At 42.7% G+C, this 72089-nt stretch overlaps 1 protein-coding gene across 1 annotated transcript; it reads right to left on the minus strand.

Annotated features, from left to right (window-relative positions):
* Positions 1-25985: 25985 nt before the first annotated feature.
* CD46 (CD46 molecule) lies at positions 25986-58662 on the minus strand (the record flags this gene model as incomplete). The annotated part of the gene is made up of 12 exons (XM_080698717.1): positions 25986-26064; positions 29354-29443; positions 34493-34553; positions 35324-35359; positions 37861-37902; positions 42612-42659; positions 45831-46013; positions 50784-50984; positions 51802-51887; positions 52525-52603; positions 53700-53888; positions 58386-58662. The coding sequence occupies 12 exons, from the start codon at positions 58660-58662 to the stop codon at positions 25986-25988; spliced, it is 1371 nt and encodes a 456-aa protein (XP_080554843.1).
* Positions 58663-72089: the final 13427 nt, after the last annotated feature.

The following is a 72089-nucleotide window of genomic DNA, read 5'->3' on the forward strand; positions in this document are numbered from 1 at the left end:
TTTTTTTCAGGCTCAAGGATGCCAGCACCAACTAACGCTGACATTTGTTGCGGAGCATCTCCTCCTCTCCCCAAGGACCTGCTGGGGTGACTCATTTGGGATCTCTGGGAGGAGTTGCTCTTGGGCCTTGAGAGCCAGCTGGGGCTGGGACACATGACCGAGGTCACAGAAGAGAGTTGAACAGGGCAGGGGACGGGGGCCAGCCGTCCCCACCCAGAGTGCAGAGGTGGCCGCGGCTCCCTCGCGCCATGCCTTTTTGAGCCGGAGTAGAGAGCAACTTGACCTAAAAAGATCATATGTATGTGGGAGTCAGAACCTTTCTAGTCTCAGTGTTTCTGTGTCCCGAGCCGTGGATAGGATGAGAACCTGGATTCTGCACTTCAGAGAGCTCTATTGTCTCTCACATTCATTTTCTTCAAAGTGATGGACAGTCTCTCCTGGACCGGACTCTGCTGTGCCTACTGATCCCTTTCTTCAAGACGACGGGCCCGTGTCATTTTTCCCAGTGTTGACTTGTTTCTGTCATTGGACAGTAGACAGCAGCTGAGGGCTATGGTCTCATGGGCCCCAGATGAACCCCAGATGGGTCTCTAGCTGGGGTCTGTGGAGATCATTGCTTGGTTGGCCCTGTGAGCTGAGTCAACCTGTTCTTTTTTTCCTCTTGTCCACAGAGAACTTGGGAGGGCACAGCTCGGTCCATGAGTGGGTGACAAACCTCTTGGCACCTCGGGCTCAGCTGTGAACCGTGCTGGTGTGCCCAAGAGAGCCATCATACTGCTGAATAGACTGGATCGCTCGCATTTATTTGGAACGAGAAAAAAAGAGATGCCTAGCAGCCCTGCTCTCTGCAGTAAGTATTCGTCTGTATTCTTTTGCATTCTTTTATTTCTTCAAACATCGGAAGCAGATAGATATTTATGCCCAGGCAGCTGCTGTGTCTTCTTCATTCTTCTCCTACGCACTCCACCCTCTGTCCTCCAGAAGAGAGGACTAGATTGATTTTTTAGTGCTACTGGAGAACTACAGAGACTGGAATTCAGTGTTCGGCCTCCACACATTCCCCCTCACATTTGGGAGAAGTCGATTTTCCCTAAAATGGAGCCGGCAGCCTGTGTCCCCTGTGCAGAGTGTTAATGGGCTGCGCAGAAGGCCCCTGTGTGCCCTCACTGCCCCCAGCTGAGAGGTGAGGCTTCCAATTGGCTGGCTGCAGGAGGATGGTCCTTGCCAGCACCTAGCATGGTTCTCTGCCAAGTTCTAGCTCCAAATCTCTAGGCTGGTAGGAACCTAGACTATATATAGCATTGTGCTAAGCAATTCTTATCAGACGTGTCTGCCCTCCCCTGCGGAAGAGGAGTGCTTCTATCAGAGAACTGGAACGTAGATCCTGAGCCATCTCTAAGGGCCTTTTATTCTGGGAAGGTGTGTGCACATGTATCTGCCTCTGGTCCAGGGGTGCCGAGCTTACTCTCCTTTCCCCTATTTCAGACGCTGATAGATTCAAAGGTCAAGCCGGATGAGGGCGCTGACGTGGGATGAGGGCCAGGAAGACTGCTAGTTCTCTTTGAGAACGAGAGGCTCGGGGTGCATGACGTGGCTGAAGGTAGCTGTGCCCTGCGTCAAAGACCAGCTTCCGGTTTCTCCCAGTTTCCTGTTTGCCTTGCTTTGCTCAATGATGTCTTTTGACCTCTCTCTTCCTTTTTTTGGACCTCTTGCCTTCCCTGTCTTCCCCTACCTCTTCCTCCTCCTTCCTTTGAGTTTCTTTAAGACTTATGAAGGCAGACAGCCTCCAGCCCCCAGAGTCCTGACTGCTGTTTGCCCTTGCCCCCATCCACTTCGGCAGGGCAGGGTCAGCCGTCCTCAGGAGGAGGCTGGGTGGTGAATGAGTGTTTAGGGCGGTGTGGGCTGGATCGTGTCTCCCTCTCCTAGGTGCCGCTGAGTGGAACGTCATGGCTACAAGTGCCGACCAATGTGATGTGATCCCAGTCTGAATCAGATGTGATCCCAGTCTGAATCATCACCAGGCTACTTATTGGAAACCTGGAAACCAGAAAGAGCAAGGAGCACCAGATTCCCCTCGCCAGCCTCCAAGGTGAGCCAAGTGTGGCTGCTCCCTCTGGCTTTCCTCTAGCCCCTTAACTTCCCCTTGACTTCCTAGGAAGACCATTTTTCCTACTCAATGGGAGAAATCCTCAAACTTCTCCATTCAGAATCTCTAAAACAATTGCCTCTTCTTCCCATTCTCCTACTCCTGACTTTTCTGTGAATGGGGTGAGTAACAGCATAGGGTGGGGGAAGGGCAGCCAGCTAAACTGACCGGGTGCTGGGGAGCATTGCTGGGTGAGCAGTTGGAACTCGGGCAGTGAGGGAACAGAAACTGTTCTGACCCCCAGAGTGGATGTTCTTCTTCTTTTTTTTTTTTTTGCTAGTAAAAGGGATTGAACCCAGGAGCATTCTACCTCTGAGCTATACCCCAAACACTTTTAAAAATTGTTTTGAAACAGAATCTCACTAGGTTGTTGGGAGTCTATGTTGCCAAGTCTATGTTGTCTTAAACCTACCATCCTCCTGTCTCAGCCACCAAGCAGTGGGATTACAGGCATGCACTGCCATGTCCGGCATGTGTTCTGACTTACTCTCGACCTTTAGCCTGGACTGGGCTTAGATGGGGGCTGTGGTCTGGAGTGTAGACTGGGATGAGAAGTGGGCTTTGAGGGCTCTTCTACTTTGGGGGGTTTCCTTTGAATGAATCGCTTTTTTCTTTCTAGGCCTTCATTGCCTTTGCATTAAAAAAAAAAAAAAAAAAGAAAAAAAGAAAAATTCCTCGCTCAGCAAGCCATTGCAAGGAATCTCCAAGTCCTGGACATAAAAATGCCTTTTCTCTGCCTCACTCATTGCGGGTCCCAGTATTCACAATGATGACTCAAAGTGATGGCGGCCTATAGAACCGGACAGGCGCGGGGTGGGGGTGGGGTCGGTCACACGGTAGACTGGAATTTAGAAAGCAGGCTGTAGGTGCCTGCCGGCTCACCAGGAACACTCTCTTCTACCAAGTAGATTATTGCAGTGTGCTTGGCCAGCAGAGCTGGTTGGAGTTAGCCAGCAGCAGGTTGTTTGGGGTCTAAAGATAATGATGCCATGTAGTTTCACGAGGCATCTGTGGGCCCAGCTCTGGCCACGCTGTGGTCACACTCTCTGCTCCTTCTCCCTGATGTGGGTGTTTCCCCTTCCATATCCACTCCTACCGCTATCCAGGGGAGACTGGTGAATTCCACCCCACAGTGTTTCTCTTCTCTTCTCCCAGTTGCATGTGAGTCTCTGAGTTGACTGCAAGCAGCTGGAGATCCTTGCCAAGTCTGGGCTGCTCGGAAGAGAGCGAATTCTCTTCGGAGAGCTCGACACTTCAGCCCCTACAGCAGGAATATTGAGAGATGGCTGGGGTGTTGGGTCTGGATCACAGGGAGATCACCTCTGGTGTGGCTAGCAGGTGAAGAGGAGCAAGTGAAGTCCCTCAGGGTATGTTCACTACGTCTGGCCAGCACTAGCTGTAGGGCTGGGGCCAGATGCAGCTGCCCGCTGTGCTCTGGAGACTCAATTCTGTCATGCGCAGTGCGCCCTGGGCCTGGCTCTGGGTGACCTCTGCCCCCATTCACAGCCCTGCCCTTGCCTGATTGGGAAAACCGGTGTGGGGAGTAAAGGGGAAATTGGTTCTACTTCTACTTGCACAGTTATCTCTATGAATCGGGGTTAATTCTTCCCTGCCATTTTTCCTATTTTGCCCCCTGCTTACCAGCCTGGCTTCTGCTCCCATGATAGAGGGGACATTGTGTGTTGCCAGTCATGTGAGCAGGACCCTTGGCACCTCTTCACATGAGAGAGGCGCACCTTTTCTTTGACCTTTGAGTCCCTGAGGTCCAAAAGCCAGGAGGCAGCATGGAGCCCTTCCACCCAGGATCTAGCAGAGGTTAACAGAGCCAGTGGTGCCGGAGCCGAGGTGGCGTGGCTTGGCTGGGAGTTGTGCGGGAGGGGCCCTGCCAGGGGCCCTGATTGGTCAGCACCTTCTCTATTCCACTGAATCCTGGTCCCATCCGGGCTGTGAATTGTTTAATGCATGTCTTGGCTCTGTCTCTTGGCTTGAGTGCCGCCGAGGCTGCAGCCACAGCCTTGGGGAGGACACCTAACCTCACTCTGGTCACTCGTGTGGCCTCCCTCTGAGATATGGAAGAGATACAGCCCTTTTCCCTTAGCCGGCTGTCTGTGGGAGGCCCTTGCTTTGCTCTGCTTTTCTGGGACTCGCAGTTGCTGTCAGGAAAGTGAAAACTGGTTTGGTGCCTTCCACAGGAGTTGCTCAGGGGCCCGACAACACCTCCAGGGCCCCACAGTCTGTGTGAGTTAGAGTGCAGGACAGGGATGGAGAGAGCCTCTTGGAGAGGTGGCTGTGCGTGGTCAGATCACAGGAACAGGGCAAGAGGATGCTGGAGGATAAATTCAGTGCTCAGCCAAGGCTGCCTGCAGTGACACAGGGCAGACCTGTGTGTCCTTAATGAAGGATTCACATCTAAACACCTAGTACTACAAGCATCATGGTGCCAGGTCAGGTAGGCAATGATGTCAAAGTCCTTGGTTCTCGAGTTGGGCATGGTGGTGTACGCTTGTAATGCCAGCCCTTGTGAGGCCAAGATAGGAGGATCGCAGATTCACAGCCAGCCTCAGAAACTCAGTGAGTAGCTTCACAACTTAGACCCTGTTTCAAAATAAAGAATAAAAAACAGGGCTGAGGGGGTAGCTCAGAGGTAGAATGCCCCTGGGTTCAATCCCCAGTACTGCCAGGAAAAAAAAAAAAAAAAAAGAGTTCTTGGTTCCCACATTTCACCCTGACAAAAAGGAAGTGACCTGTGTTAAGGGGCCCCCTTTGCTATTCTGATTTCATCCTTAGAACAACTGTGGTTGAAGACATTATTTCCCTTTCTATGGCTAAGTGACTTAACCAAGATCACGCATGCAGTAAAATGGAGTTGCTGAACTTAAACCCAGCACTTCTGATCCCAAAGCCCATACTTTTCCTCACCTTCTTGGCCTGAAGTCAGACATTTTTGTAAGTTTAAGACCCTCAGCAAACTGATGTGAATCAGAATGAAGGACAGCCACTCAGGGGACCTTTCCAAGTCCCCAGGGGTGGCTGTGTGCATCCCTTTTGGTGAAGGCAGGGCAAAGGCAAGTGCTCTTTGGTATCTCGGGCCAGGCAGCTAAGCAAGGCAAATGCGTTCCTGTCTAGATGCGCACCTAGCTGCTGCTTCTAGATGCTGAAGGCGCCACTAGGTGCTGGGGTTGCAAAGCCCAAGGAAAGCATGAGAAGTCATGATAATAAAGAAAATGTATACAGTAGCCAGAAGTGCATACAGCAGCCGTATATGGAAATGGAGGGGGATGCCACACATAAGAAAGGGGGGTTCCAGATGATGGTCAGAAAGGGGTTGAGAGACCGGAGGACCTCAGCCACCTGGGAAGCCACGCTGGCCGCACTTTCCTCTAACGGGTCAGGATTGATACGGACACTAACCCGCTTTTCTCCTAATAACCAGCAAACCCTTCCAAGGTCCCCATCGTGTACAGGAATGCGGGAGGAGATGTCAAGCCCTCCGTCACCAGAAGACTAGGTTTTCCGTTTGCCATGGCCGCCCTTGGCCTTCCACCTCCCCCCTCACCAGGTGCCAGCTGGCTTCCGGGCCTCAGCCTGGCCTTCGCGCTTCTCTCTTGCCCATGCGGCACAGGGAACATTTGGGTCAGGTCTTTGCCGAGTCACTGGTCAAATATGTGCCTGCAGGAGGCAGACTCCGAGCTCAGCATCTCTGCCAGCACGCGTGATTCCTGGAGCTGATGATCATGACAGGCAGGGTACAGCACGGGTTGGGGAGAAGTCGTTTGTGGCTCAAGAGGTTGAGGCTGGCTGGTGGTGCTGGAGACGGGGAAGGTGCGTGTGGTGTGTGCAGCTCCAGGGCTCAGGCCTTGTTTACTTAGGAACAGAGGCTGCTGGGCTCAGGGTGAGTCAATCTCTGAGATTCCGCCCACTCGGGCCGCCATTGGTGCCTGGCCCCACAGGCCACTGAGCCTGCTGTCTGCTTCCAGGGGTATGGAGTTGGCCAGGGGTTTCAGGGAGGGGGTGAGTCAAGGAAAGTGGGGTTTACGGTGCTCCATATGGAGGAGTCAGCAGACCTAGATCTGGTCTAGACTGTGTTGATGCAAACTTTCATTTTACCCCTTTGGACCTCAGTTTCTTTATCCGTGAAATGAGGGTATTACACGAGAATCTTTTTGGAGGTGGCGGTGTTTTTAACATGGGGTCTTTCCTAGGTGTTCATAGAGACAGGGTTTGAAACACTTCCCAGAAGGAGTGGAAGGGCTGGAGATGCAGTGAAGGTGGTTGATGCAGACTCCTCAGGTGACTACCCAGAGGCTTGTGGGAGGTGGGGCACATGGGTGCTGCTGGCCAGGCTTGCTGTGCTGTGGAGGGCAGGGTGGGAAGCTGGCCTAAGGGACTGCTCTGGGAAAGTGCTCCTTCTGTCTGGCCCTAAATCTAGGTTGGGACTGTGGACTTGGGGGAGGGCATCTATTCCAGGATATACTTCTTGAGTCAAAAGTTTTTTGTTTTTTTTTTTTTTTTGTATTTAGACTTTTTTCTCATGTGGTTATGACCTATTAAAAAATTAAATTAAAATTTTAAGAAGATAATGAGAGAAAAGGAAATAAAAACAAGAAACAAAGATCTCAGAACTTCCCGTTACATTTTGGCCTTTTTATCTTAAGTCAGTCTTAAGAAACCTAAAATAAAACACATAGAGGAGAAGCCAAGGGTCCCGGACCCGACAACGAGTGGTTGGGACAGTGGCCTAGCTTCTGCATGGCCGCTTCAGTGCCAGACGTCCACTGCTACTCCAGAGCCGCATGGGCGGGAACCCCTGGAGCTAAGGGGGTACATGGGCGGGAACCCCAGGAGCTAAGGGGGTACGCTGTGCGAGCTGGTAAATAGAATGGAGAGTTGTAAAAAGATCTATATTTCCCCAAAGCATGACTGCTTGCCACTTTGCAGGACATTTACCTGGCTTAATAATAACTCTGAACCCACCCCAGTGTTGTGGAGTGACAGGGATTCAGGCAAGTATTCAGGTGGGAGGGGAAGGAATTGATTAGTAGCTGTCAGATCACACACACATGGTTCTTGTCACATTTGCTGGCTCATTTGGTCCTTTGCAGGCAGGTGGTATTAGCCTGTCATCGATGACACTGAGCCAAGAAAAGGTCTCCCAAGACCTGACTGCTTGCCCTGGCTGACTTGGGGTCTCCCACCTCGCTCTCCTGACCCCAGCTGCCATTTTCCTGGGATCTGAGCAACGGGTGGTGCGGGATGGGAGTCTAGGAGCGTGGTCGTGGGCAGCAAAGGCTTATCTCTCAGGGCCTTTACTTCTCTGTACATTTGAGAACAGAAATCTCAGAATGTCCAGATTCTTCTATTCTCTGATTTTTTTTTTTTTCTTTTTTCTTTAGCTTCTTGGATGTCTTGTGAGAGCTGGCTTGCACTTCTTGACTGGGAAGCCAGCCACTCACTGTGTGTTCCTGGAGTGGTTTTCCTCTATGTGGAAGCTTCTGGAATGTGTGGTGCTTTAAACCATTTTTATTCCTCTATAGGGCACTTCATGCATGTAGGTACTGGCATGTATCTGCTGCGTGTAGCTCACTTAGAGATGAGGCCTCACTGTGGAAGCCTTGAAATTTTTCCAACACATTTGTAAAGGATGCCCAGAGCTTTGCCTGGCACACATGCTGTGTATATGTTACCTGTTTGCCGACTAATGCGCAGCACCTGCTAGAAGCACTGGCTAGCACACCATGCAGTCAGACAGTAGACACGCGGGCTTCCACTCGGAATCCTTGTGATGGTTAAGTAGGTCTTACCCATGCAGAGGAGGGCAGGGGAGAAAAGTTGATGGTGTCAGGTTTCCTTGAATCCCATTCTTTTTTTTTTTCTTTTCAGTACAGGGGACTGAACCCAGGGGCATTTTACCTCCAGGCTACATCTCCAGGCTTTTTTATTTTTTAGTTTTTTATTGTGAAATAGAAGAAGAGGGTCTTGCTAAGTTGTTGAGGCTAGCCTCCAACCTGATCCTCCTGTCATGGCCTCCCAAGTACTGGGATTGCAGGTATGTGTCACTGTGTTTGGCTACTCTCATTCTCTTAAAAGGCTGTTCAACTTCTTGGCCATTTAGCTCTTTATTTTTATATTTTATTTTATTTTAATTTTTTGGTGGTACTGGGGATGGAACCCTTCTACCTCCAGGCTACACTCCCAGACCACCATATATATATATATATATATATATATATTTTTTTTTTTTTTTTTTTTTTTTTTTTTGGAAACAGGATCTCTTAACCTCGAACTTGCACGATTCTCCTGTCTCCGTCTTCCAAGCACGGGGATTACAGGTGCGCGCCACTACGTCCGGCCAGTTAGTTCTTTAAATGACCTTTATTTGAATAGACCCAGAACTGATATGAAGGGATGAAGAGGTGTGTATTTACAGCAGACTGGTCGTGATAGTTTAGACTTTTTCTGGGGGTGTTTTCTTAGGAACCATTGAGGTTGGAAGGGGCAGCATGCACATAGGTCCTAAATGGCTGTCCATTTGCATTCCTTGAATGCAGCTTCGTCTCTAGATAAGTCTTGTGATGGAGAAGCATAGAGGAACAGTCTTGGTGGTAGAAGTCTTCAATAGCCTCTTCTGTGAAAACCTGTCATGTTGGACCTGGTTCTTTCTCTTTACCTGGAGGACAGAAAAGAGGATGGACCACACTTGCAGCAGGGAGGAGGATTTAGGTAGACTTTAGGGAAAGCCATGCTTCACCGTGACTGCGGGTCCCGGGAAGAGGAAGCTCATTGGAGGGAAGGAGCCCGGATGTTCTTGACAGGGTCTGTCTAGTCCTGAGGCTGCGGAACTTTGAGACAGTCCTTGAAGCAGCATAGGTTTGGGTATCAGGAGCTAGACTGAGTTCCTTGACTCTACCCTCTATCTTCCCCTACTGCCTTTGAGACGGCTCTAATCAAGGAAATTTGGGGGTGGAGGGGGGTCAGTGTGGGCATGGAACCTGGAGCTTTAGTCCATTTTCCTTTGTGGAAATAACTCTTGGGACTGGTCTTATTGGAACTGACATTTGCATATAAAGGATGGAGAAAGGCATGATGTTCCCTATCCCTTCCAAGAAAGAGCCCTGAACTGCTCTGATTGTGTATTTGTATCATAATCACTACCCACCCCTGCTAATTCCTCCTCGCACTTAGAGACCTTCGGCAGGTGTTGGAGGTGGGTGGCTGGGTGGATGAGGTGGGGCCAGACATGATGGGGCCAGAAGATAGGAGAAAAGGTATATCTCTGGCCTATAGCCCTAGAGCCACAGGAATGGCCTGTGATGTCAAAGACTCAGGTGTGTGTTTAAATGGGAATACTACTTAGAGATTACCCAAGGTCTGAAATAAATCAGTTAGTGGCTAAATGAGAGTTATATTAAGTGTGGAAAATACATATATCCTTTTGTGTTATTGCCAGGTACAGATTTAGCTTCCAAAGGCCTGGCAGGCTGGGGAGGGGAGGAGGGGGACCCTGTTGGTAAGATCATTTTTATTTTGTATTGACGTTTTGCTTCTTTTCTTTTCTGTCTTCTACTCTCAATTATTTCTTAGGTATACACAAATATAATCTTCCCTAAGTATCTATGGGGATTGAACACCAACATCTATAGAGGCTCAAGTCCTTTCTACTAAATGGTATAATGTTTGAGCTGGGCATGGTGGCCTAATCCTATAATTCCAGTACTTGGAGGGCTGAGACAGAAGGGTTTATGGGGTCAAGACCAGCCTCAGTCACTTAGCATGGCCCTTAGTAACTTATTGAGACCCTGTTTCAAAATAAAAAAAAAAAAAGGGGCCAGTTGTGTAGCTTGGAGGTAGAATACCCTTAGGTTCAATCCCCATTAGTAAAAAAAGAAAAGCCTAATGTTTTTATTTAATGTATGTATAACATTCCATATACTTTAAAATATCTCTAAATTACTTATGATACTTAATACAGTGTAAATTCTCTAAATAGTTGTTATGCTGTATTGTTTAGCTATAAAAAGGCTGTTTATAAAGCCGAGCGTGGTGGTGCACGCTTGTAATCCCAGCGCTTGGGAGGCTGAGACAGGAGGATCGCACAGGTTCGAAGCCAGCCTCAGCTACTGAGTGAGACTCTTAGCAATTTAGTGAGACTCTGTTTCCAAATAAAATATAAAATAGGTCTGGGAGTGTAGCCTGGAGGTAGAAAAGCCCATGGGTTCCACCCCCATATCATAAAAAATAAAAAAATAAAAAAAGCCTGTTCATGTATAGTAAAGGCATAGTTGTTTTGTATGTATATTTTCAACCTGTATTGGAATCCAGGGATGTGGAACCTACAGAGACGGAGAGCCAATTGTATTTGTCCATGCAATCATGTTATCTCCTTGGAGCACAGTTTTTCCAGTGTCTCTGGTGTCAGTGAACGTGTGACTTGACTTCAATGTAAACAAGCCACTGCACGGAAGCATCTCTGGGCTGGGGGGTGGGCAGCTGCCTGTATACCCCTCCTCCCCAGGGTCCTGGTCAGGGTCACCCTGGTACCAGAGGAGATGAGAGTCAAGTTGGGCCAGCTTGGCCACACATCATGCATTGTACTGGGGATGGGGGTCGCTTAGGCACGCCAACCCCAGACCTTATTAACTGTTGCTTTTTTTCAGCTTGAACCTGGAGTAGTAGCCAGGAAGTCTTAGACTACATGACACCTTCCTAGATGAGAAGGACCAAAGAGAACAGCACAGACAGGGAAGAAGGGGACACTGGCTCCTGGCCACTGGCTGTTCTCCAAGACAGGTGAACTTTTATGTTAAAGGAACCACCCATTTACTTTTTGGCCCTAATAGAAGTTACTGGATTTTCTTACTCTTTTCCTTCTTCTCTCTCTCCTTCACCCTCCTCCTACACTCCCCCCCCCCGCCTCCTTCCCCAGCCTCCAAAGAATTTAATCTGCTGGACAACAAACAATACTGTTATAAAGCTTTGAAAACAAGAGGGCGAGGCCTCCTGACAAGGAGAAGGGCATGCCGGGTAACAGCCTGAGGGAGCGTGCCAGGCCCGAGATGGAGCCGGGCGAGTGCCCAGTTGGCTGGGTACCTGGGTGCCTGCCCCTGCCCAGCCCACTTGCTGTGCCACCCCTGGTCCAGAGGAAAAGGAACTGAAATTTAAAAAAGGGGGCAAAGACACTTAGAAAGGGGAAGTTGTACGCGTCCTCCTCTCTCTGATATGGGAATGCACTAGACTGTGAAACTTCCTCCTCCACCTCTTCTCCCTTCCCTCCCTCCTCCCACCAGCCCTCCCTCCTCCTCCTCTTCCTCCTCTTCCTCCTCCTCCTTCTCTTGCTACTCACTGTTCTTGAGACTGGCAGGCAGAGGTCCTGATAACAGAATGAGGCTGGAATAGCAATGGAGGCACAGCTACCAGCTGGGCCAGCCAGAGGGGAAGCGGGAGAGAAAGCAGGTTGGCAGTCGGCTGTGGACTCGGCCCCACCTCTGCGTAGCCCGGCCTCCCTCCCCCAGCTGGGGACCTGGAACCACCTCACATCACTGGGTGTGTCCCGTCCATGCGGTGTGCCCAGGTACCGGGCAGAGCTGTTCCTGGGAGGTTATTGGCTGCACCTCACTTCCTGGTTCCTGCCTTGGTCTGTTCTCCGGGGAGGACTCCGTCTATCCCTGGAGGTGCTCTGCCATCCTTGGCAGGGTCTGGGCGGGCGCTGGAGTTGCTCCTCGGGACACAGTGAGCTTGCCGTCCTGTGAGTGGCACCTGGTAGGACTCCTTGGCAGCTGAAGGAGGGGATGGCCCGCTCTGCCTGGGGAGAGGTGGGGGAGCCGGGCTCTGGAGCGTCTCTCTCCAACCTCCAGAGTGAGATCTCACCTGAGGCTGAGGTCCAGGCCTCCCTTCAAGTCTGTGCTTTCCAGGCCAGGCGGATGAGTGGGGAGTGAGGGGAGGCAGCCTTGGTGATTTTCTTTGGGCCTGTGAACAGCACCACGGGCATTGTGTTTGTGTAATAGGGCATAGGTGTGCTTGCTTTTCCTCTCATGGAAAGCTCCGGCTTCCTTGAAAGCAGTTCAGTTTTCTGCCCGTCCTTCCCATGAGAACTAAGCCCTTTCTGTCGGGGAACACAGAACATTGCTCCAGCCTTCCCTTGTCCCTTCTTCCCTCACAGCCCACCATCTCCAGCTGCTCCCCACCCCCATCATATCCCAGCGGCATGACTGCCACGGTACATCCTCCTCTCTAGCCAGAGATCCTGGACCCAGAACCTCAGAACCTCCATGCCCTGTCCTGAGCCAAGGAGCTTTTGAGACCCAGGTTTTGGTCAGTAGTGTTGAGGAAGGGACAAAATATCTTTTAGGGAACATAAGTCTCCGTACCTCTGACCCCAGGGCTGACCCCAGGGGAGCTGGAAGAACTGAGGCTTGGCCCAGGTGGGCTTTGGAAGGCTGTGACCTCTCGCTGTGTTACCTGAGTAGGTACTGGAGGGACCCAGTGGGTGTGGAGGAGGTTATTCTCACTTAAGGGTTCAGGGTCTAGGGAATACGGTGGCCCCTAGATGCTGAGTCCTCCTTTTGGGGGCTCTGGGTCAGTCAGCTCCAGGTCCCCCTCCACCCATGGTCCCTCAATACATACCCTTCATTTTATTACCCTTTCCTCTGATTCATTAACCACAGCTAGTTGGCAGCAGGCCCTACCCTGACAGCTAAAGACAAAATGTCCAGGACGCTGGGTCTGGGCTGGAGCGGAGAGTGACAGGAAGCTGGGCAGCCCTTCCAGTTCACACACACAATGGTCTGGGACTGTCTTAAGGGCAGGACGTTCCCCCTCCCCCCCCCCTTTTTTTTTCCAAAAAGGTCTTGCTAGGGCCCCCTTTCACCAAGATGAAGTTCTTCCTCAGTGCCAGGAACCCTGAAACCAGCATTCCCAGAGGCTAGAAGATGGACGGTCTGGGCTCAGCTTCCGGCACCCTCCCCCACTCTGGCTGGAACTTGCATCAGTCACGTAAGTAGCTGTGACTCAGCACCCAGCGCTGGGTCAGGAGGGAGAAGCTGCTGCCTTGGCAGGAAGCTTTCCACAGTCTGCTCTTGAACACATTATGGTAACGTGGAACAGGCGCACAGATGAGGTTCCTGGGGGCGAAGATCACTGGGTTCAGTAGGTTTGCTTATGGATTTCACAAACAAAGATCCCCTCTCCTTCCCATATTATTTCCTCCTATGTTATTTTGGGGGGGCATCATGCCGGGCATAAGGTATTTAGGACTTTAGAATAAAATAGAAGCTGTCTTTACAATTCTGGTCTCTTTTTAAACCAATGGCCCATGAAGTGTGTTTATCCCTCATCTGTGTTTAGTTTGACCAGTGAAAGGTGTTTTTTTTTTTTTTAATGTATCTGATTTTGTGTGCCTCTGGACAGAATATGGCCTCTCCAGGTCACTATAACTGCTGCACACTGTTGCTGCCCCTGTCTCAGTTTCCTGCCTGAACCCCCTGAGCATTTGCACATGTGTTGACTGGTCCACCCCAGCCACCCCTTTACCAATGAAGACAGGAGCTCCCTCCAGGGTGAGTGGCAGGTCCCTGTTCTCAGAGTTTGGGTCAAGCAAGGTTCTGATTCGCTGGGAGCTGACCTTTCCTCTACCCTTAGGTCCCGGCCTAGGCAGAGGAGGATCTTGGAAAGTAGAAAAGCCCCCAGATAGAATGCGGGCCACAAGCAGGCTGGGGCTGGAGTGTGGCTCCCCAGACCTCCTGTCTGCACAGTGGCACCTCTCAGGGTTAGCACACCCACTACCATGGGTGGGAGGTCTTCTTCCTAGGCAGCCCACTAGGCCCTTCCACACATCCAGGTTGCTTGGGCCCAGTAGGCCAAGACAGGAGAATCCCATCACTCTCACTGGACAGCAGAGCCCCTAGCAAGCTGCGTTTTGATGGGCTGCCTTCTTCTGGCGTGCTACCAGGGAGAAGCAGCCCCTGCCAGCCCTTATCATATCACCAGGCTGCTCCCAGCTAGTGAAGAACTACCAGCTTGTGTCAGAGAAGAATCGTGCTCATCTGGTTTTGAGAGAACCCTGTGTCTGTTGGAAGAGCTGAGACCCCAAGGACCCTTTGATCTTGTGAGATTGGAAGGGCAAAAGGTTTGAGTAGTAGTATCATTTTGTTTCCCCCCTCCTTTATTTTAGAGTGTTTAAAGTAATGCGTGGCTAATGGTTTCTTATCTCTCCTTCCAGACAACTGAGAGTTAGGTTTTCAGAATCCAAGAGTAGTCTTCAGCTCCCAAGCATCTCTCGATTCCCTCAGTGGTAGTTACTTCCCTGCTGGGTGCAAGGTAGACTCTGGGTGGTACTTTGATTCCTAGGTAGCAGGAGAGACATTACTTCAGTGTCACCCTGACAACCAAATGAGATAGACACATTCCAAGGAGAGAAGGACCTGGCCCCCCAGCAGGCTGACTGGACTTGGGGAAGGTGTGGGAGGCCTTCTTGTACCGAGATGGGAAGGTAGCTTAGGGAGAGAGGATGGAGAGATTCCCAGAGGGGCCAGCGCAGGCAGGGCCTGTGGCAGGAGGACGGGTGCTTTCAGAATCGCTACAGGACACTTGTGCTAAGGCATGTAGGAAGGAGTCAGTATTGCTTGCTAAAGGGAAGTGTGGCAGAAATGAAAAGCAGATAAGCTGAGACTAAATCTCATTCATCCCCCTCATTTTACAGGATTTGGACCTTTGCTATTAACTGTCATGTAATGCTTCTGACTTTAAAAACCTTGCTGTCACCTGATTTACAAAGCCCTGATGGGTGCACATGTCAATCCCTGTGTGCAGATCCGCCCCTTAGCCCTCACACTTGTGATCAAGGCCTTGGGAAGCCCCATAGTGGACCTCCAAGCCTGCTGTTGGTGTCAGATTTCTAGGGTGGCAACTTCCCCATTGGTAGTGGAATCAGTCTTGGGGAGGACTTCAGAGGTGTCAGAGGAGCCAAAGAGCAAGAGCAGGCTACCCCAAGTCACCTGACTTGCAGAACCGAAACCTCTCCCCCATCTCCATCCAAGAATGTGTTATAATCTGCATCATCTCACATCCATGCAAAGTATTGACCAGCTAAATACATCTCTCCCCCAGTCTTGCTCCAAGTTAAGTTCAAGAATTAAATGAGATAGTCAAGCAGGCAGCGGTGGGCAGAGGGCAGGATAATAGACAGAATCCATAGAGTTAGCTCTAGGATCTGCATCTACTGATCATGTGACTTCATACAAGTTACTTATCCTCATCAAGGATCAGTTTCTTGGCCAGCAAAAATTGGAACAATTCCTGCTTCACAGGGCTGTGGTGAGAATTAGAAGGCACAACTCTTGATGTTAATATTTTATTTCTTCCTTTTCTTTGTAGCAACATATACTGTTATTGCCAGAAGCCATAAAAAAAGATAAGTTTCTGCCTCGAGGCATAAAGAATTGTCGGGAACCTAAAACATGGCTTTTTTTCTGTTTCTTCTTTCTCTGGGTTATAACGTCAGAGGAAGCACACATATTTTTTTGTCTTCAAATAGACAAAAAAACAGATATGAAGGAGGAAATCTGATTTGAAGCATAATCTGCAAATCTTATTTTAGGCGACTTGAAAACAAAACTCAATTTTTGTGTTAGAGAATTAGCTGCATAATTCAGTGATAGTTGTACTAGAGGTTAAATCATATTGTCAGTTAATGGGATCAGTTTAAAAAAATTATTGGTGCATTGTAATTATACATCATGCTGAAGTTCAGAGTGATGGAGACATACATGCACACAGCACTTGAGCTCTCCCATCTCCCACCCCACTCCCTTCCCTTTACCGTACACATACCGAGATTGGCATTGATGATTTTGTATATACACATAGTATCAGCTGAAGTCTTTCCTTATTCAGGTCTCTCTCCCCACCCACCTCCCTCCCCAGAGGGGTAACATTTGAAATGTTCTGATGCTTATGGGGTGGGAAGGAGGAACCCATGCTCTTTTTTAATAGGGCGCCTGGATGCATTGCCCGGCACCTGCAGCTCACCTTTGTGTAGTGGCTAGATGCTCGTAGACAGGTAGGCTGCGTGCTCCCCGAGGGTGTGAGTTATACATCTGGAAGCACTGTATATGCTGAAAAGTGTATAAATGTAAAGATTAATGTATTTTAATAAAGGCTTTGGCTATCTGATGTGATCCCATATAATAGTTTGTAGTGACTGGTTATGAAATAGAATACATGAGTTTTGTATTGCCCTCATATGTTTAAAGCCTCAGCCATGACTTTGATGTTGCTTTGAGCAGCACCATGTACCTCTGTGTCTTTCTCATGGGTCATTCTGTCACGTCACAAGTAGAACAACAAGAAGGCATTTCTCCCAGGGCCTTCGGAGGCTGGGTCTTCCGATCGCCTCTCTCCGCTTTCTTCAGTGAGATCCTCTTCTTCTGGAAGCTGGTTTCACATGGTGGCTTAGATTTTTCCATCTTTGTATCTAGCACCATTTGAAATCAGTGTTTTAGGAGTAAGAATTGCAGCTCGGAAAAAAGACTACAGAGGAATCGCTGCTCGTGGGACTGGTTCTTCTCTCCTTGAGCCTGTTTAAGAAGTCAAGGGAAGACTGGAAAAGCAAAACTCACTCGAGTATTCTGGGCTTGGGAGGGATGACAGTAGGGAGGGGTTTGTGTTTAAAATGAATGCACTGGCTTGAGCGGGGGATACTTTTTTCTGTTGATCACTAGCAACTGTCTCCAGCATTATTAGCATGTTGGGGCGCAGTTAACTGTGCTGTTCTGTTGGGTAATGATGGATTGGGTGTTGATTGTAATAGGGAAGGGCAGAGGGCTGTATACCTGGAGGACTGTTTGAACCACATCAACACTGTTCACCTGCTTCTCCCTGGAGTGTCAACTGAAATCAGACCTGCCACCTGCACGAAGGTGCAGACCAGAGGAGCACTGCTGGCCCATCTCTTACACAGGCTGACCGATTTCTCCTGGTGTTCAGAGTCTGTTTTTGTCTAGCACCATTTGAAATCGGTTATGATGTAGGGGGAAAAGCAGCAACCTCAAAGCCTCATGCCAAGTCTGATCAGCAGCAGCCTGTGGTTTCTTGGAAGACGGATGGGCAGAGAGTGGGGAAGATCACACTCTCCCTGCTAACTTCTTTAACTGTATTTATGATGTGTTAGCGCAAATATAAGAGATAATTTAATGGATTTTTAAAAACAAATCATTATAATTTATCTGATGTCCTCAGTTGCATTTTCTGAAATGTAGTACTGCTGTGAATCGTATAAATTGGTTGCTGTTAAATTTTCTTTCTGTTAAGAAGAGTCTGTTCATGCATTCTGACTTTAATAAATAATTAATTTACTGTATTCAATTTATCATGTCTATGTTTTTAATCTATTATTTTTCATTCATAATTCTATGATGATGAGAAGTGGGTCCTGAAAAATTAACTTGCTGTTCAGATCTGTCTACCTTCCTCACAAGGAATCTGAAGTAGGTTACAGCAGGCAGACATTAAAAATGAAGCTCATTAAGACAAAAATGAGATCCTATGAGCCAAGAAATAAAAAGAGAAGATACAAGGGAAGACTAGAAATAGTGATGATCTAGGCAAATGGATTTTTTTTTTGTTTGTTTCTTTTTTGTAACTGGGAATTGAACCAGGGACATTTTATCTCCAAACTAGACTTTCAGCCTTATTTTTTATTTTTGTTTTGAAACAGTCTCACCAAGTTGCTGAGACTAGACTCAAACTTGTGATCCTCCTGTCTCAGCTTCTCAAATGCTGGCGTTCCAGGCATGTTTCACCAGGCCCAGCGGACATTACTTACTGAATTGGAAAATCTCCTTGGTGCCAGGTAAATTGCATGGCTCCATTGCCTGTCATTGTTTCTATGGGAAGCTCTTTCTTAACATAATGTCACATGTTCCTTAAAGGGAAACAACAATAATTTCAGTCACATTAAAACAGATGGAATTCTACTTTGTGCTGTTAGTTTATATCAACCCTTGAAGACAGGGCAAGCCAATATTGTAAAGCTATTCAGAGATTAGCCAGATTTGACTGCATAGGGGATCATGCTTGGAAAACATTCTGGAAGGAAGGCAGTGGTCCCTTAATTAAGCTTTTCTCACAGGAAGTGCATGGCTGACTGTGAACTACCTGCAGTACAATTATTTCAAGCCAGTGAGTCTCAATAAATGATGGTGAGTCTTCCACCTAGGAAGCCTTTTCTAAGCCCACATCCTTCCAGTCTTTCCCCAGATGGCTGCCCTGCCCAGCCTAGGTGGAGGGTGGATGGATGCAGTGTGTCCTGTGGCTGCAGAGCTATTTCAGGTTGAAGACTCCATTTTTTGGGGGGTGGGGGTGGTCCTGGGGATTGAACCCAGGGGGCATTTTACCTCCAAGTTACACCTCCAGTCCTATTTCTAAAAGTTTTATTTTGAAACAGGGTCTTACTAAGTTGCAGAGGGCCTTACGAAATAGCTGAGGCTGGTTGCGAACCTGTGATCCTTTTGGCCCAGCCTCCCAAGGATTGAGATTACCAGTGTGTGCCACCATACCTGGCTGAAGACTCCATCTTCTAACCCCGTGGGTGTGGTGATGGGAATAGTGAAGACTCTGCATTGCATTCTTATTTCCTTCCCTGTTTAAGTAGGCTGCAGCTGAACCTGCAGGTATTGGGTCTGTTGTATTAACAAACACATTAAACATTTAAATTCATCTACCATGTCCCAAGCTTCAAATCTACTTGTATTGCAAATACAAGTTAGGCTGGAGTCTGCCCCCAGGTAACCCTGATTCTAGTCCTTAAGTGAGTGAGTGCGTGCTTGAAGATCAATCAGGTTTAGTATCAAAGCGCAAAACCATCTGAGATGGCTTTTCCATAAAAGAAGAAGCAAAACGGAACTGGGATACCTCAAATACGATTATTTTGTTTTAACCCTGTGGCTGCTTACAGCCTTTTGCCTAAAGTTGACATTCTGAGGTAGTTTTTCATAATCAACTAGTAATTAATGCAGAATTTTTTGTGTGGTAACACCAGCTTGAATTAGGTTTATGAGACCGTGCTATCAACCCAGTGTAGAAAATGCTTTGTTAAAGCATTTTTTAAGTTTAACCAGATTTTTTTTTTTTTTTTTTTTTTTTTTTGGTGGTACTGGGGTTCCTGGAAACCCTTCTACCTCTGGGCTACACTCCCAGACCTATTTTTATGTTTTTATTTGGAAACGGGGTCTCTTAAGCCAGCGAGGCTGGCTTCGAACCTGCATGATCCTCCTGTCTCCGCCTCCCAAGCGCGGGGATTACAAGCGTGCGCCACCACGCCCGGCAAAGTTTAACCAGATTTTTAATTTTTTTAAAAAATATTTTTGGTACTGGGGATTGAACCCAGCAGCATTCTACCTCTGAGCTAGAGCCCCCGGTCCTATTTTTTATTTTGAAAGAGGGTCTTGCTGAGTTGCTGGAACTGTCTGGAAACTGATCCTCTTGTTTCATCTTCCCAAGTACCAGGATTACAGGCATATGCCATCAGGCCTGGCTACCAGATTTTTTTTTTTAACTATAAATTTGTAAATGATGAGGAAGTATTAGACGGTACACTCAAACCTCATGGAAAATAATGACCATCTGTGGAAGTAAATGATAAGACGCCCTATTAATAGGAATTATTGAGACAAGTCAAATCTTTGACTAATTTAACAAAACAAATGGGTTAAATCTAGACCCATGTCAGCCGGTGTAAGACCCTGGTCCAGGCCTTCATTTTGACACGAGTGTATAGCCAGTATTATCTAGCACTAGTGTGTTCACACTTTGGGGAGCCTGAGAGTTTTCTTTCAATACACAAAAAAGATCTGGGGCTCATTCTATTCCCCAGTAGTGCTTGCTTACTCTAGCTGCATCCTCCCATTATCTTTCAGTGAGAGGCCTTTACTGTCCCGGTCGGCTCTGGTTTAGCTGGTCTCGGGATGGAGACTATATGTCACTTTTTGTGTCATAGTTTCCATGTGTGGTTCTTGGTCAGAAGGCTTTTGTATTCAAAGTGTTTGGCTTTGGTTTTCTGGGGACGCTGTAACAAACAGCCACAGACCTGGTGTCTTGAAACAACACACATTTATATTTAACAGTTGTGGAGGTCAGAAGTCTGGAATTGGTTCCATTGGACTGAAATCAAGGTATTGGCAGCACCACATACCCTTCAAAAGTACAAGGAGAGAACAAGGTTTCTTGCCTTTCAGCGTCTGGAGCTGCCTTCTCTGGCTTGTGCCCCTTTCTTCCTCCTTCAAGGCCAGCAGCATCGCTTTTGCTTTAGTGGTTACACTGTCTGTAGCCCTAGTCAACTTCCCTCTGCCTGTCTCTTCTAAAGACCTTTGTGATTACATGTAGAGCCCCACCTGAACGAACTCCCCATTTCAAGATCCTTAAATAATATGCAAAGATCCTTTTGCCATATGTAGTGACATTCACAGGTTCCAATTATTAGTACTTGGGTATCTTTGGAGACTATTAGAAGGCTTACCACACACAGCAATGCCTGATACCTCCCCAGAGATGTAAAACCTCATTTGCTTTTAAAAAAGATCTCCCATGTGATTTACCTGCCCACTGAAATTTAAGCAGCAGGGTGCTGTTGAATTCTATCCAAGGAATTCATCAATTATAGAGGCCCAAATCAAATGCTGAGGCTGGCCTTGAATCTGCAATCCTCTTGTCTCAGCCTTCCAAGTTCTGAGATTACAGGCATGTGTCACCATTCCCAGTTCAAATACCTACTTAAGGAATATTTTTTCTAGAGTCTTTGCATTTAGAAGTGGATAATCAGATGACATAATTTTTCTAAACACCATATATAAGTGCTTATGTAAGCACAAGAAGTCCACTGAATTCTCAGAAGCCCTAAGTTCCTGGGTAGCTTGGTACAGAATTTTACCACTGCAACATACACTTATAGTTCATTTTTGTAAAAGCCACACAAAGTGTCTTTTATCAGTGGCACATATGCACATGTTTTCTTGGGCTTTCCACAGTCAAGTCAGAAACCAGTGTTATTACCCTTGTGGCAAAATTTGTTCACCTGCTAAAAGTGAGGGGAAAGATCATTTATTGAAAGCAGATCCCCTCTTAATTAGATTTCCCCAGTACTTAAGCAGTAAGGAACAGAGTTTAAACCCTTAAAAGTATTTCCCAAAAGGAGAAGAGAGCTAGCTACAAACGGGATTCAAAATGAAATTAAAAATGGCTTCTGAGAACCGCAGCCATGACAAGGTTCAGGTGAGGCAGGATTGGCCAATGCCCGAACAGTCCACAGGAGGGCAGCAGCACCATGATCTGCAAAGGCTTAGGCTTCTCCGTGTAACCTTTTCTGGAAGAGCTTAGGAATTCTGAGAACAAGGTAGATAGCTTATGTACAGTCACTCAATTCTACACCATTTCTAGAACCCAGTGGTCTCTAAGTCCTGTTCTTAAAATATGCAAAAAAACGCCTCATTCTTGGTTAAAATGTTAGCTGCCAGGCATTACTGAATTCTAGAATAACAAGACTTGCTTTTTTCACTTAAACCCAAATAGCTACTTTAGGATGCATTTTCAGATTCTTTCCAGTCCCACACATCATGTATCTTTAGCATTCTTTGAAGGGCTCTTATTATTAGTCACCTTAAAAGCTTTCCCTGTCTATTTTGTGCCAATTAAAAAGAAAACTTTAGCCGGGTGTGGAGGTGCACGCTTGTAATCCCCATGCTTGGGAGGCTGAGACAGGAGGATCCCACAGGTTCGAAGCCAGCCTCAGCTACTTAGTGAGGCTCTCAGCAACTTAGAGAGACCCGGTTTCCAAATAAAGTAAAAAATAGGTCTGGGAGTATAGCCTGGAGGTAGAAAATCTCCTGGGTTCCACCCCAGTACCAATAAATAAATAAATAAATAAATAAATAAATAAATAAATAAAATTTTTCTGATTTTTTTATAGGCAGAGTTAAAATCATGGTTTTCTTTCGTAAGTGTAAACCTTTACCTTCTCTATAAGTTTACATGGAGAACCTGTCAGGCTTGAGAATTCTTATGCAGAAGTTTTCAGCCTCAGCTGTACATTAGTATCGCTTGGGACACTAAAAAAAAAAAAAAAGTCCTATGCCCAGGCTGCATCCCACATCAATTACGTGAGAACCTCTGGGGTGGGGCCCAGGTGTTGGCAAAGCTCCCAGGTGATTCCGTTGTGCAGCCATGGTTGAGAAACACCATGACTTGACCTGAGAGATTTAGCAGTCCGATTTAATCCAAACATGCAAAGGTAGCAAGAATGATTTCTGAATAAACAAAACCAAACTTTATCACACAAATCAATTTTTCTGTTTTAGTTGTTGCAACTTGGGCTTTTGTTTCATCCTCCATAAGCCCTAAAGTAATGTGGAAGATAAGTCTTCTGATACTCAGTGTAAGATACTTAAGTGTGACTAACTCAAGGTTAGGTAGTAATAGTTAGCAGAGATGCACAGAAGCCAGGCGTAGCTTCATGGAACGGGTAATATTTGACCTGAGCCTTGGAAGATTCATAAGGATCTTGATAGCGGGCCTTTCACGCAGCAGTGGATTGGGAAGAGAGCAGAAAGCACAAAGCAAATGGTCTGGCTTGACTGAGAGTAAGTTATTAGAAGAAATGGAAGCTGGGCATGATGACCCATGACTGTAATCCTGGTACTTGGGAGGCAGAGACAGGAAGATCACAGGTTCAAAGCCATCTCATCAACTTACCACGGTTTTCAGCAACTTAGCAAGACCCTGTTTGCAAATAAAAAATAAACTATGTAACTAACCCAAATATATACATAATGGAACTGAGCGAAAAAGCTTGGGAAGAAAAGTTATAATGGTAGAAGGTCTTCGGGTACTGTGCCAAGATATTTGGACTTAACATTTGAGCAGGAAAGAGGTGTCATGGGTTGAGAGTGAAGCTTAAAGACAGGGAAGGGTCTGAGATGTGAGAAACAGGAGAGGAGTTAGGGATGAGGCCCAATTAGGAACATGCTCTGATTAGAGATAACACACTAGAAATAAACACAGCATCACAATAAGGCCTCTCCAAATGTACACATTTATATTTGCCAGATGTGAGATAGTTTTTAAAAAAAGGAACCGCAAAAGGCCTTCATACTTAAGATTTCTCTTTTTATTGCACATTTTAAAAATATTTTAAATTCATATATTTCCCCCCTGCCATTTAAACAAACTTTTTTTAAAGAAAACTGTTTTCCCCATCTATTTAAATGACAAATTATTTAACAAAAATATATACCTATACATATATCAGTCTCAAATATAAATATTGAAAAAATTTAACTCCACTGGAGAAATTTCTAAGCATAAAATATTTGATTAAAAATCGACTTCAGTTAGGTAAAAAAAAATAGTAGTCATTTCTCTAAACAATTGTTGCATTCTTGGAAAATACGTGAAAATGAGTATAAGTTTCAATTTTGCGCCTAACTCAGAATTCTTATTTCTGCTCAGATGTTATCTTTCCAAAGGATCTTACCAGCAACCACAAAGTAAAGGGTTTCCTGTACACTGTGGACAAGTTAACCTCACCTCCTCTACTCCCCAGTCATGATCTCAAGGCAATGATTCTTTGGCCCACTTTGTGCTACTAAACGTCAAAGCTAGAACACAACTTGGAAAAATAAATTTTTTTTAGTCCCTCTCTTTCTCACTGACATTTTGTGTGTGTGTGTGTGTGTGTGTGTGTGTGTGTGTGTGTGTGTGTGGTACTGGGGTTCCTGGAAACCATTCTACTTCCGGGCTACACTCTCAGATCTATTTTATATTTTTATTTGGAAACAGGGTCTCCTGTCTCCGCCTCCCAAGTGCGGGGATTACAAGCGTGCGCCACACACGGCTCTCACTGACATTTTTGAGAGAGACCGCCCAGGCGGAGAATCTGTAGCGGCCCAAGCTCTACTCTACCTGAGCATGAATGCTCCCTGAGCTGTTTCTTAACCCTTTAGTGAAACCATAAAGAGAAGTTTGCTTCTCTGACATATGATTTAATTTGTTCCCTGCCTTTTAGGAGATAAGGTGAGATACACAGACAAGAAGTCTGTACTGGCAAGGGCAATGTACAAGGACCAGTTCTGACACTGTGTATGGCTAGCTGATGAATTTATTCTCTACAAAACGGTATACTATATTTTTAAAGTTTTTTTCTATTTTTTTTTTTTGTGTGTGTGTGTGGTACTGGGGGTTAAACCCAGAGGCATTCTTCATCCACGCTGTACTCTTTTTTTCTTTTTGTTTTGAAACAGGGTCTCGCTAGGTTGTTGCTGAGCGTCTCACTAAGTAGCTGAATCTGGGATTCTCCTGTCTCAGCTTCCCAAGTACTGAGATGACAAGAGTGGACCACCTTGCCTGGATAAGTGATGTGCTTGTATATGGCCTGTTTAAAGTATGACCTTTCTACTTAAGGTAGGGATAGAAAGCTACCGATAGCCAGAACTTACAGTGGGTTACTCAGTATATGGAACTCTCTTTAAGAAAAGCACAAAAAAGCCACAGCATTCATGCTGCACCATGAACTGGTATTCTTGTGTGTGTCAGGGTCCTTTGGCTTTTTTTTTTTTTTTTTTTTTTTCAGTACTGGGAATGGAACCCAGGGGCATTATACCTACAACTATACTCCAAGCCCCATTTTATTTTTTGAAACAGGATCTCACTGAGTTTTGAAAGGCCTCGCTAAGTAGCTGAGGCTGTCCGCGATCCTCTGATCTCAGCCTCCCGAATGCTGGGATTACAAGCGTGCGCCACCATGCCCAGCTCTTTGGCCTTTTATACAAGGGTGCAGCTTGTTCTGGTAGCTTTCTGCTTTCTTACACTGTTTTATTGATGTTACCCCCCTCCCAAAAAAGTAAAAACAAATGCCATACATAAAGTTTCTAGCTTCTTTAAATCACTTAAAAAGTTACCATAAAGTAAATTTATCCTTAATTTTTAGAATACTTATAGGTAAGGAGGTCAAACCTAGCTAGAACTGTTGAAAGAATGAATCATTAGAAAAGATTTCAAAATAACTTTTTTTTTTTTTTTTTTTTTTTTTTTTTTGCCCAGGGGCATTCTATCTCCCAGCTATACCTCCAACCCTATTTTTTTTTTTTTTTTATTCTTTATTTTGAAACATCTCACTAAGTTGCAGAGTACCTTGCTAGGTAGCAAGGCACTGCCTCTGAACCCGTGATCCTCCTGTCTCAGCCTTCCAAGTACTGGGGTTACAAGTGTGTGCCACCATGCCTGGCTTCAAAATCACTTTCTTTAAAAATAAAATGTAGCCGGGCATGGTGGCGCACGCCTGTAATCCCCGCGCTTGGGAGGCTGAGACAGGAGGATCGCACAGGTTCGAAGCCAGCCTCAGCTACTTAGTGAGGCTCTCAGCCACTTAGTGAGACCCTGTTTCTAAATAAAGTATAAAATAGGTCAGGGAGTATAGCCCGGAGGTAGAAAGCCCCTGGGTTCCATCCCCAGTACCACCAAAAAAAAAAAAAAAACCAAACAAATAAATAAAATAAAATGTAATTTCATGGTGAGCTATGTTTCTCTGAACTTGCCCATGTCATAAAATAAATCATTTCTCCACTTTAAGAGCACCGGGGCCTTAACTTACCCATAAATACCAGTGTTAGCTGACAGAAAATAGACACTGTACGCCTGCCCTGATTCAAAATGGTATCAGAGGAAAGCAATGACATTTAAGCCACATTCAGATGTGATCAATATAATTTGACAGTTCATGACAGTGAAAACAATAACTGTTGTAGGTCAGAAGCTTCTAGGAGAACCAAAACTGAACTGAGACCTAGGTTTGTAGAAATCATGTAGCTTCCTGGATCGAAGTGGCTGACTTTGACTTTTTCAGGTAAATGCCGTATTTAGGTTTAGCATCTGCTTTCCTATAAGGCAAGATACAAAAACAGCATCAAAGATAAACAGAAGTAAGTAGAGAAATTAAATTCTAGAAGCCTGTTTAGAAAACTAGCCTTTTTTTGTTTTGTTTTTTCTTCTAGTGCTGGGGATGGAACCCAGGGCCTTTATACATGCTAGGCAAGTACCCTGCCACTAAGCTACATCTCCAGCCTGGAAAAACAAACAAATAAACAAACAAAAACAACTTTTGGCTGGGCGTGGTGGTGCACGCTTGTAATCCCAGCATTTGGGAGGTGGAGACCGGAGGATCGCAGTTTGCGGACAGCCTCAGCTACTTAGCGAGGCCCTTTGCAACTCAGTGAGATCTTGTTTCAAAAACTTAAAAGACTAAAAAATAGGTCTAGGGGGGGGTAGCTCAGAGGCAGAATGCCCCTGGGTTCTATCCTCGGTACCACACACACACACACAAAAAAAAAAAAAACCCAACTTTTTTTTTTTATTACTAGAGATTAAACCCAAAAGCATTCTACCCCTAATTACACCCTCAGCCCTATTTTATTATTATTATTATTATTATTATTATTATTATTATTTTTGGAAACAGGGTCTCAGTTGTAGAGGCTCTCACAAGGTTGCTGAGGGTGGCTGCAGACCTCAGTCTCCCAAGTACTGGATTACAGGCATGAGCCACCAAAAGAAGCAATTTTTAACAAATCAAAGCCAGGCATGGTGGCACAAGCCTGTAAGCCCAGTACTGAGAGGCGGAGACAAAAGGACTGCAGATTTGAGGACAGCCTCAGCAAGTAGTGAGACTCTCAACAACCTAGCAAGATTCCACTTAAGAGTAAAAAATAAAAATTAAAATGGGTTGGGGGTATAGCTTGAAAGTAGGATGCCCCCAGGGCCAATCTCCAATATAATAAATAACTTTTTTAAAATTTTTTTGGTGGTACTGGGGGTGGAACCCAGGGGCTTTTCTAACTCTGGGCTATATTCCCAGACCTATTTTATACTTTATTTGGAAACGGTCTCACTAAGTTGCTGAGAGCCTCACTAAGTAGCTGAGGCTGGCTTGGAACCTGTGCGATCCTCTTGTCTCAGCTAAATAAATATTTTGAAACAGGGTCTCACTAAATTGCAGAGGGCCTCACTAAGTCTCCGAGGCTGGCTGTAAGCCTGTGATCCTCCTGTCTCAGCCTCCCAATTACTGGGATTACAAGCGTGCACCACCACACCCAGCGTGAATTTATTTTGACATGTATCTTACTTTCTTTTGTACCGAGTCTTTGAAATCCAGTGCTTATCTTACACTTTGAGCATTTCCCATACTGGACTCGCCACTTCTGAGCGTCTCAGTAGCCGCACCTGGCTATTCACTCTGGATTAGCATAATTCTAGACTGCCTCGGTGAATTTTCTGTAATAGGTATTCTGAAACTAAATTTGGTCTGGCAAGTTTTTTGCTAGTATGTGTGTGGCCACATACACTTCAAAGCTGTCTAGTCAATATAACAACTAACCATGTTAATTTGAGATGCTTTAATAGTCTTCTTTGTGACGGAGGCCTCCCTGATCCACCATGTCACATTACTATACTTTTTTCTTTTTTCTTTTTTTGTGGTACTGGAGATGGAATCAGGGGCATTCTACCTCGGAGCTATACCCCCAGCCCTATTTTTTATTCTTTATTTTGAAACAAGGTCTCACTGAGTTGCAAAGGACCTCACTAAGTAGCTGAGGCTGTCCGAGAACCACGATCCTCCTGTCTTAGCCTCCCGAATGCTGGGGTTACAAGTGTGTGCCACCATACCTGGCTTACCATACTCATAATAAAGCGATTTCTTTTATTGTATGGCACTAGAGATTGAACCTAGGGGGCTAAATCTTAGTCTTTTTTAATTTTTAAAATAAAATAACTTAGGTATCCCTAAGTTATGCTACTGGCCTCGAATCTGCAATCCTCTTGTCTCAGGCTTCCAAGTACTGGGAGTGCACACATGTGCCATGGCGCCTGGCATAATACAGCAACTTCTGAGGGACAACTGTGGCGAATGACGTAATGGTTTGACCTGTTATTAAATTCTCTAAGATTGATGTATTTTTTAAAGATAATAATTTTTTTTGGGGGGGTCAGGTGTGGTGGCACGTACCTTTCTGCATTTATTAAAGTATCACCAGATATTTTCAGACACCCTGGAGTTCAGAGAGTCTAAAAACTATTTTCTTTCTGGCATTAGCTTTAGAATTTTTCTATAAGAGTAAGAAGGATATAGGACTAGGTAGGCCCAGACTGACCGTTCTAGTTGTTGTGTTTTGTCTTTCCCTTTGCCTCTGTGATCAAAGACACCATTTTATTTCCACCAAGAAATTGTTCTTTCCCATTGGCCTTTGTGGATCCTGTCCCCAAACTCTTGATTATGAAATAGTGTCATAAAAGGTGGGATTCATATCTCCCTCTTTTCCCAGCCATGCAGATGTGCAATGTTGCCCAAATAAAGGAACACTTAATTTATTTCAATTCAAAGCAATCCATCATTTTTCAAAATCAGAGGATATTTTGTTTTTTCTTTAACATGCTAAATATATTATGGTCCAAGAAAGCATAAATGCCTTTACAGAGTTATTTGCATGTTAGAATTGAATACACTTAAAAAAATAAGTAAAATACATTGTGATTTCTATAAAAGGGCATTTTTTTTCTTCCTTGCACTTAAAATGAACCAATTCAGCCGGGCGTGGTGGCGCACGCTTGTAATCCCCGCGCTTGGGAGGCTGAGACAGGAGGATCGCACAGGTTCGAAGCCAGCCTCAGCTACTTAGTGAGGCTCTCGGCGACTTAGTGAGACCCTGTTTCCAAATAAAATATAAAATGGGTCTGGGAGTATAGCCCAGAGGTAGAAAGCCTCTGGGTTCCACCCCCAGTACCACCAAAAATAAATAAATAAATAAATAAAATAAAAAAAATAAAATGAACCAATTCTGTTATTTCCCTCTGGGCTCACAGAAAAATTATCTTACTTTTGGATTTATAGCTATTCTAGAAGGTGGAAGAAACTAGATAGGCTGATGAAAGAATAAGGAGAAGATAACTTTAAGCCTAAAGTCAAAGCACATTCCTGTCAGTACACAGTATGTGAAATTTTAAAAAGGAATAGTATAAGAAAACATTAATAATTTAGCCCAGGGAACAGGAATCCACATTTCCTCTTTGATCTTGACTGCCAGCATAGCTCAGGTTACTGCTATCTAAATATCCACTGAATATTTCTCATAACAAGGGATGTTGTTACGAAGGAACAGAGCAGAAAGCAGATACCTGTTAAACGGCAAGCGCAGACCTTTCATCAGGCCGTCTCCTTGAGAAGTGACTTTTCCTTCTTCGTGGCTCTCATCGGTTAAGTTTGTGCTGAACAGAGGAAGGGAAAAGGGCTGACTAAAACAGTGACATCAGACCAAAAAGAAGCAAGGGTAGTGTAGTCCACGGAGTAAAATCAGTGACAGAAGATGGAAATGAAGCAGAGTCCAAGGCTCCTAAGATTCTCACCTAGAGATGTAACACACGAACTTCATCAAAAGAGCTACTTTAAAGCCTCACATACGTCCCACAGAGGAACAGATCCGAAATTCCTGCTCAATGTATTTACCTTTGAAATCATTTTACACAAAGCCAATAATGTAAAAAAAAAAAAAAAAAAGACTTTTAAGCTGGGCGTGGTGGCGCACGCTTGTAATCCCAGCATTCAGGAGGCTGAGGCTGGAGGATCGCTGTTCGTGGACAGCCTTAGCTACTTAGTGAGGCCCTCCGCAACTTAGTGAGACCCTGTTTCAAAATAAAGAATACAAAATAGGGCTGGGGGTGTAGCTCAAAGGTCGAATGCCCCTGGGTTCCATCCCCAGATCCACACACACAAAAAAAAAACCTCTCAAAGAAAAACATTATATGAGTAGTAGTCCCGGCCCCTACCATCCTCGATTTTGAGGGTCTACACAACATATGTTAAATCCATGTCCCATGTCTTGAATGACAGTATGCATTTCAAGCCATGCATTTTCAGATGCACCTTGACTTTTGAGTGTTTCCTTTCTGTGCTCCATTTTTTTTTTTCAAGTTGAGGGAAGATCCTTATAAACTTGTTATATGGCTCCCAAATTTCTGAGATGGCTCTACTTTCCTTAATATGCTTTCTAAACCACTTATATAATCTTCTGTCATATGAAATATTTTTTTAGTTCAAAGATTTTAGAATTTTAGATGTTGAATGCTAAAAAATTTGAGAGCCAACTAGAAAAACCATCCAAGTGAATCTGACCCAAGCATCTTGCCCCAGGTCACTCCACTCCCCAGCTGTCTGAGCTGACTATAATTTTTAAGCTGCCAGTGCTTCCTGAATATTTCATTTACAAAATAAAGCAAAATAAATCTTGGTTTCTGTAAAAGGCTGGTTTCCCCCCTCCCTGCTCTTAAAATGAATTAGTTGTGTTGATTATTTCCTACTGAGCTCAAGAGTTTTCCTTTTGTGTTCACAGCTGCTCTAGGTTGAGGCAATTAAACAGGCTGATGAAAATACGAATATATATGTGTATATATATTCACACATATATATTCATATGAATATATACATGTATATATATATATATACTGGAGGCTGAACCCAGGGAATCCAAGTTACACCTCCAGCACTACTTTTTCTTTTTGAAACAGGGTCTCGAAGATTACTGAGAGTCTGGCTATATTGCCCAGGCTGTCTTCGGACATACAGTTCTCTTATCTCAGCCTCTCAAATTCTGGGATGACAGGCATGTGCCATCATGCCTGGTTCATTGTGTTACATTTTCAAAAGGAATGGCATATTTTATAGGTCTGGGAGTGTAGCCCGGAGGTAGAAAGCCTCTGGGTTCTACCCCCAGTACCACAAAAAAAAAAAAAAATGCATTTTTATCCAAGTGATTTGGGTCACATAAAACAAAGTTTTTGCTTTTGTTTTTGTTTTTTTAGAACTTTTTTTTTTTTTGGTTGTTGTTCTAGGGATTGAACCCAGTGACATTCTACCATTCTACCTCTGAGATACACCCCGAGCCCCTTTTTTTTTTTATTTTGAAGCAGGGTCTTGCTAAGTTGCTGAGAGATTTGCTAAGTTGCTGAGGCTGGCTTTGAACCTGCAATCCTCCTGTCTCAGCCTACAGGTGTGAACCACAGCACCTGGCACACATAAAGTCCCTCAGAGATCTAGGCTCTAAAGATGAAAGGATACCAGCCCCAGGTAGAGCAACTATACCTAGTAATATAAAATATACCTAGTAGTAATATAAAACTTGAAGAGTTAGGTAGGACTTGAATGTCTCAAAGCCAAACAATCCCAGAGTGCAGAGAATCTAACTTTTGTTTGTTTTGCTTTGGTGCTGGAGACTGGACCCAGGGTCTTGTGCACGCTAAAGCACGAGAAAGAACCTCATGTTAGAGTCAACTATTATATGCTACACTGATTCCCTAACTATGTTCTTGTCCAAAAAAGAGAAAAGTATATTTTAAAAGATTCCATAAAGTTGGGCATGGTGGCTCATGCTTGTAATCCTAGTACTTATGAGGCTGAGACAGGAGGATCACAGGTTCAAGGACAGCCTTAGGAAGTTAGCGAGGCTCTCAGCAACCTAGTGAGACCCTGTTTCCAAATAAAATCAGTTGGAGGGTGTAGCTCGGAGATAGAATGCCTCTGGTTCAATTCCTAGTATCACACATGTACACAGAGACATAAAGATTTCCATATAGTCTGTATTTTAGTTCAAAGGTAATAATTACCCCTTCTACACCATTCTTGAGTGTTTTTTCCTCAAGTCATACTGTTATATACAGAACTATGTTGCATTGGCTAAAGATAAAACATCTTTTCCCAAAATATTTTAAAATTTAATGTTGCAATTTTCTGTTGAACCCTATGCTGTAACTTATAGGCTCTGTGTGTGTGTGTGTGTGTGTGTGTGTGTGTGTGTGTGTGTGTGTGTGTGTGCTACTGGGGGTGGAATCCAGAGGCCTTCTACCTCCAGGCTATATTCCTAGACCTATTTTATACTTTATTTGGAAACAAGGTCTTAACTGAGTTGCAGAGCGCCTCACTAAGTAGCTGAGGCTGGCTTCAAACCTGTGCGATTCTCCTGTCTCAGCCTCCCAAGCACTGGGATTACAAGCGTGCGTCACCATGTCCGGCCTAGGCTTTTCTTTAAAAAAAAATCACAAAACTAATTTTGGAATCTCAAATTACTATTGTTTATAGAGCCTTTGTGAGTACAATGATCAGATAATAATTGGTCAGTCTTAAAAGACCTATTAAATGGTAGAGAGAGTTTGATTAATACTTTTAGGGAATTTTTAAGTATTTTGATGGAGTAATGTTTTAAACAAAACAGGAAAATAAGCAGAAAGCTATTTTGATTTCTTTGGAAGTTCTTTGTATACAAACACTTCAGATTTATAAAATTATTCCACTCAGATTATTTCCTACTGAAATTACAATTTCAGTAGGAAATATACAATTCGTAGCCAGTGTGGTGGCACACACTTGTAATCCCAGTACTTGGGAGGCTGAGACAGGAGGATCCTGTAGGTTTGAAGCCAGCCTCAGCCACTTGGTGAGGCTCTCAGCAATTTACTGAGACCCTGTTTCCAAATAAAATGTAAAATAGGCCTGGGAGTGTAGCCAGGAGGTAGAAAGCCCCTGGGTTCCATCCCTAGTACCACAAAAATAAAAAATAAAAAAAATACACAATTTGTGGAGAAATCAAGTATGGACATTATATGTTCCACAAATACAAGATTTAAGATTCAAATGAAGGAATCATGAGTATTTTTAAAAGTTAACCAAGTAACTTTTGATGAAAAAAGCTTGAGTTTTTTTATGAGTAAATAATATACTTTTATTACAGAACCCAAGCTTGATAAATAATATCAAAGGAAATATAAAACCAGGTGTACCAAATGCTTGTAATCCTAGTATTTGGGAGGCCGAGACAGGAGGATTGCAGGTTTGCCGCCAGCACCAACTACTTAGTGAGGATTTTAGCAACTGAGAGAGACCCAGTTTCCCAATAAAAAATTAGTAGGGTTAGAGGCATAGATCAAGAGAAGAATTCCCTGAGTTCAATTCCCAGTAAATACACACACACACACACACACACACACACACACACACACACACACTTTGATTGTAAAGCTATTTTTAAAGCTAGAGAGAAAAAAATACATACTATCTTTCAGAAATTCCAGAGCATCTAATTTTGGTCTATACTTCAGGATTTATCCCTAATCCTTCATCAGATTGTAAATTCTTTCATTAATATTTAAGTTTGATACTTAAAAACGCCATTTCCTTAAAAGATATGTATTTATACCCTTTTTCTATTGTAAGCCCCCTTTATTTTAATTTTTAGAGAGAAAAAGACAAAAGTTAATAGAAGTCCCCTTTAAATATGAACCCCTTCAGCAACTTTAACTCCTTCATTATACTGCGGTCTAGTAAATGAAGAGAATATGAGAAAAAAAGTGGGTTTTTTGTTATTTATTTATTTATTGGTGGCAATGGGAATTGAACCAGGGACATTCTACCTCCAAGCTACACCCCCAGCCCTATATTATCTTTATTTTGAAATAGGATCTTGCTAAAGTACTATGCACTGCTGGCCTCAAAGCTGAGATTTTTCCGGTCTCAGTCTCCCATATACTGGGATTACAGGCAAGCGACGCCATACCTAGCTCAAAAACTGTTTGTAATCCTCTAGTTTAATATTTATAAAAAAATAAATATAGGCTGGGCATGGTGGCGCACGCTTGTAATCCCCCCACTTGGGAGGCAGAGATAGGAGGATCGCTCAGGTTCGAAACCAGCTATGCTGGTTTAAGAGACCCTGTTTCCAAATAAAAATATAAAAATAGGTCTGAGAGTGTAGCCCAGAGGTAGAAGTGTTTCCAGGAACCCCAGTACCACCTAAATAAATAAATAAATAAATAAATAAGAAAAGAAACCAAATAGGGTTTGTGAGTAAGACAACCACATGGCTTCTTAAAATCAGCCAAGTTATACAGAAAAATGGAAATCTGCATCATAAAAAAAATGCCAGGGAATACAACTGTCAAAGTCTCCATGAGAAATCATTTAATTTTGTCCACTCTTCCAATTTAGGAAATAAATTCTATGGGCCATGATTCACTAAGGACTTTAAGCCACAAATCCCACAGGAACTTTTCTTTGTCTTAATAGTTGTGGAAGCAACTCTGCACAGATACCTCATGTTGCAATGATGTTAATAGTAGCCGAAATTATTTTTAGCAATGAAATGCAATTTGTAGGACACACAAATGCAGGCACACTCTAAAAAATATGCCATGCAAAACAGTGCCAACTTAAACTGCATAAAAATATGTTGAGGATAAGAAGGACCAATAAGTTACAAGGGACATGCTTACCCTTTCTTCCTCTTTTGAGAATATCTGTGCAGCCCGACAACAATGACAGCAACTGCTACAACTACAAGAAATCAGGAAATAAATAACGTGTAACTGAGGGCTAATTACCAAGTCCAGAGTCTAAGCAGCAGAAATAAATACTGGTTAGATTTCATTGGTCAGAAAATGGCATTCTGTTTAAGCACCTGTACATTTATATTCCGTCTGGCTTCTTCATGGTCTAAATCCAACTCCCTAGAATCACTAAGCAGTCCATCGTGAATCGGGAAACAGTACTAGCTTAATTTAGAAATTTATCAAAAGCATATTGGAGAAGCAAACTCATATTTTGGCATTGTAACAAGGCATGCATTACTTAGGGTTTGTTTCAGATATACAGAATATAAAACCACCGACAAAAGGTGGTATATCATGTAAATGGTCAGGTTTTCTAGCTTTATTTTTTATTTTTTATTAATTAATTTATTTATTTTGGGTACTGGGGCATTCTCAGAGTTACTCCCCAGCCCATTTGTGGGATTTTTTTGGTGTGTGCTTGGGGTTGAATCCAGGGCCATTCTACCTCCCTCTGAACTGTACTGCCAACCCCATTTTATTTGGAGGCACAGTCTTTCTAGGTTTGCCAAGAGCATCACTCAGTTGCTGAGGCTGGTAGTGAACCTGAAATCCTGTCTCAGTCTCCCAAGTACTGGAGCTACAGACAAGTGCCACCATGACTGGCTTATGTACTCTTAAGCTATAAAAGCTATAGAAATGGAAAAACAATTTGTTAAAAAATGAACTTTATAGTAATATTTTGATTAAAGTGGCATCAAAATTTGGGATACTTACTTGCAGTAATAACAATCAGAATAATGAGCCATATATCTAAGAAAAAATGAAAAATTAGAGGATGTTAAACAAATATGGGTCTCCGGATGAGAGTTACAGTTTTATTTAGCTCAGATCATCTAAACACAAGAAAAAAAAATTTTAATCTATAGTTTTAGTATGACTTCTAGTATATCGAAGTTGTATTGACCACAGAACCCTTCTAAACCACTGTTCACATTTAAGGTCCAACTTGTAAAACAATTTTTTTGTGTGTGTGGTACTGGTGATTGAATTTAGGACACTATATCACTGAGCTACACACCCCCAGCCCGTTTTACTTCTTATTTTGACTCACTAAGTCTCACCAAGTCTCACTAAGCTAGTGTATGCTAACCTTGAACTTGTGACCTTCCTGCCTCCGCCTCCCAAGTCACTGGGATTACCAACATGCACCACCTCACAGGGCTGAACTTGTGAAATTCTTAATAGGAACTTCACTTTTCAGTGTTTTGTTCTGTCGTTGCCTTATCAGGTTACTGAGTAAAGGTTATTAAAGCATTAGAATTCACTAGATTGCTTTTGAATCCTTTCCTGTGTTCGCCCTCTGACCACCCTACTGTCTCAAGGTGCTCAGCGGGAGCCAGTGACCACAGCAGCAGCACAGGAAGCAGCCAGTACTCTGTACCGTGTTACTACGCCATGGTGTTTGCTAGGTTCAGTGTAGGATGTTTTCGGTTTGCAATGGATATAACCTCACTGTAAGTTGAGAAGCAACTGTATCCTCGGCCTTCTGTATCCACAGTTTCTAAATCTGTATATTCAACCAATTTTGCATTAAAAATATTCAGGGGGAAAATGTCAGCTTTACTAAACATGTATGGACTTTATTTTCTTGTCATTGTTCTTTAATACAGAATAACAACTATTTACATAGCACTTGCATTGTATTAGGTATTGAAGTAATCTAGAGATGGTTTACAGCACATGGGAGGACGTGCCCAGGTTATATGTAAATGGTATACCATTTAATAGGAAGGACTTGAAAACATCCACAAATTTGGGTATCTGAAGGTGGGTGGGGTGTGGAAAGGTCCTAGAACCAGTCTCACATGGATAGCAAGAGAAAATTATACTAAAAGAGAAGGCTGGCTTAGGAGACCCTGTTTCCAAATAAAAAATGTAAAAATAGGTCTGGGAGTGTAGCCCGGAGGTAGAAGGGCTTCCAGGAACCCCAGTACCACCAAAAACAAAAAAAAAAAAAACAAAAAAAAAAACAAAAACAAAAAAAACAAAAAAAAAACCCAGAAGGCTAAGGTTAGTTTTATTACAATATTAATAATTCTAGTCTAATAAACCACTTGTTCTTCTCATCAAGAAGTCTTTATATTTCATTGAACTTTACCTGTCATGACTATATTTCATTTAATATATATTATGTGTGCTGGGTGTAGTAACGGACACCTGTAATCCCAGTACTTGGGAGGCTAAGGCAGAAGGATCACAGGTTCAAGACCAAGCCTCAGCAATATAGGCCCTCAGCAACTAAGCAAGACCTGGTTTTATAATAAAAAATAAAATAGAGCTGGGGGTATAGCTCAGAGGTAGAATACCCTGTTCCGTTCCCAGCACCAAGAACACAATACTTATATATAATATATGAATAGTGTGAACTATGTAAACCTATATAAAATAGCCTGTTAAACTAGCCTGTTACAGAAAAAAAGAACTAACCCAATTTATAGTGTTTTAAGGTTTATGTATACAAGATACAATAGGAAAAGAGCTTATCTACAAATTGCCCTCACAAAATAATACTGTGCTGTGGAAAGCAAGTGGAGGGGTGTGTGTGTTACTGGGGATTGAACCCAGGGGCATTCTAACCTCCAAGCTAAACTCTCAGCCCTATTTTATTTTTGTTTTGGAACAGGGTCTTACTAGGTTGATGAGAGTCCCACTACTTGCTGAGGCTATCCTTAAACTTGTGATCCTCCTGTCTCAGCCTTCACAAGTACTGAGATTACAGGCATGCAGCACCATGCCTGGCTGAGCTTTACATAGTTTGACAACAGCATTTAAGATTTCCTTGCCAGGCGTGGTGGCGCAAGCTTGTAATCCCAGCATTGGGGAGGCTGAGACCGGAGGATCAGAGTTCATGGACAGCCCCAGCTACTTGAGGCCCTCGGCAACTTAGTGAGACCCTGTTTCAAAGTAAAGAATAAAATATAGGGCAGGAGGTGTAACTTGGAGGTCGAATGCCCCTGGGTTTCATCCCCAGACTTGTAAAAAAAAAAAAAAATGTCCTCACCCTCATAGCATTCCTGCATTGAGGCATCTCTACAAAACTGTACTTACCTACGTGTTTCCACACATACTACCATTTATATTTGTCATGGTATTGGTACAAAATAACCATAAATGTCAACTATCACCATTAATTTGTGGCATGTTGTTTCTTCTTTATGTGCTAATAATTGGAATACATTTACATGGGATCATATTTCCATGTAAACTGTACGGTTTCATACTGAAGTGTTATTAATAACCAAAATAATAACCTAAATCTAGTTCAAGTAGTCCTTCACGGGGTTTGGGATATCCTAGAAAAAGAAGAAGAAAATGAATTAAGTAAAATAAAATTAAAAGAAAGTAACAGAATAAATAAGCCTTAAAATCCTTTAAATTCATAAGTTGATTTTTTCATCTTTGTATAAAGCCCCTTTAAAAATTCCATTTCCCTTATAGACTGTATTACTATTTCTCAATTAAAGTATCATAAAATTCTATAAATTTATATTAAATATTATTAGCTTTCTCCTTCCAGCTCACTAAAACCCCCTGTGATAATACTGTGTGGTTCAGCATATAAATTTATCTGTAGTATATTCTCAAAATTAGTCTGTGAATTCAATGTGATTCTAGTTAGAATTGAAGCATAGAGTAAGGAATTGCACATGCTGTAGAAGCCAATCTGGAACGGAAGGAACCTTCCTCAGCACAGTAAAGGACATATATAAACAACACGCAGCTAATATACCCATTGATTGAGGAAGATTTTCCTCTAAGATCAGGAACAAGACAGTGCCCATATCTGCCACTTCTATTTGACATAATATTGGAAGTTCTAGCCAGAACAAGTAGGTAAAGAAATAAAAGGGCTCTAATCTGGAAAGGAATAAATTAAATGATCTCTGTTTGCAGGTGGCATGATCTTTTATATAGAATGTCTTACGGAAGCCGGGTGGCACATGCTTGCAATCCCAGCATTCAGGAGGCTGAGACCGGAGGATCGCGGTTCATGGCCAGCCTCAGCTACTTAGTGAGGCCCTTTGCAACTCAGTGAGACCCGGTTTCAAAATAAACAATAAAAAATAGGGCAGGGGGTGTAACTCAGAGGTCGAATGCCCCTGGGTTCCATCCCCAGACCCACACACACACACACACACAAAAATGAATGTCTTACGGAGTCCACATATACCACATATAAAAAAAAACTATCAAAACTCATAAGTTAATCCAGTGAAGTAGTAAGGTACAAAATCAGCACACAAAAATCAGTTATATTTCTATATGCAAATCATGAATGATCCCAAAACAAAATGAACATGATTCCAATTACAATAGCATCAGGAGGAATTAAAAAAAAAAGAATAAACCAAGGAGGAAAAAGATTGTACACTGAAAACTACAAAACACTGCTAAGAAGAATGAAAGAAGACATAAATGAACAGATAGTCTATGTTCATGAGCTGAAAGACTTACTATTTTAAGCAGCCTATAATACAGAAGTACAATCTACAAATTCAGTGCAACCTCTATCAAAGTCTTGATGATGCTTTCTGCAGAAATAGGAAAAAAAACAGTCCTAAAATTAGTGTGAAATCTTGAATGATCCTGAAGAACTAAAACACTCTTGGGAAAGGAGAGCCAAGTCGAGCACACTCACTCGTGATTTTAGAACTCATTACAAAATTGTAATCTACAATAATCAAAACAGAGAAGAACCGAAATAGACAAAACTTAAAGACCATACAGAATAGAGAGTCCAGAAATGAAGCCTGGCATCACTAAGGATTTTCAACAAGAATGCCAGGAAAAGTCACTGGGGAAAGGCTTGTCTCTTCAACAAATAGCCCTGGGAAATGAGACAAAAGAATGAGGTTGGTGCCTTACCACGGGCAAAAATTAGCTCAGAATGGATCAAACACTAAAAAGTAAGAGCTTGAACTATAAAGTTGTTAGAAAAAAAACATAAGGAAACACTTCATGACTCTGGATGTGGCAGTGATTTCTTGGATATGACACCAAAAATACAGGCCAAAACAGCAGCAAAGTGGAGAAATTGAACTTTAAAATTATAAACCTGTGCATCAAAGGGCACTTGACAGAGTGAAAAGGAAGCCCACAGAATGGGAAGAAACATTTGAAAGTTGTATATTTGATAAGTGATTAATATTCAGGATATATATGTTGGTTGTATATTAACAAAAGATGCTCAGCACATCACTAGTCATCGGGGAATGTGAATAAAAACCCTAGCAAGCTATTCCTTCATATTTACTGAGATGGTGCTTTGATTTGAACGTTTGTCTTCTCTAGAACACAGGCTGAACCTCGATGGCCAGTGTAGCAGTGCGCTCAGGGCCTTTTAGGTGCGTGAATGCCCCTGTTTGGGATGGGTTCACTACCACAGGAGGGAATGTCACCCTCTCTTACATTATTTTCTCCTCCTTTTCTGTGCCTGCCGCTCTATGATACCTTTCCTCATGTTACAAAGCTGACATCATCATATGCGACTTCCCAGCCTCCAGAACTATGAAAAATAAATTTATGTTCATGATAAATCTCCCATCTGTGCTATTCTCTTATAGCAGCACAAAACAGCCCAAGACAGATGGCTACTATTACAGAACAAAGAACAGTAAAATCTTCCAATATAACAAGAGTTGGTAAAGATCGGGAAAAATTGGAATCTTTGTAGACTGCTGGCAAAAATGTAAAATGGCACAGTCCCTGTGAAAGACATTATGTCAGTTCCTCAAGAAAATAAGGCCAGCCAGGCACAGTGGCACACATCTACAGTCCTAGTACTTGGGAGGCTGAGATAGGAGGATTGTAGATTTAACGCTACCTCAGATCTTTAGCAAGATCTCAGCACTTAGTCAGACCCTGTTTCAAATTTAAAAGGGCTAAGGTCAGAGGTACAATGTCTCTGGATTCAACCCCTAGTGCCATAAAGAAAGAAAGAAAGAAAGAAAGAAAGAAAGAAAGAAAGAAAGAAAGAAAGAAAGGAAGGAAGGAAGGAAAGAGAGAGAAAGAAAGAGAGAAAGAAAGAGAGAAAGAAAGAAAGAATTGCCCTGTGACCCAGGAATTCTCTTAAATACACATTCCAAATAATTGAAAACAGAGACTTTGAACACATATGTGTATATCCATGTTTGAAACAGCATTATTCAGAGTAGCCCAAAGGGGAGACAACAGACAAAAGATAAATTCATTTATCAATAAATAAATAAACAAAATGGGGTATATACATATAATGGACTAGTATTCAGCCATAAGAAGGAATAGAATTCGAACACATTACAGGATAGATGAATTTTTTTTGAGGGGGGTACTGGGGATGGAACCCAGGGGCATTCTACCTCCAAGCTACACCCCCAGCCCTATTTTTTATTCTTTATTTTGAAATAGGGTCTCACTGGGTTGCAAAAGGCCTCACTAAGTAGTAGCTGAGGCTGTCCTCGAACCGTGATCCTCCAGTTTCAGCCCCCCAAATGCTGGGATTACAAGCGTGCGCCACCACGCTTGGCAGGATAGATGAATCTTAACATATACTAAGTGAAATAAGAAAGCCATAAGGACAAATATTATATGAATCTATTATATGAAGTGCCTAAAATAAGCAAAGTCACAGAGATTAAAAAGTAGAATAGTGGTTACCAGATGCTGGGAAGGAGAAGAATTGAGAAGTTAGTGTTCAGTGGGTAGAGATTCATTTTGGGATGATGAAAAAGCTCTGGAAATGTAAGAGTGATAGTTACACAATAATGAATTTTATACTTTGAATTGTTAAAATGATAAATGTTGATTTGAAAAAATTAACATGAAAGTGACCTAGGAATTCCTGAGAAGGAAGTCTTTTGCCAGATATTAAAACATACAGTACTATTTTTTAAAACTTGTTTCTGGCACAATAATGGTCAGAGTTGCGAGGAGAAAGGAATCTAGAACACGTATGAATTCAGTGCATGATAAAAAAAAATTGTAGCATTTCAGCTTGCTCAGGAATAAGACAGCTCCTTCAACAAATGGCCCATCGTAACCACTGGATTGGGTGGGAGGGGAGGAGCCCGATCACATGCAGGGACCACCGTGAATTTCAACTGGCTCAGTGATCTAAGTGCCAAGGATAAAGTCAGACACATGATTAAATCTTTATATAATTTCAGCACAGGGAAGACCTAAAGCTTCTACAAGAAAGACACAAGACACGTAGTCATTAGAGGAAAGAGCAATCTATCCAATTACCAATTAATGTAAAACTTTTGAACATATACATGATCACTGGTAGGAGAATAAAACAAAATATATGTATTCAAGTCACCTTTAGGAAGGACAAAATAAATCTAAGTATAATCTCAATCCAAGACACTAAGTGGGAAAAGAGTGGAAGGTATAGAAAAATATGTGTAGTCTGATGTCATTTTAATACATTAGAGGATGCTGATGTACAGACATAGATAAAATAGACCCTAAAATATTAGTGATTAACGTGGGTAATGGACTAAGAAGAGAACTAATCTTTTACTCTACTTTTTTAATACTTGAAATTTTACACAATATGTTTGTATCTACTTATATAATTAAAAGTTATAAAAAATCTATATCCAACAGCATAAAAATCCTGCAGCTCTTAAGTATGAATAATTTCAAAAACAAAATAAAACCTGGAAAACTGTTTACATCATACTAAAAGGATTTTACTTTATAAAGTGCACACAAAACCAACAAAATATTTTAATAGAAAAATGGACAAAAATTATGAATAAATAAATGTAGTCTTTTAAGCACAGTGGCATGTGCCTGTAGTCTTAGCTACTAAGGAGGCTGAGGGAGGAGGATCGCTTAAGCCCAGGACTAGGCAAAATAGCGAGACCCCACTTAAAATTAAAAAAAAAAAACCAGCATGTAGACTTAAAAAAATCAGCCTCATTGAAAATTTAAAAAAAGCAAATTAAAACATCATTTTATCCATCATTTGTGAAGTTCTTAATTATATCAATATGATAATAAAAAATTACCAAACCTGGATAATTATAAACTGGAGGCTTGGTGGGATGAGTAGGCTTAAAACCTAGAAAAATAAATATTTGTCTATCAATTCACTAGCTTTTTCAGTATAAAATTGTGTACTACATTTTAAATTGATTTTTCAAAAAAATTATTGAAATGGAAACTATACATGCATTCTGAATTTTGAAGTCTACTTAGAATTTAACCTACATATTTATTAGACCTACATACATATTTGCACAGGTACATAAGAATTTATGCATAAGAATGCTCGCTATGTATTTTATAGTGCAAATTCTAGAAGTTAACTATAAATCATAGAAACAATTTTTTTTAATTTTTTTTTTAGTGGTACTGGGGGTGGAACCCAGGGGATTTTCTACCTGTGGGCTATACTCCCAGACCTATTTTATACTTTATTTGGAACCAGGGTCTCACTAAGTTGCTGAGAGCCTCACTAAGTAGATGAGGCTGGCTTCGAACCTGTACGATCCTCCTGTCTCAGCCTCCCGTGCGCCACCACTACTGGCTGGAGACAATATGTTTTATGTAAGCACATGTATCTTTAAAAAAAAGATTCCAAATGATATCATACTTCATGGTTTGTATCTTAATAGTTACTACTTAGTATTTCTTGGAAACTCTTTAATATTAGCACACCTAAATTTATCTTAACATCATTATATGTTGTTGATAGTTTTAATACAGTCTTTCCCTAACTAATGATAAAAATGATTAATAATCCCATCAGAAATTTTGATTTTATAAAAAAAGACCCCTGGATCTGAGAAATGCTTTATAAAGAGCTCTCAAAACCAATGAAAATATAATAATAGAAAAATGGACAAAAATAGGAATACATAAATAAATGTAGATCTTTCATCACAGTGGCATGTGCCTGTGGCACATGTACCTGTGACGCGTGGAAATGCGCTGGGTGCTATGTACATGTATGTTTCTATCACAGTAAACCTCAATATGATGTATGGTTACAATGCACCTGTAAAAGTATACTTAAAATAAAAGGTCCCTAGGGTTTCTCTTTATAAAGTTTTCCTTACAATCAGTGCTTTCCGCATCTTCCACTTGCCCCTGGAGTACTGGGGATTGAACGTAGGGGCTTTCTATCTCTGAGGTATACCCCCAACCCTTTTTACCTTTTGTTTTTGAAACAAGGTGTTACTAGGTGCTGAGAGTCTTGCTACTTGCTGAGGCAGTCCTCGAACCTGCAATCCTCCTGTATCAGCCTCCCAAGTACTGGGATTACGAGTATGTGCCACCACACCTGGCTGACCACATCTTTTAAATGCTAAGATAAGCAGTGTTTTACAAATTCTCTATGAAATGTTTATAGTTAAATTTCATTAGAGCATATCAGTGAAGTTAGTATACTATGGCGGATATGCCCAGTTGGAGCATGTGTGCAAACATAAAGGATCAGGTATAAATTTCAGGAATTAATTCAATTTTAAGAGTAAATTAGTCCACCATGAAACTATTCTTTCTCTTTCTTACCCCTATAGCCCCACAGCATTCAACTAAGGTACTAAGGAGGCTACCAAGTACCAGGTTCTTTAAGAAGTTTTAAAAAGATATTCTAATTATGAGTATGTTAGCATGCCCTGCCATCTTTATAATATTAAGGAGATAGGAAATGTACGAACAAATTAAGAATGAGTAGTTGAGATTTGAGTTCAATAGTCATATTAAACCAAAGGAAAACTAAAACCCATAGAAATAGGCTAGGCTGAGTTTGGTAGAGCCAAACTGGGAAGCGGTCCAGTCTTCCTTGGCTAAAGCTCTGCCCATTATTCCTGCGGTCTCTTGAGAGAACTGCCACCAGGAAGAAAATCCCCTCCATCACACCAAGATAATCTTTGCGGTCCTAAGTATAGCAGTTAGTCACTAATCCCTGCAAGAAATCCTCCATTTTATTTCAGTAACTAAGGACTTTTCCTGCCTGAAATTTCAGTTGCTATGAAACTTAGTTTCTATTGCTAAATAAAACCATCCAGTCAAGACAAAAAGGGATGTTTGTTTTAGGTGGGGAAGGAGCTGGGAGGAAGCAGCAGCACAGGTCTTGTTCTGGAGACAGGAGGAGATTCCCAGTTTAGATGTGCTACCGAGGAAGGACGGAACCAGTCACCTTTCGGGAAGTGAAACAGCCCTGGAATAGGAAGGCCCTGTGAAAATGGCAGCGGATGACTTTTAAAAAGGAAAATAAGGAGCAAAGTTAATGACACAGGAAATACATTAACAAGCAGGAGCCACGGACATTCATCTTCACTAATGGAGAAGTGACAAGAAGCATATCAGCTGCTCAAGAGCTTCCTATATAACAAGTACTGTGTTAAGTGGTTCAGAAGCATCCCAGGTAAACCTTACTGTGAGCAGTAAGGATGGTGCTAAGTCATTTTACGGATGAATCAACACATTTAAAACTTACATGCCTGTTTGTAAGTGTGGACTATGGTATATCAAATATTAAAAACATTGTGTATAAAAAGCAAAATGTCCATGAAATATTCTTCCCCTTTTATTACTAAAAATTATGAATGAGCAGACATCACCAGAAATTTAAACGATATCTGAAAAAATCAACAGGAATTTAAAGGATTTTTGAAAATTATAAGCAGGAAATTACTAAACCTGAGACGGTGGAAATTGGCGGTTTTGTACTGGGAAGAGTTGACACTGGAAAATAAAATAATTATGCAAATTGAATCAAACACTCGAGGGTTATTGTTAATAATTTTTTACCAGGAATTTAGAATTAAAAAAAATACAAGCAGGAAGTTACTAAACCTGAATAACTCAGAGTTCGAGGTTTTGTGCTGGGAAGAGGCTGCACTGGAAAACAAAATAATGTAAATTGGATTAACCGTGTATTACGCTCATTTACATGAATCATGCCTTTTACTCTTGACTTAATTAGATAAAATGTTTTTGCTTCAATTTACTCTGAAAACTTGTTGCAATCTACTTTTTATATGTAAAAATATACAACAAGATAAACTTACATACCTGTGCAACCTACATCACATGCTAAGAACTCTAGCAAAACACAAATTACAACAGAAAAATTATACGTGAATTTATTGTCAGACATTTGGTAGAGAAATGAATACAAGATTGAGTTGAATACTATAATGACGGCTTTTAGTTTTTCTGGATAATTAATGTCAAATAAATAAAGTCTTAAAAAAAGAAGGAAAAAAGGGAAGATTTGTACCTTTAAGACATGTTGGAAGTTGGGGTTCCCAAGTACTGTTACCGGAGCAAACACTGACCTCACTGCCGTTAAGGTAAAAGCCCGGCACGCACCCAAACATAACTGTTGCTTTGTAGGAATATTTTTTTCCAAATCCTGATAACTGTTTTCCATTTTTGACTACTGGATATGGACATTTGACCACTGGGGGGGAAAAAAGAGAGAATCTTAATGGAAATCTGCTCTAACATTGGCTCAAAAGAAGAAAAAAAAAGGATAGTAAAAAGTATTAATTTCTAACGAACCAAAGAGACAAGAAATGAAATACAAGATATTAAAGAAAAGATTGTGTGAAAAGATCTAAATATAAAGCATTTTAATTCCAGGTAAACAGATTCAGAAAACACTAATAATTTCTGCCCCCCCCCCAAAGAATAGGATGTCATCATTATAGTTTTGTTTTTTTGTTTTGTTTTGTTTTGCAGGTCTGGGGATGGAACCCAGGGGCATTTGACCTCCGAGCTACACCCCCTGCCCAATTTTTTATTCTTTATTTTGAAACTGGGTCTCACTAAGTAGCTGAGGCTGTCCGCAAACCGCGACCCTCTGGTCTCAGCTTCCCAAATGCTGGGATTACAAACATGCGTCACCATGCCTGGCAGTTATTATAGTTTTCTAGTTTACTCCTACCCACCCAGTTGCTGACAAGTTTTGAGAAAGGTCTGAAATTTTCAGTTTCAGTTCAAAGCAACTCTTAATACTATTGTTTATCTGTAGGGGTTCTTTTAAGGTCATGCTGACACTGTTAATACCCTGCTTTGGGGGAAAGACAAGAAAGACTTTGCTGAGAAGTTGAAAGAAGTTGAACAAAGATATCCAAAAAGAGAGTTCTAGGAGAGAATCACACATACAAACTAGGAAATTCAAGGAATAGAAAAGCCAGTGGAATTAGGGTAGAGTTTTCCAAATCTTTAACTGCAACCCAGAGATGAAGAAACACACTTTATTTTGCAATAAAAAATAAAAATAAAAAATAAAGTACACAGGCCCCAAATAAAAGTTAAAATCAGTACTTACCCTCCATATCAGCAGTGTACATTGGTATTTCTCACGTGTGTGTGTGTGTGTGTGTGTGTGTGTGTGTGTGTGTGTTTTATTGAGGATTGAATCCAGGGACATCCTACCTCCGAGCTACCCCTCCAGCCCTAATTTTTATTTTTTATTTTGAAACAGGGTCTGGCTAGGTTATTGAGAGTCTCACTCCATTGCTGACGCTGTCCCCTAACCTGCGCTCCTCCTGTCTCAGCTTTCCACGTACTGGGAATACAGGTGTGTGCCACAATGCCCAGCTTACTCTATTTCTTAAGAAGCAAACTTGGGTCACTTTCCAATGGATTAACTTCAGGGTCCATTAGTGGTTTGGGAAAATTGGAGGGAAGAAAAAAAAAAAAAAACTGGTGGGTTGGGCAACGTGAACACAAAGGGAGAATCCAGTAAGGTTAAATCTGAGCGTTAGACAGGGCCACATCACGTACAGCCTGTTAAGCTAGAAGAGGCTGTGGTCGGAATTTCCATAGGCTACTATTTCCTTCCAGCCCCAATATATTTCTGCGTCAATTCCTGTATTGCTAAACTGAGAGATGTCTCATAACAGATTGTCTCAGCTTTTTTTTTTAATCTGAAAACATTTTGATTTCTTTCATCTTCAGTTTCGAAAGATTTCTAGGTTGTTTCACTTTTCTTTTAGTACCTTAACAGACATGATTGTCGTCCACCCTCAATAGTTTAAGAGATGTTAGCTGTTGTTCTTACTTCTCCCTGTCCTTCTGAATGTTAATACAGTTTTTGTTGTGTTCCCCCCCCCACTGGCTGCTTTTTCATTTACTTATTTATTATTTTTGGTAAATTTTGATAATTTATTTACCCTGCTCAAGGTTCATTGAATTTCCTGGATCTGAAATTGTTATTTGAACCAAGTTTGTAATTTTTTGGCCCATATTTAGTCAGCTAATTGTCTACATTGTTCTTTTTTAAAAAAAATTTTTTTTTTTTTTGGTGGTACTGAGGGTGGAACCCAGAGGCTCTCTACCTCCAGCCTACATTCCCAGACCTATTTTATATTTTATTTGGAACCAGTGTCTCACTAAGTTGCTGAGAACCTCACTAAAGTAGCTGAGGCTGGCTTTGAACCTGTGCGATCCTCCTGTCTCAGGCTCCCAAGTGCAGGGATTACAAGTGTGTACCACCACGCCTGGCCTATACTGTTCTCTTGCCTCTTTTTCTGGAGCTCCAATTACATGTATATTTGACTGCTTGATGCTCTCCCACAGGTCTGTAAGTCTCTCTTAAAATTTTTTTTCTTAAATCATATTGGAACCGGGCCTGGTGGCGCACGCTTGTAATCCCAGTATTTGGGAGGCTGACACTGGATGATCAGCTACTTAGTGAGGCCCTCTGTAACTCAGTGAGACCCTGTTTCAAAATAAAGAATAAAAAATAGGGCAGGGAGTGTAGCTCGGAGGTAGAATGCCCCTGGGTCCCATCCCCAGAACCATCAATCAATCAATCAATCAATCAATCAATTATACTGGATTTCTGTTGACCTGTCTTCAGGTTCAGTGGTGGTCTCATTTGTTGTGTTAAATCACATCTAATGATTATTTTTCAGGTTAGGTATACTGGATATAATTTACACACAGTAAAATTCACCCTTTCAAGTTTAAGTTTTAACAAATGAAATAATCACACGGCAACCCCAATACATAGAAAAGTTCCATAACTCTCCAGCATTTCTCCATGCCCACTTGTGACTCACCCATTCTCTCCCACCCCCTTCAACTAGCCAACTCTGGATCTGATTTCTGTCCCCAAAGTGCTGCTTTTTCAGAATGAGAAATGGTTTATTTCTTTCAGCATGATGAATCTGAGATCCACTGATACGGCTGCATGAGTCAGGAGTTCACTCCTTTTTCTTCCTGGGTATTACCCCACTGTTTGGACATAGCACAGGACGCGCATCCATTCACCAGCTGAAGGGTGTGTGGGTTGTTTACATTTGGGGTGATTATGAATAAGGCTGTTCGTCCAGGTTACTGTGTGAACAGGTTTTCAGTTCACTTAAGTGGCTGAGTTGTGTTAAGTGTATATCATCTATCAGAAATTACCAAATATGTTTTAAAGTAGTCATTCCTTTATGCAGTTACTGGGGATTGAATACAGGGGCATTCTACCTCTGAGGTATACCCCAGCCATATATATTGAAACAGGGTCTTACTAGGTTGCTAAGAGTCTTGTTATGTTGCTAAGGCTGTCTTTAAACCTGCAGTCCTTCTGTTTAGCCTCCAAAATACTGGGATCACAGGCATGCACTACCAGGTCTGGCTCCTTTTTGCATTCTTAGCAGTGGATGAGAGTTCTAATTGCTACATGTCCTTACCAGTACTTGGCATTTTACCTCTGACTATAATGTTAACTGTGATATATTATAGATGCTGTTTATTACATTGATAGAGACAATTATCTTCTACTCCTAGTTTGCTAAGAAGTTTTAACCTGAAAAGATAATTTTGCCAATTTTTTTTCTTTTATTTTCTGCATCTAGTAAGATGATGATTTCCCCCCATAGAGTCTATTGATAGGGTAATATACACTGATTAATGTTTGCAAGAATCAATCTCGCATCAATGAGATAAATCCTAATTAGTCATGATGTGCTTCTTTTTATGTATCACAGGGTTTGATTTGCTAATATTTTATTGGTGACATAATTTTCTGTTCACAAGAATAGTGTTTGTGATTTTCTTGTAATGTTTTTGTCCAGTTTTGGTATTAGAATAATGCTGCTCTCGTAAAACGGATTTAGAAGTGTCTCCTCCTCTTACATTAACTTGAAAATCTTGTGCAGAATCACTGTTAATTGTTCCTTAAATGTTTGGTAGAATTCCACAGTGAAGCCATGTGGACTTGCAGTTCTCTTTAAAGGAATGTCATTAACTACAAGTTGTATTTCCTTAGTAGATACAGGACTATTCAGGTTACCTGTATTTTTTAGTAAAGTTTAGTAAAAGGCAGATAAAATTGTGTGTGATAGAGCTCAGTGTGGTGGCACACGCTTGTAATCCCAGCTGAGGCAGGAGGATTGCTGTTAGGAGACAGCCTTAGCTATTTAGTGAGGCCCTTTGCAACTCAGTGAGACCCTGTATCAAAATTAAGAATAAAAAAATAGGGCTGAAGGTGTAGCTTGGAGGTAGAATGCCCCTGGGTTCCAATCCCCAGTACTGCAAAAAAAAAAAAAAAATTGTGTGTGTGATATTCTTTTATCCTTTAAATATCTGCAAGATATTTGCTGATGTCGTCTTTATCACTATTAATAATGGCATTTGTATCTTTTTTTTGTCAATCTGGCTGTTGGTTTTTTTTTATTGATCTCCAGAATCACCTATTGGTTTCACTGATTTCTATTTTCTCCTGTCAGTTTCAACTATGACAATTCTAGTTAATTTTATCACCTCCTTCTATTTATTTGTTTTGGGTTTAATTTGCTCTTCCTTTCTAGTTTTTTAAGAACATGCTGGGGTGAAGGATAGGAAACTCTACAACTAGAATTACTTTTTTTTTTTTTGCTGGTCTGGGGATGGAACCCAGGGGCATTCGACCTCTGAGCTACACCCCCTTGCCCTATTTTTTATTCTTTATTTTGAAACTAGGTTTCACTGAGTTGCAGAGGGCCTCACTAAGTAGCTGAGGCTGTCCGCGAACCGCGATCCTCCAGTCTCAGCCTCCCGAATGCTGGGATTACAAGCGTGCGCCACCATGCCCGGCTTTAGAATTACTTTTGACTCAACCTGACCTGTCTTGAGTTAGAAACCAATTTTTAAAATGGAGGAAACACATATGTCTGTTTTGATTACTTGTAGGTAAACCACTACAAAATATTCCCATAATAATTACAAATGAAACAGGGCAGATTATTACCTTTACACTGAGGAGCCTCACTACTCCAGACGTCATGGGCAGCACAGTGAAGAACTCTCTCTCCAACAAGTGAAAATTCCTCTCCTCCTTTTGGGGCAGGATCACAACTGTAAGTTACTGCTTCCATATATTCAAATACATCTACACTACTAAAGGTATATTTTCCATTTTTTATTTTCGGAGGCGGTGTACACAAAATCTCTTTTTAAAAGGGGGGAAAAGGAAATGAAAAAAAAAAAACAAAAGGAAAAGTTAAAAATTAAAACAACATTAGTAAAGTTCTATGACTTGCCTTCAATAAATTCACTGACATAGGATTTCTATGTGAGATTTCTATAAGTAAGTTGGGAATTCAATATCCATCTAGAAGAGGGTTTCTCTGAGAAAATGTATTATTCCAAATTGAAGCCATGAAGGTAGAAATGGATTTTCAGAACAAAATTCACTCTCTGAAATTATAGAATCCATACAGTGATTAGGAATGCCATGTTAAATTTTCCTAACCATTATAGGAGACACTGACAGTTTAATGAGGAAGTGTGCTTGTGATTAAAAATAAATTAAGACACGCTTTAGAATTCATAAGTACATTCATTCTTTAACTAGATGACTCCCAATAATACCAACAGATTGTCCTTTTCCACTCATCCTCCAGCACAGTAATTTTTTTTTTAACAGGGGTTACCAACTTTAATAGGCAGCAGGCCGACTCCACATGCCTTCCGCTAAGCCAGATATTGAACAGATTTCTAAAAAATGTAAAGCATGTCACTAGCCTTACTCTTTATTTATTGTTTGGGAAAATTTTCATAAAAATATGTTATATATGTTAACATGTATTGAGTTTACTGTTCTTAAGCTAATCCATATTTTTAAAACCAGTATGACCAATATAATAAATATAACCTACAGAAAGAAAATCTCTTTGGGCTACTGTTAATCTAAAAGCATGAAGGGTTCCCCAAGTCAAAATGCTTGAGAACTGCTGATCTACATTTTAAAGAGAGAATGTACTTACTTTCACACTGTGGCATCTTATCAGCCCAATGTGCCTTATCTCCTCTAAGCTCACAAAGTACAACTTCTTTACCAATTAAGTAATAACTAAATAAGAGAGAAAAAATTATTATTTTTTTTAGCAGTGAATAAGATGAATGTAATAATTAAGGGATTTTCTTTTTTGGTGGTACTAGGGGTGGAACCCAGAGGCTTTCTACCTCCGGGCTATACTCTCAGACCTATTTTTTGTATTTTATTTGGAAACAGGGTCTCACTAAGTAGCCGAGGCTGGCTTTGAACCTGTGCGATCCTCCTGTCTCAGCCTCCCAAGCGCAAGGATTACAAGCGTGCGCCCCCACACCCAGCTTAAGGGAAATTTTTAGATGGTTGTTTTTCTACACTGCAATATATATACATACATATATATATATATATATATATATATACACACACACATACATACATACATACATACATATTTATATATACTGGAGATTGAACCCAGGGGTGTTCTACCTTCAAGCTATACCCCCATCCCTTTCTATTTTTTTTTTTAATTTTGAAACAGGGTCTCACTAAGTTGCTGAGGCTACCCTCGAACCTACAATCCTCCTGTCTCAGCCTCCCAAGTCCTGGGATTATAGGTATATACCATCATGGCCAGCTTCTTATTTTTAATATAATGTTTTATGTTGATTCTGTGGATACACATTGTTCATAAATGCCAATATCTCCAACATACTAAAAGAGGTCTGCAGAACAATGGCTATTACTGAGTGGCCAGTGCCTCTTTTTGAGGTGTTTCAGTTCTTTGCAGCAATCTAAAAAGTAAGAAATGCTTTAGAATTTCTAACTGAAAGATAGTGGTCAACATGATGGCAAAGGTTAACCAGGTCAATTTTGGTCTGGTCAATACTTTAAAGTTCTCTGGCCATGAGACTATCTGGTTGGCAGCCCTGCTGCTCATGCTGCTCATGAGCTCTACTTCAGCTCTAAGAGTTGGCAGTCAGGTAATGAAGGATAAAGTTACCCTGATTATTATATTCTCAATGCTTATAATAGGGTTATTATTAGATACAGAAGAATTGCACAACTTTGCTTCCCTTCAACTTCATTTGCTTTATTTTTTTTATTTTTTATTTTTTTGGTGGTACTGGGGGTGGAACCCAGAGGCTTTCTACCTCCGGGCTATGCTCCCAGACCTATTTTTTATATTTTATTTGGAAACAGGGTCTCACTAAGTTGCTTGAGAGCCTCACTCAGTAGCTGAGGCTGACTTCGAACCTGTGCGATCCTCCTGTCTCCGCCTCCCAAATGCGGGGATTACAAGCGTGCGCCACCACGCCCGGCTTTATTTATTATACATCTTTCCTGTCTTCATAACGTGTTCAAGGGTTGCTTGGGTAGCAGTACAAATACTTAGGAAGAAAAATGAAACAAATGGAACCAATAACATTTACCTTATTTCCTGCAAGGAGCAACTTACCCCTTAAAGCAATAGAAATGAACTTGATCACCCCACTCAAAACTTCCATTTGGGTATTCTATTTTGCCATTATGCGGACTATTTAGATATGGACATTTTACTTCTAAAAGAAAATAATTGTGAGACTTTAAAACTCAGTTTTAAAACACTTGAATCAAAGTCAAAATGCTGTGTTTCAATTTGAATTATTGGAATATTATTTATTTTACTACCATATCATAAGGACAAATGTAAGATTCCTAATTATGCAGGCAACTAATTGCTCCCCCCCAAAAAAATTCTCTGGACATTTCTCATAGCCTGCAAAACACATTTAATTGAAAGTCTTATTTATGAGGAAATCATCATTGCCACAGTGGCATATGCACCCTAAAATGTGTGAAAATCTCTAGAGCAAGCAAAAGGATAATGAATGAGTTGTGTTTACTTACTAGCACAAGCGTCATCTGAAATAGGTAACCATGAATGATTCGCCTCACAAGTGGTAACAGTAAGATATGGAAATCGGTATAACCATCCTTTTCCGCATCTATACTGAATTTTTTCTCCAACGGCATAATAGGATTTAAGTTTATCAATGGGCTCCAGAGCTACAAATGGTGGTGGTGGTACACAGGCATCTAGGGGTAAGGGGAGAGGACACAAAGATGGAATGTCAATATAGCATCGACCTGCCAGGGACCACGGTTTCATAATGGATAGGACAGAAAAAATGGAAAAGTCTTTGGCAAGATTCTAAGTAACTGTCTTATGTTTTACCCAATTGGTGGTAGTAGTAGGAGAAAACCCCTTGTTTGTTTTAAATGACATCCTATTAGCTCTTGGCTTATTTCAGAATGAACTGACTTGTCATTCAGCTGAATGAATGAAACCAAAGGGATGCCACCCAGCCGGGCGTGGTGGTGCACGCTTGTAATCCCAGCATTTAGGAGGCTGAGACAGGAGGATCAGGGTTCTCAGGACAGCTTCAGCTATTTAATGAGGCCCTTTGCAACTCAGTGAGATCCTGTTTCAAAATAAAGAAAAAAATAGGGCTAGGGGTGTAGTTTGGAGGTAGAATGGCCCTGGGTTCCATCCCCAATACCACAAAAACAAAAACAAAACAAACAAACAAAAAAGGGATGTCATCAGTGTTTCTGGTCTTAAAAAATACATATAAGTATTTGCCTCTTTCCCCACTTATTTCTAACTTCATTTCAAAACTAAAATGTCTTCTAAGTTTTTCCTGGTCTATTAGCACTCTGCTTAGGTTGCTGTGTGTGTGTGTGTGTGTGTGTGTGTGTGTGTGTGTGTGTGTGTGTGAGACCAGGGATGGAACCCTGGAACAATCTACCTCTGGGCTACACCCCAGCCCTAGTTTTTATTCTTTATTTTGAAACAGGGTTTCACTGAGTTGCACAGGGCCTCACTAAATAGTAGCTGAGGCTGTCCTCCTGTTTCAGCCTCCCAAGCGCTGGCATTACAAGCATGCACTACCATGCCCGGCTTAGTTTGCTCTTTTATATTTGAAATGCAAAATTCTGCCAGCTTGCCACTTCAGACTGAGCCTTAAGCTCCTAGGGGCAGGGACCATGTCTTCCTTTTCAGCTCTACGCTGTCCCCAGTGGGTGCTCAGGCAATGCTGTGGTAAGAAGTCATTATTAAATAAACATTGTGGATTTTGTAGATCAAACTAAATACAGACTAAAGTATTTCAGAGCAGACGACTTAATGTGTGCCATGCGAGTGAAATGAACATCTTATAAGAGTAGGTGCAGTTTATTTTCGGTGTGGTTTTCGTTACGCTTTTATTGATGCCTTATAGTTTCATATGATAATATAAATCATGTTGATAGTGACACACAGAACTTGGTGGGCCTTCCTCTGGCTCCCTCCCCATCTCTCCCTTCCCCAAATAGGGTACTGAGATTGACATTGGTATTTTCACAGATGTACACACAGCCATCGGTAGTGTTTTCTTCATTGGTCCTCTGTCTTACTCCTCCCCTTAGCCTATACCACCTCTCTGGCTTCACTGGAGTTTTCCCTCCATTATCTGGAGTCCCTCTGGCATCCCCGTTATTCCCGAGCTTCTGCAAATTAGAGAAGACATATGACCCTTCACTTTCTATGCCTGACTGGCCTCACTTAACAATGTTCTCCAGGTCCTTCCGTTTTCCCGCAAATGACATAATCCTGTTCTTTACTGCTGAGTAGAATTCCATTGTATGGATATCCCTAGATTTAATTTAAATATAAAAGATTTCAACTTTGGAGAGCCTTTCACCCTCCCCCTTTATTTTTTATTTTTATTTTTTATTTTTATTTTTTATGATACTCATGATAGAACCCAGGAACATTCTACATCCAAGCTACACCCCCTAGTCCTATTTTTTTATTCTTTGTTTTGAAACAGGGTCTCACTGAGTTGCAAAGGGCCTCACTAAGTAGCTGAGGCTGTCGGTGAACTGGGAATCCTCCTGTCTCAGCCTCCCAAAAGCTGAGATTACTAGCGTATTTATTTTTTGGTACCAGGGATTGAACCTTTGAGCTATGCCCCCGGCCCTTTTTATTTTGAACAGGGTCTCATTAAGTTGCTGAGGGCCTTGCTAAGTTGCTGAGGTTGGTTTCGAACTTGCAATCTTCCTGTCCGAGCCTCCCACTACTGTGATTTCAGGCATGCACCACCATATTTTTTGCTTGTTTGTTTTGTTTCTTGAACATGAGTTTTGTTTCTTGAACATACATTCTCTCAGAAGCTTCCCAGGGCAGCTGCAAAACTGTTGAGCGCACATATACCCTACAGTAAAGCTTCTGTATTGTAGTGTTTTTCAAATGCTTTCTTTTCTTTTTGTGGAGTTTTGTTGTTGTTATAGTGTTCTTCCTAGAGTGCAGACATGCTTCATCAGTAATTCATCTTTTTAATTAACTCGTTAACCTAACATCTCCTAGAACAGTTATGTAAACTAAGATGGAGACATTAAGGGCCTAAATTGCTAAAGAAAGGCAAAGGCCTCTTCTGTGCTGTAAGGGCCTAAAGACAGTTCTGTGCGGATCCCCAAGCCTTTATTTTCTTTTTCTTTTTAGCTCCCTGGATCTCCATCATAATTCAGATGAAAACATCAGTCATTTCTAAACAGTAGAAATGTTCCTCTTATTTTATGCTATACTCCAAATTCTAAAATTCTGTGCACCCTCCAACATTCTATTTACATTATGTTCTGCAGTCCACCCATAGGCAAGATGTTTTCAACCTTTCCACTAGGTTGACTTTGATATCTGAATGTTCCTCAGTCAACTGCTTAAAACAGAACAAAAGCAAAAGGCAAACAGGAAGTCTTAGTTACTAAAAGCATTGTTTAAAAGGAGAATATAAGGCAGGTGTGGTCATGCACACTCGTAATCCCAGCCCTTGGGAGGCTGAGACAGGAGGATGGTAGCCTCAGCAACTTAGTGAAGCCCTCAGCAATTTAGTGAGACCCTGTCTCAAAATAAAAATTAAAAAAGAAATAGGACTGAGGGTGTGAAGCCTAGTAAAACACACACACACACACACACACACACGCACACACACACACACAGAATAGGAAATTGAGTTTTACTACTAGCATTACATTTACTGAATATTCTGAGCCACACATTTTCATTTTACAATAGGAAGGGGAGGAACAGTTTTTAAAAAAACTACATAATTCTGTTTTAGATACAAATGTTCACCTGTAATCCCAGCTATTCAGGAAGCAGAGGCAGGAGGATTCCAAGTTCAAGGCTAGCCTGAGTAACTTAGTGAGACCCTGTCAATAAATAAATAAATAAATAAATAAATAAATAAATAAATAAATGGCTAGGGATATAGCTTAGTGGTAGAGTGCTAGCCTAGCATGCATGAGACCCTGGGTAGTTCAGCCCCAAGTACTGAAAAAAATGGGTTAAGTACCTTTCTGATTGCCTCATTTACTCAGTTCATAGCACTTTTCATGTTATACTTACTGTTTACATCCCCACAAGACCATCACCTTAAGATCTGTGTCTCATTCATCACTGTATATCTAGTACCTAATACTAGAGGTGAATGAGCACTGGTGTTTTGTTTGTTTTTGGTACTGGGGATTGAATCCAGGGACATTCTACCTCTGAGTTACAATCCCAGCCCTTTTTATTTTTATTTTTATTTTTTGTTTGTTTTGAAACAGGGTGTTGCTATATTGCTAAGAGTCTAGATAAATTGCTTAGGCTGTTCTTGAACCTGTGATCCTCCTGTCTTAGCTTCCCATGTACTGGGTTTACAGGCATGCACCATCACATCTGGCACTATTAGCAGTGCTATATATCTAAATTCTTTACTGTTCAGCAAACTTTCTTTGGTGATATCTGCAAAACAATCTTTTTTGCTTGTTTTTATGTAAATCTTCAAAATTTTTTTCATTAAACATTCCCTTTACCAGAGTTTCTGGGTGTGTGTGTGTGTGTGTGTGTGTGTGTGTGTGTGTGTGTGAAAATACTCCTACTTTATTAGCTCATTCTGAACCTATTCTCTATTATTGCTATTGTTAGAAATGGTATTTTAACATCATCAAAGTTGAATTCCAAATACTGTGGGTTATATTTTTTACCCTAAAATAATGAGAGGTTCCAGAACTTGTTTCTTACTACAACAGCAGTGATAGTAAAATAAAAAATGGCAAATATTAAGCACTCCCTATACAAACGGTTGTTTTTCCATTAACTTAATCTTCACAGTCACCTTATGAGCTACTGTTTCCACTCTTTAAAATGAACCCGAGTCAGAGGCATCATAAAGCCACTTGCTCAAGAATGCACACCAAGTAAGAAACAGCTTAGTGGCTCCCAGGCCACACCGTGAACCTCTACCAACCCTGCTTCTGATTAGCATTTCTCATCCGGCCCCTACCACATGCTGATGCCATCTTACTTTATAAGTAGTTTCGTCCCCATGAAATTGCAACCCTAGTTTAGATTCATGTTGTGCTAAGTCCAAGAAAAGGGCTTACCGTTGCTCTCAACAGACAGGAAATAACATCACAGTCTGATTTAAGATGGTGATTTCTTATTCCTAATTAGCCTGTTGCTTCTTAAAGAAATTCACTCTGTCATTTAGCCCTCTCCCTTTTTCTTGCCTCCTTTGCCCCACACTGAGCAGCTCTGCAGTCTAGCTACGTCATACCTGGGTGCCTTTGGTCCCGACGCCTTCCTCCACGTGGTTGGCTGCAATTCCTGCTCAACTCTGGTCTTTCTACCCATCACCTCCCCTAAGAAGCATTTTCTGGGATATGGTGACCCCTGGGATATAGTGATCAGTCGCCTTTCCTCGGATGCTTCTGTGTCTGGCTCTCTAAGGTAACTGTCACAGGCTTTTGTGTTTACTAGTGAACATGGTGGACTCCATTCATCCATGTAGCCACAACACTTAGCACAATATGTCCCTCATAGGAGCTATGCCAATAAGAAAAAATGTGCTAATCAAAGCACCACTGCTGCCAGATGCAACACAATGGTAAAGAACATGGCATATGGAATTTCATATGGAAAATAATTATCTTAAAGCCTCGTGCATCGGAGATTGGAGTCAGCCATTTCTTTTGCTGCTTCTCTCCCAGTATTCCAGTGACGGAGCAGTTGGCCAGATGAACACTGCTCCCTTGGCATCGTAGCACTCAGGGTAAGGAAACAGAAACACCGTGTAGGCACTGACTGCTAATGGCTTAACTGTAATGAAGAAAATAACCCAAACCAGGGATGAGATGATGTGCAAAAAAGGATTTGTGGGCTTTCTCTAATAAAGCTGCCCCCCTTTAAGGTCCTTCCCCAAGTGGGACAGATGTTTTCCTCTGCAATCTTGTCCCCTCTGGTAGCTACCTTTGAGCTGGCAAAAATCCCACATACAGCTCGCTCCACTTACAAAATGTCCTTGGAGAGTCGGTTGGTTCAGAAATGAAATCCTTGTTTTATCTGCCTCCATTCCCTTAGCAGAGTGAGTTCTCATCTTGGACCTTTTCTGTGTTTTTCATCTCTCTCATTTTTATCTTCCAACCGAACCCTTGATCTTGTCTTTTCTTCATTTTTCGTTTTGGTACCTGCCATGTTGTACTTTAGTATTATACCCACCTGTTTTCTTCTATTTCAAATATCTTTCATAGTCTTTGTAAATTTCTGGTTTGAAGCCTATCCTAAACATTATTCTTTTTCTCTCTTTCCCTCTCTCTTTTCTGTGGTAATGGGGTTGAACCCAGAGGTATTCTAGCTCTGAGCTACACTCCAACCCTATCTTATTTTTATTTTGAAACAGGGCCTCATTAGGTTGATAAAGTCTAACTACTTGTTGAGGCTGCCCTTAGACCTGCAGTCCTCCTGTCTCAGCCTCCTACGTTTACGTAGGATTCCGGGCCTGCATTATCATGCATGGCTAACAGTATTATTTTTTAAATTCTCTATTTTTTGTTTTTGTTTTTGTTTTGTTTTGTTTGTTTTTTTTGTTGTTTTTGGCAGTATTGGGGTTGGAACCCAGGAACATTCTACTTCTGAGCTATGCCCCAGCCCTATTTTTTATTCTTTATTTTGAAACAGGGTCTCACTGAGTTGTAAAGGGCCTCACTACATAGCTGAGGCTGTCCGTGAATTTGGATCCTCCTTTCTCAGCCTCTCAAGTACTGGGATTACAAGTGTCACCACCTTGCCAGGCCACCTTGCCAGGCTTTAAATTCTTTTTTTTTTTTTGTATCAACACTATTCCTCACCCCTTATCTGACAACACAGATAATATCTTTTTCTTCTGGAAGGGAGAGAGAATAGAAAATATGGTTTTAGAAGGATGATTACAGTGTGTACACTGGCACACGCCTGTAATCTCAGTACTTGGGAAGCCGAGACAGGAGGTTTGCAGGTTTGTGGCTAGCCTCAGCAACTTAGTGAGACCCTGTTTCAAAATTTAAAATGAAATAGGAATGGTGATACAGCTTAGAGGTCAAATGCCTCTGGGTTCAATTACCAACACACACACACACACACACACACACACACACACGATGGAAGAATGAAAAAGAAAGAAGAGGAAGAGGAGGGCTACAGGGATTTTAAAGATTACAAATTAGGGGAAATTTGAGGCAGAAAAAGGGTGACCAAAGAAGGTATCTCGGAGGAAGTGACAGACCAGATGAGTTTGCAGGATAAGACACAGCAAATTATGCAATGAGTCAGAAGGAGAATGTCCCAAGGCAAAGAGAACAGCAAACAGCAGGTGCCCCAACGCAGGGGAGTTTGTTCTGTTTGGTGAGCAGACGCGTCTGTCTTCCTTCTACTCACTTGTTACAGTCAGTCATAGAAGCATGTTTGTTTCCTCCAGAGAGCTCCTCTTGGCTTGTAATATAATATGTTACGCATTATTAATACATCAGCAATACATTCTTAATATATTATTAATGCATAATTAATATATTAATAATGTTAATATAGTAATTATTATTAATATACAGCATAATATATTATGCTTTGGTTAATGCCTCTACTCCCAATACATCTTAGCAAATTTTTGATTGCCTACTATGTGTCTAACACTGGGGATATAATAGCAAAATAAAGTCCCCGTATATATTCAGGGATGTATGTATGTGTAAGCAATTAGTGAAAGGATGGTCATTAAAATTGGAATGGTGTCTTGTTGATTACCAGTAGATCCTCAGGACCAACATGGAACTTAGGGCTTAAAAAGGTAAGATTGTTGAGCCGGGCGTGGTGGCACACACTTGTAATACCAGCATTTGGGAGGCTGAGACCGGAGGATCCGGGTTCACGGACAGCCTCAGCTATTTAGTGTTTCCCTTTGCAACTCAGAGAGACCTGGTTTCAAAATAAATAATAAAAATTAGGGCTGAGGGTGTAGCTCGGAGGTAGAATGACCCTGGGTTCCATCCCCATTACAGCAAAAATAATAATAATAAAAAAAAGGTTAAGATTGTTGGCTGAATGCTGCTAAGGAAAGAAATGTGGCGCACACACAGCCTATGTAACAGGATCCTATGTATAACATGGGCATAGAAACAAAAAGTGCATTGAAAATGTTTGTTCTACCTGGGCGTGGTGGTACATGCTTATAATCCTAGCATTTGGGAGGCTGAGCCAGGAGGATCGCAGTTTGCAGCCAACCTCAGCTACTTAGGCCCTTTGCAACTCAGTGGGACCCTGTTTCAAACTAAAGAATAAAAAATTGGGCTGCAGGTATAGCACGGAGGTAGAATGCCCTGGGTTCCACCCCCAGCACTGAAAAAATAAAGTTTCTTTTTTGTTTAAATTTTATACGATAAGCATGTGTTTAAAGCAGGTATTGTTTTTAAAAGCTTTATTAATGCATTGTAATCATACATCACTGTGAGATTTGAAGTGAAGAAACATAAATGTACTCAATAATTTTTCTTTAGTCTGGTGTGGTGTGCACACCTGTATTTCAGTACTTGGGAGGCTGAGACAGGGGGATTGCAGGTCAGCCTCAGAAACTTAGTGAGGCCCTCACTTTGTTTTGAAACAACTTGTTTCAAATTAAAACAACAACAACAAAAAGGGCTGGGGGTGTAGCTCAGAGGTAGAATGCCTCTGGGTTCAATCTCAACTCCCAGCAACACACACACACACACACACACACACACACACACACACACACACACATAAAACCAAACTTCCATTTCCTTATTTCCCTCCCTATCCCATCCCATTCCTCCTCTTCTCTCCCATACATGTTAGTGAGATGGGTAGCTTCTCGCTATAATATATATTATAGTAATGTATAATACCTTCATATAGCAGTAGTACATTATTTGCACTGTTCCCACCTTCCATCTTTTTCGCCCTCCCCCTCCCCCCAGCCATGCCGTTCTCTATGGACCTCTGTCCTCATTTATCTGAAGTCCCTCATGTTCTCTGGTTTCTTTCTAGCTTCCACATGTAAGAGAAAACATACAAACCTTGAATTCCTGAGACTGGCTAATCTCATTTAGCTTAATACTATCTAGTTGCATCCATTTTCCAAGCAGGTATTTTTAATATATTTTTATTGGTACATTGTAATTATACAACATAATGAGGTTCAGAATGATAGAAGCATCCATGCACGGAGTACTGGGTGTGTTTTCCTCCGAATCCCACCTCACCCCAATACGAGATTGGTATGGATAGCTTCATATCTGAACGTAGCCTTATGTGAACCGTTTCCTTGTCAGTTCTCCTTCCCCCCTCCACCTGGAGTCTAGCTTCCACATATAAGGGAAAACATATGACCCTTCACTTTCTGCGACTGGCTAATCTCAGCATAATCATCTTCAGTGCCATCCATTTTCCTGCAAATGACGTGATTTTTTTCTTCTTTATGGTTGAGTAAAATTCCATTGAATGTATACATACTTTCATAATCCGTTTACCTATTGATGACTACCTAAGCTGGTTCCATAATTTGGCCATGTGAATTGTGTTGCTATAAACATGGTATCCATGTTTCCCTACAGTGTTTTGACTTCAGGATACCCAGGAGTGGTTACAGCTTCATCATATGGTGGTTCCACTCCCAGTCTTTTCTTTTTTTTTTTTTTTCTTGTAATCCCAGCATTTTGTAGGCTGAGACAGGATTGTGGGAGGTCAGCCACAGCTACTTAGTGAGATCTTTTGCAATTAAGTGAGATCCATTTCTTGTGTGTGTGTGTGTGTGTGTGTGTGTGTGTGTGTGTGTGTGTGGTTCTGGGGATAGAACCCAGGGGCTTTCTACCCCCAACCTACACCCCCAGCCCTGCTTTTTATTCTTTATTTTGAAACAGGGTCTCACTGAGTTGCAAAAGGCCTCACTAAGTAGCTGAGGCTGTCAGCGAACCACAATCCTCCTGTCTCAGCCTCCCAAATGCTGCAATTACAAGCGTGCCCCCACGCTTGGCTCCCATTTCTAGACGTTTGAAGAACCTCCATACTGATCTCCCAGCAGCTGTACTAATTTGCAGTCTCACCCACAGAGTACAAGCTTTCCTAGTATTGCCCCACGTTCTTGCCAGCATTATTATTTGTATCCTTGATGATTGCCATTTTAACTGGAGTTAGATGGAATCTCAGTGTAGTTTGGATTTGCATTTCCCTGATTGCTAATGATGTCAACATTTTTCATCTCTTTATTGGCCATTTATATTTTGAAAAGTGTCTATTTAGCCCAATTACCCATTTTTATTGAATTGTATTTAGTGGAATTTTTGGTATACTCTAGATATTCTTTTTTTTTTTTTTTTTTTTTTTTTTTTTTTAGGTACTGGGGATGGAACCCAGGGGGCCTTCTACCTCTGCGCTACACTCCCAGACCTATTTTATATTTTATTTGGAAACAGGATCTCTTAAGCCAGCTGAGGCTGGCTTTGAACCTGCGCGATCCTCCTGTCTCAGCCTCCCAACACGGGGATTACAAGCATGCGCCACCACGCCCGGCTTAGATATTAGTTCTATATCAGAGAAGTATCTGGCAAAGATTTTCTCCCATTCTGTAGGCTCTCTCTTCCGACTTTTGATTGTTTCCTTTGCTGCACAGAAGCTTTTAAAGTTAATACCATCTCATTTATTGATTCTCCTTTTTTATTTTCTGAGATTTGGCGTCTTCCTGAGGAAGTCTCCACCAGTGCCTATATGTTGGAGAATTGATGCTATGCCTAATATTTCCAAACAAGTATTTAAAAAAAAAACATTCTGTTCAGTGAAACACAAAATAAACTTGGTGATGTAGGCCTTCAACATTAGTTTGAGAGCTATAGGTGAAAACCAGATTAATGTTACCTATTGTTCCTTGCTAGGTGATACTAATTTCTCACAAAGATTGGCTAACAGTTTTTTTTTTTTTTTTTTTGCTTTTCTCAAGTATGACCAGCCTAATGGAAAGAAGAAAACCAACGCAAAAAAATAAAAATTTTAAAAAGCCATTAGGCAATAGAAACAGGTACTATTCGTATTGATTGGAATGGGAAGAGAGCTTCACACACACACGCACACACACACACAACCTCCTGTAAACCAAGGCCAATCCTGTTTCTGGCAAGCAGACTTCACTGAGGATACCAAAGACATCGCGCGCGCTTTCCATCTTTCCAAACTCTTTGAGAGCCAACCCTCACACCGGAGTAAGAGCGGCGCAACTCACCCGCCCCGCGCCAGAACCTGCGCACATCCCCAAAGCGAACAGTTAGTTTAACTTGCTCCACCCTGGGCACCGCACGGCAGGTCTTGTTCACAGCACATCGAACAGGGCTCGGGCAGCTCAACCCACCCAGACACCAAAGATGCATGCGACCCTGACCACAAGTACCACCGAGACCCTTCCCAGAAGCTCGATTCCGCGAAGCTCCGCCCCGCCAGGGAACGCGGTGGGAACTGCCACCTCGGGCGCACTCCTCCACCCCCCTGGCGCTGGGGTCGGGGGAGGCCCTCCCTAGCTTGCAGCACCTGATGTGCGTGCCCCCATCCCCCGCTCCCCATCCAGTTTAGCCAAATCTAGAAAACCCTCAAGCGTTTTGCTGGGGACACTGAGAAGCAGGAGCGGAACGCCAGCCGCGTCCACCGCTCCGGCTGGACTCCGCCCAGCCCAAAGAACACGCCTCCCTCCGGGGCTCCGCGGGGGTCCTCGCGCGCTCCAGCGCCCCGGAAGCCCCGCCGCCCCGCGCGCACCCTCCTGGCTCTCCTACCCGAGGATGTGGACAGCAGGAACACCAGGGTGGCCAGGAAGATCCCCAGGAGGCACCCCTGGAAAGCGCTGGGCCTCGCGCCCTGGCGCGGGGGCGCAGTACACCGCACGGAAGGCACCGTCATGTTTCCCAAGAAAAAACGGGAAAGCAGCACGGGCAGATCAGGGGAGTCCCTTTTGAGCCCAGTTGTGTCATACGCAACAATCCCCAAAAATCACAAAGTGCGGCGGGGCCGCCAGACAGGTGGGCGTGGCCGCCCGGGACGGAAGTGACTTGGAGACGGGCCTGCCGGGGCCTCGGGGCGCGCGGCGGGACGGCGGGGCTGCCGGGCCCACCCGCGCTCCTCCCCGCATCCCTGCGTCCCGGCTGCATCTTCTGCAGACCGGACCCCGGCTACTGCAGCGGCTCGCGAGAAAGTGCTGGCGCGGATGTAAACAGGGCTGCCGCCCTACTCAATAGGTGGAAAACAGTTGACTTTGTCATCATTTCCGGCAACTCGGGCTTGAAAAGCATTGCGACCTAAAAATAGAGACTCAGAATCCCGGCACCACGTCCCTGGGGCCAGCACCCCTCGGGGCTGGGCTTCTCTTGGCGCGCGGCAGGCTGCCCGGCCTCCGGGGTCCTTGCGCTTGTTATTAGACTGGCATTATTAGGAGTACTTGAGTTATTATTAGGAAACTGGTGTTTTCCGTGCTGGGATGTCCGATGCTGAATCCTCTCAGGGCTTTTTTGTTTTGTTTTCAAAACTTCGGAGGTTTGACCACTGCACTCCCAAACCCTAAGGTAATCTGTTTTTCTCCTGCACCCTAGTGGGGACCCACGGGAATGTAAATCATTAGGCCTCATCTGACCATTATCTTATTGGTATTCTAAGGGCCTCGGGGCTTCCTCCTCTGCACACCAGCCCCCTTATCTTAGAACAATCAAGCATTTTATGGAAGACGAAATGTACCTTCATGAAAATTTAAGAACAAAGGGTGTGCTAAGTGCCAAAGTGCAATAGGGTCTGGAATGTCTCTCCAATAATGTCTTGCCAATAATGAGCAAGACTGATTCAAAAGTCCTGAATAAACCTGGAGGATTGGTAAAATAAAAAACAAAGGAATGATGCCGGCATTAAAAGAGCAGAGAGTTGACACTTTCTCCCTCTCAGATCGACGAGGAATAAAACATCAACGTGTGTGAACACTTTGGAGAGATCGGCACTCCTAACTTTTAGATTTCTGAGGCATTAGGGATTGAACCCGGGATGCCCAAGCGGTGTACCACCTCTCAGCCACATCCACAGCCCCTGATGTTTAGTTTTAACTTAACGTTTCAGTGTGGGAAAAGTCTTAAACAGGATGTGACTTTTAGGGCACTAATCTTACTCATTTTATCTCAAAGAAATCATCAGACTGTGGGCAAAGATTTATAATTTTGGGAAAAAAGAGAAACTCTTAAGCAAAAGTATTAAGGAATTCATGATAGGTACCTTTAGCTGATAGAATCCTATGCAACAAATGTTATAAAAGATTTATCAGCATGAAAAACTGATATGTTGGTAAATAGAAAAAGCAGATTTCAAATCAGAATGCGGCTTTTATTAAGATAAATGTCACATTTATACATATAAAAAGACGAGTTGGAAATACACCCAAACTAACAATAGTGGTAAGGATTGTAGATGTTTCACTTTGTGCTTTTCATTTTTCTAACTTTTCTATATTGAGCCTATATAATCAGGTAAAGAAAATTAATAAGGTAAAGCAGGGACCCACTATGCTTATTGCCAAGGACGGCCTCCAGCTTAGAATCCTCTACCTCCTGCCTCTCAAGTAGAGGGGGGATTATAGGTATGTTCCATCCTGCTGGCTAAAGAGGAACATTAAAAAAAAAAATCCACTCAGTACTTGGACGCTAAGAGAGGAGATCAAGTTTGAGACAAGCCTCAGTAATTTATCAAGACTTGCAGCAACATAACAAGACCCTGTTTCAAAACAAAACAAAACAAAACAAAAGTAAAATATGGTAGAACACTTTTGGATTCAATTCCCAATGCCAAAACAAGATGTGCGCGTACACACACACACACACACACACACACACACACACACACACACAATATGCATCAAGGGCAGGTTTGTTTATAGAATTATGGGCTAGAACCTGTATCTCACAGGGTTAAGATATGAAACAATGGAAAGAGAAGAGAAGCTGATGATTCAAGCCACAAACGAGTTCTCCGAAATTATGAGAGTTTATATATACTTAATGTATTTCTTTATCTGAAGTGTCCTGAAGACTTTCTGGGTTCACCAAACCATAGAATTTTCTTTTCATGCCAGAATAACAAAACTTTACAAATTTTTGGAAAAGTACCTAAGATGCTAAGTGTGGAGGTGGCATATAAAATAAGCACCTGAGTTTTGGGGAATATAAAATCCAGAATTGCATGGTAGCAATTAAAGGGGGTGTAGTTAAGAAGACAGTGAACACATAATCAATGAGGAAGGAATTATTCTTCCTGTTAATGTTTACGGTTGTGGAAGCAATATGACAAATGTTTTGTGACTCCATCGCTTGTGAAAACTGAATCTTTATTCTCTGCAACACTGAATAATAAAATATTCCTCATTATTTTCAGGCTTGGGAATAAGCTTTCCTTTTTCTTACTAGAAAATTTAAAAGATGGGGGGGAAATGCGGCTAGTATTTGGTAACCTGATTTCAGGTGATATATTAGATTCAAGGATTACCATCTTATTCAAACCTTTTTTCAGTAAGTAAAACTTCTATATCCATTCTATATCTAGGATTCTTCAAGCCATTCTTTTTTTTTTTTTTTTTTTTTTTTTTGTAGGTCTGGGAATGGAACCCAGGGGCATTAACCTCTGGGCTACACCCCCTGCCCTATTTTTTATTCTTTATTTTGAAACCATGTCTCACTGAGTTGCAGAGGGCCTCACTAAGTAGCTGAGTGATCCGGGAACCGTGATTCTCCAGTCTCAGCCTCTGGAATGCTGGGATTACAAGATTACAAGCGTGCGCCACCATGCCCGGCTCAGCCATTCTTAATATATGTGAAAAATGTCACACTGAGTTTTAAAAAAAAGTATTTTGATTTGAACCAAGACAAGCTTCTTTTGAAAAGTCCTCAGCCTTGATTTTTAGGTTTTTGGACAAGTCATATGAGTCGGGAACAGAATTTTCTTGTTGTATTTCCAATGCCAAGATTCATAGTAGAGGCTCAGTAATACCTGGTAAATATTGTATGAAATAAATAGTATTTTTTTTCTCTGTACTAGGATGGGATCCAGGGGCATTGTACCTCCAAGCCACACTCCCAGCCCTAATTTTTAGTCTTTTTATTTTTTGAAACAGGGTCTCACTGAGTTGCAAAGGGCCCTGCTAAGTAGCTGAGGCTGTCCACAAACTGCAATCCTCTGGTCTCCGCCTACAGAATGCTGGGATTACAAGCATGCGCCACCACGCACAGCTCAAATAAATAGTTTTTGCATCAGATGCATCTAACATATTCTGCCAGTCCTCCCTCCCCAGCATGAATTTACCAAACGCTGGAAATTTTCTGAGAGATTTTTAGGCAGTGGGAAATAAAGTAGGAGTTGTCTCTAAAAGGAATCAGGTCAACTTCACAAAAACCTTCCTAAATCAGGCACTGAAAGTGTACTCAGTTCAAGGGAGTGTTGACAGGGAACTTCTCTAGGCCATGGCAGGGGGAGAAGAGTGAACATTTTGATTAAGTAGGAGATTAGACACTAGTGGTAACTTCAACTCCCCCTAATCATTTTTTGTCAAACTGCCAAAGAGAAGAAAAGGAGAGAACTGAATATGTGGGTGCTTGTGGGTAGGGTTTAGAATGATGTATAGATTTTCTCTAAGGCTTTATGAAGGGTAGTGGGATAGAGGGATCGGGGCGTCATTAAACGGCGGCCAATCTTTTCTTTAAAATTTCATGTTAGATAATTGTTGGCCTCTTCAATTAGTATGTTTATACTATGCTTTTCAGTAGTTGGGGAAGCAGCATAACCAAGTGTGTATTTGCACCTGTCAAGCACCTGCCAGCCAACTGACCATCATGTGCAATTGCATCTGATTGTCTTTCTCCTTACCTGCAAGAGCATGGGTGTGGGGTGCCTCACCCAACACAGGGATTCTGCCATCATGTGCAGAAAGAAGGACATTTTTCAGAAGGAACACGTGTTCATTTTGTTCTACCCTGTTTTTTTTTTTTTTTTGTGTGTGTGTGTGGTACTAGGAATGGAACCCAGGGGCATTCGAGCTATACCCCAGCCCTATTTTTTTATTTATTTTGAAACAGGGTCTAAGTTGCAAGGGACCTCACTAAGTAGTATCTGAGGCTGTCCATGAACTGTGATCCTCCTGTCTCAGCCTCCCAAACGCTGGGATTACAAGCGTGTGCTACCACGCCCGGCCTAACTAGGCTTTTGAAGGCTCTAAAAAGTAAACCATATTCTATAAGTAGATTTGCATAGATAAATCTTTTATTCCTTTCTCATTTTTAATGGTGGAGTAAAAACATTTTATTTAGCCAGGCATGGTGGCACACGCTTGTAATCCCCACGCTTGGGAGGCGGAGACAGGAGGATCGCACAGGTTCGAAGCCAGCGGCGCTGGCTTAAGAGAGCCTGTTTCCAAATAAAAATATAAAATAGGTTTGGGAGTGGAGCCCGGAAATAGAAGGGCTTCCAGGAACCTCAGTACCACCACACACACACACACACACACATAAAAATAAAAAACATTTTATTTAAATGGCATGGATTTAAGCTACCTTACACCTCACAGTTATTGCACCAAAAAAAAAAAGAAAGAAAAGGAAAAAGAAAAAAAGAAAACCAAACAAAGTTAGAATATCAGCACTAGAAATAGCTTCAGAGTGATAAGTAAAATAAAAAATTAAATGCGAGTAAAATAAAAATAATGTGCATACGGCGGAGTGTGAAAAACACGAGAGAGGTCCGGCACACGTGGCATGTAAAGTTTTAATGGCACGGCTCTCCCGGGGATCAGGGCGAGGCACTGTGGGGCCCGCGCGCCTGTCCGAAGCTAGAGGACGCGGGCTCTCCTTTTCAAGGTATGCATCTCGCGAGAGGAGGGTTTACTCGCGGGAACGCCCAATTCTCGCGGGGGTTTCAGCCCCTCCCTTGCCCTGCAGAGGTCATGTGACACAAAGTCACATGAGTTAAGGACCCAACTTAACATCCCGGCCTTTTGATGGTAGGGATAATGGATGACGTTGGACCCTCTAGCTTCTTCCTGCTGTCAAGGGGCGTCGTCAGGGGCCCCAGGCCGGGAGGAGTTGGGAGTTCAGTCCCCCAGAAGGGGGTACAGGTGGGTGCATAGCTGCAGTGCGAATTGGAGGTTACCCTGGACAGCTTAGTGATGTGCGCTTGAGGAGGCTTGAACAGGCAAGGGCCTTTTCCAAGGGCACTATTCCAGTGGCCCTCCTGGCCGCACGCCGGGCACAGTCTGATTGGTGGGCGTGGCTTCGCCCCACTTCAGGCAGGCTCCTGGAGGTAGCCGTCATTGCAGTCCTCCACACCTAGGTGGCGCTCCAGAGGGCTGAGCCGCCACCGCCAGCCAAAGGGCAGCTACCAGGGATCTGCTTTTTGGCAAAGTCAGAGTGTACGCTCCATTTCCGCCTGTTTCTCTGGAATTAAAACTTAGATGCTATGTTAAGGTTCTGTCAGCTGTGACGGACCTATACTCACAAAGAGCACGTCCCGAGACGGGTGTCCAGCAAGAATGGCAACGCGGACTCCGCACGGGCAGACAGAGAGTGTCGCCCCAGCCCCGGCCTGTCGTTTCCTGCAGCACCTAGGGCGCGCCCGAGCGGGCCACCCAGCAAAATTGCAGTCTGGCGCAGGCCAAGATGGTGACTGTGACATCACCAGGCAGTGACTACGCGCCATCACAAAATGGCAGCTGGCGGGAAAATAAATGGAAGCTGATGGGGGAGAGCATTTGGAGGGATACCAGACCGCTTATAAAAGTTCCTAACTATTCCTGGGCCACCGCAACCTATTTCCCAACTCGTATCAAGGCAGACAGGCTCTCAGGGCATCTGCTAGTAGAAAGGTTCGACTCCCCATAATTGGTTCGCGGGCGGAAACGAAGAACAGGAAATGGGCGTCCCCGATTTCCCTGCTCAATCGTTCGGAAACAGAGGTTAAGAGATAGGGAAGAACGTCTTCATTCCTTCTCAAAACTGGAGGATGACCTGGTCATCCGCAGGGTGGTCCCAGTGGACCGGGGGACAATGGGTCACCAAGCGCTTGGATTTTAAGGTCCCAGTGGACCGGAAGACCCAAGTCCGGAACCCGCTAACCAAGGGAAGGAGGCAGTTTACCGGAGTATAGTGATGTCGGCCAGCGCTGGCTGTGACAGAAGCGCTGAGAAGCTGCTGGGGGCGCGGTGGAGCCAGGGCGCGCGGATGCCGGTGGCTGGTGTGGACGGCACTGGCGGCTGGCGCAGGTGGGATCAGTGGGGGTGCGCAGGCGGCATGGCTTGCCGGGCCCGCGGCGTGGAGACAAAATGGCTTCCAGGCACGCGCCAGACGCTGAGGCTGGGCCCCGAGGAGCACCGCCAGTGAGCCTGGCTTGGGGCGGGTGGGGCAAACCGGCCAGAGGTCCCGGCGGTGACCGGAGAAGCAAGCTGGAACGGTGCTTTAGGAGGTACAAGCGGCAGGCAGAGGTCCTGGCCCGCGCAGGCGGTTGGCAGGCAGAGCAAGTGCCAAGCTGCCTGGCTTGGGCCGGAAAGATGGCTGCCGACTCCGGAATGGCCAGGCCCAGGCAGCAGGGGTGGGCAGGCACAGGGTGAAGGGCGCCAGGGCGCGAGTCCTAGTGGAGGAACCAGATGGAGCGCGGGCTGGACTTGGCGGGCTGGGGGCTGTTTAGCAGAGTGGCGGCCGCCTAGATGGAGGAGGCAGGCGGCCCCGGCAGGCGGGTCTAAGCAACGCCAGGCGCGGAGAAGACATAGGCGCGCGGTGTGGCGCAGTCCGCGGGCGGCGCGGTCCCATTCCAGCGGCGGGCGGCGTGGGCAGGCGGGAACAGCGGTTTTAGGAGGTCCAAGCGGCAGGCAGGAGCAGAGCAGGTGCCAGCATCACCCAAGG

The sequence above is a fragment of the Muscardinus avellanarius genome (assembly GCF_963383645.1).
Source record: "Muscardinus avellanarius genome assembly, chromosome: 7".
In the NCBI taxonomy this organism is placed as follows: Eukaryota; Metazoa; Chordata; class Mammalia; order Rodentia; family Gliridae; genus Muscardinus; species Muscardinus avellanarius.